The sequence below is a fragment of the Gadus morhua genome, chromosome 13 (assembly GCF_902167405.1).
Source record: "Gadus morhua chromosome 13, gadMor3.0, whole genome shotgun sequence".
In the NCBI taxonomy this organism is placed as follows: Eukaryota; Metazoa; Chordata; class Actinopteri; order Gadiformes; family Gadidae; genus Gadus; species Gadus morhua.
Window position 1 is genome coordinate 18,418,026 of NC_044060.1, and position 65,721 is coordinate 18,483,746.

The window sequence follows — 65,721 nt, forward strand, 5'->3', positions numbered from 1 at the left end:
GCTGGGCCGACCTACCCAGGACCAAGCAGGGCCTTGGGTTAGAGCGCTGCTGCTTGACACACACACACACCCCCCCCCCCCCCCCCCCCCCCACACACACACACAGAAACGCACACAATGGCCCTAGACATGCCACCTGTATAGGCAAAACAGTCCAGTGAGGGTTTGGAAAGCAAGCCAATATTGTAAGGCTGGTTGAGCTTGTTGGGACACTGTCTAAACAGAAGACCCACCTGCCCATCGGTAACTAATGAAGAGCCAACAAAGGCTGTGTGATACGCCCAGGCCACAGGGGCCGCCACAATCCCCCATTCAGCTGCTCATTCACCTGGTCCACCTGCTAATAAAGCTTTCATAGGGTTGGCTGTTGGCATTGTAGAGGATTGCACAGTTGAGGGAGATTAATGAGTTTAACCAATGCTAGCATATTGCAAGAAAATGTGAGGGCTAGTTCAAGACTGGAAGACCAGTTCTGTTTAACTTGTATTTTGAAGTGTTTAAGTTAAAACCAATAAGCTTTTAGGTGTCCCAATGGTGACACATTTACCTCAGTTTAGTCCCCAGAGCACTCGTTTCCTCACTTTACAGGGGAAATCCGTCAACAATAGTGAGCACCAGCGGCCGGAATTATTTGATCTATACTGCCACCTAGCGGTAATCCATTTAAACAAAGAGTCTCTAGTTCTGTGTGGGTTCAAGCATCCAAACTTGCCTCTTAATTAGGTTCACAGGATGTAATTGGATTATGGATACCTATTGTTATTGTTGCGTTTAAGCCTGCAGAGATTTGTACAGCCAAGGAGGAAGAGGATTTAGAGGAGAGAGCAGTTAAAATTATGGTCAGACACAGGGAACGGGGTTACAGAGAGAGCAGAGTTACCGCAGGACCTCGTGAATATAAGGTCAAGTTGGTTCTCCTTGGGTACTTGCAATACCCAAGGAGTTGGATCCAGGATAATGTTTGTTCAATGGACACCAAAGCACAGTGCTTCATGCACATCTTAGCAATGCTAAACTTGGCAACCTGTATTAAAGCAAAGGAAACTAATTCCGAAAGCAAAGATTTATTCATATACAGCCATTAGAAATGAAAGACATTGCAGTTGATCAGTAGTCACCCTTCCCAGGCTGTCTTGGATCAGCTGGCCCTCCCTCACCATTTCCCATTCCATAACTGTTAGAGACCAACGCGTCAGCAGAGGCGACCATAGGCTCTCCGGGGTTGTATCTGGTTAGGAAGAAGGCCTGTCTGCCTTGCTGGTAGCGTGACCCGGAACTGAAGTGGTAGACCGGCTCCAGGTCAGAGACGTCGCTCAACACGGGCTCTTCCTCAGGTTCCTCCAGCTCCTGGTCCATGGGGGCGACAAGCTCCTCAGGGTAGCCTTCAGGAACAGGGTACTGAGCATCACTACCAGAGTCCATCGCACCGCTCTTGGCCCAGCCAGAGTCGCCAGCATCCATATTGGAGCCATCATTTGAGTAGACCCCGTCATCAGCCTTTGAGTCACTGTTCTGCTGGGACCAAGTGGAAGGCGCTCTTCCAATGTAATCTTGCGGTGTGCTGCCATAAGTATACACCGAGCCGGCTTGACCAACAGGATAAGTAGAGCGAGGACTGCTGAAGTCACTCCATGCTGGTGAAGGATTGTTTGAGCCAAAACCTAAAAGGGGACCACATTAACCCATTAATGTTGCTCTTCCCTACAACCCTATTGCTTGTTAGTTACTTGAGAGTTAAGTTTGTAAAGAAAGTAAGTCGTAAGTAAGTCGTACCTTTATCTACTGGTAGCGATAATATACACCCAATCAGACACAATATCCAGGTTGACCTGAGAATAGAGTAAGAGTAAGTCAGGTGATTTCACAATTAAGTGTAGTTTCTTCACATTCAAGTTTCAATATTAACATTACCTCAAAGAGATTGAACAAGGAACATGCATGTCGTTTTTTTTCAGGTGTTGCTGGGTTTTGCTCTACAAACCAATTGCCAGGCCCTGTAAACTAAATACCTCTCAGAAGTAACGGTGGTTCTTTTAAAGGATTGTTCACTCCAGTTCCATCGATTACTGATTAACCACATCTGTTGACCATCAGCAGCCACAGGAGCCTGGAGGAGTGAGGAGGGGATCGGGTCCAGCGGTGGCGTGGTCAGACAAAACTACTCTGTTGACATCTTCGGAGGTGAGAGGGACAAGGTGGGTAAAACATGTAGGGATATGGGGAGGGAGGATGGTGGCAGGGGTAAAAGAGGAGATGAAGTCCTTCACCTTCTGGGTAAAGTAGGTAACAAAGCCCTCAGCTGTGAGTGAGGAAGGAAGGGGAGGGGTGACGAGGAAAAATAACATGGAAATCAGTTTCCTGGGTTTGGAGGCGGAGGGGTTGATTTTGGTCAGGCAGAAGGCAGATTTGGCTGTTGATATAATGGAGGTGAAGGCAGTGAGAGAGATCACAGGACAGTGTGATCTCTTCCATTTCCTTGTCAAACACAACTGCCCAATTCCTCATGCTGAACATGTTTGCCCCTTGGACACATAATGTCCGTAAGGATAGATTTAATTGAACCTTTTCACCTAAAAGTCTTTCAAATAAAGCAATTATTCATTATTTAAGGGAAGGTATCTCACAATTCACTGACATTCAATTTCCAAATTATGAAATGGAGATACAAAAAGAAATGATACCCAAGCTGCATTAATGGCTACTCTGCTGTGGAGGAGCCTATTAAAGTGTCATTTAGTGAGACAGCCTCAAGGTGAAGCCATGAAAGAGCCTTTCCACTCCACAAAGAGGTTAGGCTCTACCCCATCCAGCAGATGGTGGGAGAGGATTGGGCAACCACGTCCCTGTCAGGGGCTAAAGGAACTCCTGGACCCACCCTTCCACCCACATCGCCAACTGGTGACAACTCACCAACATTGACAATTATTTCAGCAGTAGGCTGACCATATACAGTCACACAATAATTAAATGTCACCCTGAACTCCCATACACAGTATGTTACTCTTTGTTTAATTATGCAGTCCCTCAAATGTTTTAACTCTACTTTATGATCTAATAGGTAGTTACCAGAAAAAAGCAAAATGATGACAGTGACACCAAGTCAAAACATAACAACAATAACAAGTAGTAAGTTAAGAGTTTATTGTTTATCTTATATTATTATTATTGTTTATTGTTTACTCTTTACTTTTTTGTTTTACTTTTTATAGTTATCCAAGAGTTTATTGTTTATCTTATATTGTATATTGTATATAATTTAATATTGTGTTGTGTTTCTTTCTGTAAACTACTGGACAATCAATTTCCTTGAGGGAGTCATCCCAAAAGGATCAATAAAGCCTAATCTAATCTAATCTAATCTAATCTAATCTAATCTAATCTAGTTACACAGAAAGCATGGAAATGGAAATATCAAATCGATTATTAAGTTATGTTTGTCTAGCTGATACAACTAAGACATCACATCCTTTCTATGCAATACTAAATATCATAAGGAATATACATAACCATGCAACAAACATGCAACCAAATTGCCAGACAGTGAGTGATTACCAAAATGTGTCAAAAAAACGACTCAGACATGTCCTTTTTTACTTATTCCTTGTTCTACTTTTGACGCATATCAATATCATACACATGTGGTCGTATCATCAAGGTGTATACAATTATGGTGGTCATTCTACCTAAATTGTAGTTTTTGAAACTGGCTCTGGCTAAGTTGGAAAGTCATTTCATACAGTCCATTTGAGAAGGAGTGGAAGTGAATATCAGGCAAAATCTCTCATTTTTGAAAATGACTTTGAATGAGGTCAATCAGTTTATCCCCCCCCCCCCCCCTCAACAATCGCTCCCCCCCCCCCCCCCCCCGTCCCCCCCCGTCAACAATCCTCTGCCTAGGGCCCCCACACTACCTAGAATCGCCCCTGGTCGTCCATGTTGCCGACCCTCTGAGACCCTTTGATTGATTGACTGCTGACCTGGTGCCACCGGTCATGACGTAATAATGTTGATGTGAAGTTACATGAGCTGAGTATTGTGTTTTATTTTGTAAATTGACCGGATGCTCTATGGCTTTTACTTTTTTCACTTCCTGCCCTGCTCGATCTGCTCTGTTGAAATTGACGCGGTTTAGCAGCGGCTCGCGGCAAAAATAGAAGTGCGACGGAAAGATAGCGCCGCGGCTCGTCACGCGAGAAGGGTCTATGGCGTCACATTAGTGCCATAATTCACTAATGTGATAAAAGATGCATTCGGGCGTATTACATTATTCCACACGCGCAGATATTAACTGCGAGCGCGCAAATGATCTCTGCGCGCGCAAAACAGCCTCTCGCGCGCGCAAATTACCTCAGCGCGCGCAAAACAGCCTCTCGCGCGCGCAAATTACCTCAGCGCGCGCAAAACCTCTCGCGAAAGATGTTTTTACGCTCTCGCTCGAATTTAATTTTGGCACTATGGGGGAGGGAACCAAGGCAGGGCGATACGTGAAACGGCCAAACGTGATTGGCCGTTTCTGAAGCGCGATATTTGATTGACAGCCCTCCTCACATTCAATTCTGAATTGTACAGTAAATGGCTGAACGTATTGTAACTCCCGATTCTATGAGTATAGGCGCAGCCTTTGAAGTGTCGGCCTCATTGTCCTTTAAATAGCTGAAGAAAAGCTGTTTATTGGGAGCAGAACGTCCGCCGGCGCCCGACTATATCTGCGAAATGCGGACGTCGTTGAGGCACGCCGCACGCGGACGTTATTGAGGCCCACGCTGTTGGTGGTCGGGGATTACAAATTTTCAGTGCTACGGCTCACGCCTAGGGATAACCCAATATCGATAGCCTTAAAAGGCTGCCCCTATACTCATAGAATCTAGAGTTACAATAAGTAACTATCGTTTCAGCCATTAACTGTACAATTCAGAATTGAATGAGAGGAGAGCTGAGGAGGGCTGTCAATCAAATATCGCGCTTCAGAAACAGCCAATCATAGGAAAGCCCGCCCTGCCTTGGTTCCCTCCCCCATAGTGCCAAAATTAAATTCGAGCGAGAGCGTAAAAACATCTTTCGCGAGAGGTTTTGCGCGCGCTGAGGTAATTTGCGCGCGCGAGAGGCTGTTTTGCGCGCGCTGAGGTAATTTGCGCGTGCGAGAGGCTGTTTTGCGCGCGCAGAGATCATTTGCGCGCTCGCAGTTAATATCTACGCGTGTGGAATAATGTAATACGCCCGAATGCATCTTTTACACGTTAGTGCATTATGGCACTAATGTGACGCCATAAGAGTCCAGCTGCAGGTTTGGGCGTTTCCGTCATGACACAAGAACGCCCTTTAAGCGTTCCTGGTAGCGTTTCTTCGACCAATCACGAGGTGTTTCGAAAGGCATACTGGGTTTCGCAAGGCATACTGCGAAGCACAGTCGCAAGGCATACTATGCTTTCCTTCCTTAAAGCTATACTGTACGATGTGCGAGAGCTAGCATGATTTGAAATTAGCTTCTCTTCGGAGTTCCGTTTAACTCCTCCCCCACCCTTCAGGACTCCCTGCCCCCACCCTTCGACACAGAGCCGTGCACGAGCGCTGCTGCTGCTTACGGCTTACTTCAACGGCAACCATTGCGTCACTTTTCAGGCCATTCAACTCCCTCAGCTGTCGCCATCGCTGAAAAGCTAATCCAATATTTATTCTCGTTTTTCCTCGAGCAGTCTCCAACTTCTTTTTTGTTGCTGCCTTTTCAGTTTCTGTCTTTCTTTTTCTTGCCTTTTTAAAAGGATGAACCGGGGCAAGTAACGGTGGCAGTGGTAACTTCTGTTTTTTTTCTTCCATCGTGTTGACGTTGTAGGCTCACTAGGTCTAGTCCACTGTCATGAACTACTGACAACAACGCTTTCTTTGCCCTCCGTGAACGCGCTCAGTTCGGCTCAGTCTCGTACACAGAGGGGAGAGAACGCGCAGGCTTGTGATTGGTTCTTTAGATTCGGGTACAATGTCTCCGATTGGTAAGCATTTTAACAGGTTTATAGCCGATACAGATTTCGTTTTTTTTCGCTTCTTTTTCATTGCCCATAAGTTATTTATTGCTGTCAGGATGTAAAAACCAATTTCAACAACATATTAAAAAGTGCATATCACTGGAAATCGTACAGTATGCCTTTAATGGCAATTTTACCTCTCTCATTAGATTTAGCAATCATGGAGGCCCCACTTGGCTAACGTTAGTTCTATGCTATCCGTACTTGAAACTGCTGTTTGAGAAAATCTAACTAGCGTATGTTTCGGATGTTGACAGCCGTGCGAAGAAGAAGGGGTTTGGTGTTGACGGTGAAAGTTAGGACGGTTTATAGCAGAGTTGCCGTTTTCGGTTATTACCGGTCAATTGCCGGAAAAAAATGAGGAGGACCGACAATTCTAAATGTCCCAGGTCAGAATGACCAGTGGCGACTGGTCATTAGGGGCAAGTCGCTACTCTCAGAAGAAAAAAAAGAAAATGAAAAAAAGGAAATATATACAAAATAGAATATATATATTATTTTACATAAATATATATATTTTTTTAAATAATCTCCTCAGAAAGTACTATAAAATAATAAGTTTGGCGCTTATATTTAATTTTTAGTCGACCCTGGCTTGCTTCTTCCGGCTGAGCTCGTCTGGAGGGGCAAGAGGGGCTCAGCCCAATGCAATGTGTATTGGACTTGAAACATTGAAATGCGCATGCTCAGAGTGTTTCTCTGTTGAAGTGGACAGAGATTATTCTACTTACTGATGGGGCTAGCCCAATATGTCCATGGTGTGGACTTGGGACCGTTAAATATCCCAGGATGCATTTCGCATTTCGCATTCCTGTTTTAAAATATCAGTGTGTAAGCTATAAAATAGGCTATATAGGAACATTTTGAAAGTAAAGATGGAGGCCTATTCAACATATTTGCATACTATTATTTTAAAATGAAAGAGGGGTTTTGTTTTAAATAATTTGTTTATTGTATAAGTTGCTGATGGAGGAAACCCATCGCACCGGAAATCCCGGTCGGATCCATCTGAGTGTGTGCGTGTGTGCGTGTGCGCGTGTGTGTTTCTATTCTATTCTATTCTATTCTATACAGTGTTACCCTTTAGGTTTCATTTGATAAAAACGACAGCGTTAGCCCTTATGTTTTTTTCCCATGACGACTGATGAAAAACAACAGTGTTACCCCTTATATCTTATTTGACAAGGACACTTTTTCTTTTTTTTTTCAAATATGTTTTTTTTCATGACGACCAATAAATACGACAGTTTTACCCCTTATATTTTATTTGACAAAGACAACAGTGTTACCCCTTATGTTTTTTTCATGACTACCAATAAAAAACAACAGTGTTACCCCTTGTGTTTTTTTCATGGCGACCAATAAAAAACAACAGTGTTAGACACGTGCAATAGACATGATAGCATTACGTTTAAAATGAAAGACATTGTGTTTTCGACAGAAATTGAGCCGCGATCTCCAGTGGGTTAGGCAGAGTGCACTCCACTGCACCACTGAGGCGATGACAATACACAATAATCAATCATCAATAAAGAGGATATACATGACATTAAAATGTATGTGTGTATTTCTATTATTTCCCTCATGTATTTTTTCATGACGACCAATACAAAACGACACTGTTACTCCTTATATTTTATTTGACAAAGACAACAGTGTTACCCTTTATGTTTTTTTTCATGACGACCAATAAAAAACAACAGTGTTACCCCTTATGTGTTTTTCATGACGACCAATAAAAAATGACAGTGTTACCCCTTATGTTTTTTTCATGACGACCAATAAAAAACAGCAGTGTTACCCCTTGTGTTTTTCTTCATGACGACCAATAAAAAACAAGTGTTACCCCTTATGGGTTTTTCATGACGACAGATAAAAAACGACAGTGTTACCCTTTACGTTTCATTTGATAAAAACGACAGTGTTACCCCTTATGTTATTTTCCCATGATGACTGATGAAAAACAACAGTGTTACCCCTTATATTTTTTCATGACGACCAATACAAAACGACAGTGTTACCCCTTATGTTATTTTCATGACGACCAATAAAAAAGCAGCAGTGTTACCCCTTGTGTTTTCCTTCATGACGACCAGTAAAAAACAAGTGTTACCCCTTATGTTTTTTTTCTTGACGACCAATAAAAAACTACAGTGTTACCCCTTATGTTTTTTTTCATGACGACCAATAAAAAATGACAGTGTTACCCCTTATGTTTTTCTTCATGACAACCAATAAAAAACATCAGTGTTACCCCTTATGGGTTTTTTCATGACGACCAAAAAAAAACGACTGTGTCACCCCTCATGTTTCATTTGGTAAAAACGACAGTGTTACCCCCTATGTTTTATTCGATACATTTCGACAGTGTTACCCCTTATGGGTTTTTCATGATGACAGATAAAAAAACGACAGCGTTACCCTTTACGTTTCATTTGATAAAAACGACAGCGTTAGTCCTTATGTTTTTTTCCCATGACGACTGATGAAAAACAACAGTGTTACCCCTTATATCTTATTTGACAAGGACACTTTTTCTTTTTTTTTCAAATATGTTTTTTTTCATGACGAGCAATAAAAACGACCAAAGAAAAACGACAGTGTCACCCCTCATGTTTCATGTGATAAAAACGACAGTGTTACCCCCTATGTTTTATTCGATACATTTCGACAGTGTTACCCCTTATGGGTTTTTCATGACAACAGATAAAAAATGACAGTGTTACCCTTTACGTTTCATTTGATAAAAATGACAGTGTTACCCCTTATGTTTTTTTTCATGAAGACCAATAAAAAACAACAGTGTTACCCCTGTCGACGTTTTTGCGGGGATCCGAACCTGAGCTGTTTAGAGTATTAACCTCCGAACTTATCAATGCACCATATAAACTCAACACAATGGTTATACTTGACTTTATAATTCGCATGAAATAGAGATAAGAGTCTTCCAACAGAGGACATCAACCAGACTTGAACCCCGGTCTCCAGGGGGTTAGCTCACAGCTCTCTCCACTTCCCACTGAGATTTATAATTTAAATATGTCTGTGGTTATATATGACAATATATATGCAATAGACATGATAGCATTACGTTTCAAATTAAAGATATTGTGTTTTCCACAGAAATTGAGCCGCGGTCTCCAGTGGGTTAGGCAGAGTACACTCCACTGCACCACTGAGGTGATGACAACACACAATAATCAATCATCAATAAAGAGGATATACATGACATTAAAATGTATGTGTGTATTTCTATTATTTCCCTTATGTTTTTTTCATGACGACCAATAAAAAACTACAGTGTTACCCCTTATGTTTTTTTCATGACGACAAAAGAAAAATGACAGTGTTACACCCCTCATGTTTCATTTGATAAAAACGACAGTGTTACCCCTTATGTTTTTTTCATGACGACCAATAAAAAACAACAGTGTTACCCCTTAGGTTTTTTTTCATGACGACCAATAAAAAAAAAACAGTTTTACCCCCTTATGTTTCATTTGATTAAAATGACAGTGTTACCCCTTGTGTTTAATTTGATTAAAACGACAGTGTTACCCCTTGTGTTTTTTTTCATGACGACCAAAGAAAAACAACAGTGTTACCCCCTATGTTTTATTTGATAAATATCAACAGTGTTACCCCTTTTGTTTTTTTCATGGCGACCAATAAAAAACAACAATGTCATAGATCGCTAACTAGCAGAGAGTTGTAAGCACTTTCCACCCTTTTCAGCGGAGGAATTGGACTCCCCAAGCAATGTTATACTTAAAAGGAGCAAGTAAGTTACATATTAATTTAGTCTTTCGGCCTGTAGCATATAAACAAAATGAAGCAACTGTCCCATATTTCTAACTGCATTTGAAGTAGACATTGAGACTCACAAAAAATGGACGCTATAGGACAGTGATCATGATTTGTCTCAATATCAGAATAACAACAATGGGTCAAATAGCAATGGCTGGTGGAATGGCCATGAAGTAGGTCTGTATATGCACTGTAAGCTTGTCCAGGCTCTGCAAGTCAGGATGTAGGCTATGAATCTGAATGAAAAGCAGGTAAATAGGTAGTGGCCATCCCCAAAATGCACCAGAATACAGGAAATCAAATCTATTAAATTCCCAAAAAATTATGGGGAGGTGGGGGGGAGAACCTCAGACCCCCTGTCTATTACTGTGCCCCACCAACATGTTTGATCGCCAGCCGCCAGTGAGAATGACCAATGGAAATATATCTCTGCACAATTTGAATTTGGTTTAAATATGCTACAGTGGTCATTTGTTTAGCCAATTCATGTTAAACAATGAGGGTTTTGATTGTCGGGTCGGGCCTTTGATCGAGCATTTGTGTTTTTTTTGTTTTTGTTATCATTGCTTTATTGGCCTAATTTGAGGAGAAATCTATGCCATAAACAGACATTTTATAGGCCTTTATTACACGGGTCTTCTCAATGCCGTGGAACGCTCCGTTCACTTGCATGGGTAGGAGTCCGGTAACTTGTCAACCCCAGCGTCTTTGGTTGCTAAGCGACGTCAACGTCTTATAGCGGACTATTTCACTACTGATCAACACTACGAATGCTGGTAACGAATAAATTGTAAAAAGATACACCATGTGAAGTTATTTTCCAAATAAGATTTGAAAAGCTTTGGAAGTTTATTTACAATACTATTTACATGGTTTCGGAGTAGTACACTTTGACATTTAATACAGTTCAGCGAGAAAGGCGACGAAGAATAAGAAGGGGGCGTTCCAGTCTGCGTAAACGGGAACCCCCACCACACGAGAACGCCCATTTGCGTTTGCAGTGGGATGATATTGCGGCACGCCGCTCCTGGGACGCTGCTGAAACGTTCCGCGGCGCGCCCGGTGGAAATGGTCTCATTGATTAGAGTGGCAGCGATCAGCAGCGGTGACCGCGGCGCAGCCGTGCTGCGGCGCGTACGCCTCCGGTGGAATCGAGCCTTGAGTCTGCCGGAGGAGACGGGAGCCATGATAGGCCTATCTCACGAAAATCGGAAATGACGTCACACCGGGTAAACATTCTTCCGGCGTAGTCATTTTTGTATTGCCGTCAATGCAAAAATGGATCGTTTCTTCGCCACTTCCCTGGTGGGTATTCCCAAATTGCGATTCGAAGATGTGCAGAAGATTGTGGAGACACACTCAGCAACACCACAGCCCAGGCTGACAAAGGGGTACAAGTTTTTTGTGGAGGAGTTTGTACACAATTATCAAGGTAAGTTGTCTAAGGTGTTTTGTTGTTGTCAGTAGGCTACTCAATGGCCGCCTTGCTCATTCATGTTTTGTGATGACAAGCAAACCATTTACGATCCATATAAATCGTCAGAAATATTGTCTGTGTGTGAAATGTGTGTAAAATGATCATATTTGTTACGTGTAGACTATAATATTATGAATATAATTAGCCATGGTGGCTATGAAGTCTCCGTGTGTAGCGTTAGCATTTTAGCATTAGTTTAGCCAAGGATAGGTTCAGCTAGTTATTTGCTGACCAGTTTTCTTCCGATCAGCGACATATTATTAACATTATGTACATGCTAAGTGTCAAATATAGTTGATGGAAAGGTGGTAGTGAGAGGTAGATGCAACCGCTCGATGAGGAGCCCCACATACTACAGGTTTCTGCTGAGTTAGGGCCCGTTGGCCCAAGTCTGTTAGTTTTGATAGTCTGTCTGGACTAACAACTGCAGTTGCAGTTTTCCTCTTCTTCTGAAGTTCAGATCATTTTCATTGTTCTTTCTTACAAACAGTAGCGTGCTTAAGACTTGGCCCACCTAGCTTGCTGCAATGTTGTGGCTGTACAGAGTAGACCTATGTATTTTTCTTCCTCTTCATTAAGGCACAAGCCGTAAATAAAGGAAATGTGTTGAGTGCATTAAAAGGACAAACATCTGGGCTAGTTCATGTTATGACATTGCTAAAACAACAGATGTAATGGTGGCCCAAGAGTTTTGCACGGAACTGTACATGGCTTTTCTGCGGTTGCAGGCTCCTTGCCAGTTTCCAATGGCCTTATATCAAGGTCCTACCTACTAAGTTCAGTAACTCAATTCTTATGGTGTTCACAGATCACCCTGGAGGCTGTTGGACAACTGGGTCTCTCAGAGCTGTAGCTGTGCTGCGGGCAAAGGCTTCTGTAGCCATATAACCGCTCTGCTGTTCCAGACAGCGCATTATGTGCAGCTGGGCCTTGATGTGGTTCCACCTTCCCTGGCCTGTACCAGTCAACCACAGATGTGGCATCGACCTCGAACCCATGTGTGCTGTTGTGTCCTCTGTTCAAATCATACACTTCAGTATTTGTCTAGAGTATATGCATTTCCTGTATTGTTGTTCGCCTCAGGGAATCCATCCAGAGGCTGTGAGTGACCTGGTGGTGAAGAAACCCAAGTCGGTGGGGAAGACTGGAGTCAAGTCCACACTCTACAGAGCGTATGCTGGTAAGACATTTGTTTTGCAATTTGCACTCTGTTAAACTTGCTCATTATGAAAAGATGCATATTAGAATACATCTGTTATCACTACAATATAAAAAAAAGTCACATTTTTATTTGACGTTTCGCCCTTTAATGTCCCACATCCTAGAGGGAATATCCAGCTTGGAGTTGGTACCATCTCAGCTGTGCTGACCTGGAAGATGTCAGCAATGACCTGTTCTTTAAGGCCAGTTGCTACTCTACAACAGTTGATGAAAACTCATCAATGACTGGAATCTTCCTTGAAGGGCGTGGTGTTGGAATCGCCTCTTGTCCAATCCTCTGTGCTTTGCTCCAATGAAGAATATATTGTGTTGAGGGGCAAAACAGACTCCCAAAACACTTGAAACACTTCTTGAGATGGAAACCGAGTATAATATGTCATGGTCTGATCAGACACACAAAACCTGTTGAGGACAGTTTGTGGCCCCATGGACATTTCTTGCAGCCTTGCCTCCAGCTCAGCAATATACTCCAGGGCATCATCCAGTGCACCTACAAAAAAAGAAGACAAATAAGTCTTCATTACCATTCATTCGTATTCACCCTTTCTTTTTATTGTATTGTTATTCTGTATACTTAAGTTTATTTATATTTCTTATTATTAAATTTATTTGTACTGTTTTCTGTTTTTATTTTTTATGTATTAACTATAGGTTGAGTGTACATAGAGTAAAAACCAAAGTCATATTCCTCGTTTGTTCGCAAACCTGGCCAATAAAGCTGAATCTGAATTAATATGCAACCCCAGTTTAACAGTACGTCTGATGTTGATTGAATGTTTTAACGTTAACCATGCCATGTTTGGCAAAATTATACAATAGCCCAACAAGTGTTGAACACAAATAACAGACATAACAGCTAGTTAGCACACATCTACTTACCGGCAGGGGGGCGTGTCGCGTAGTCATGTTCCCCGGTACCTCTCCGGTCCGTTCGTGTTTTGTCCTCTCCTTCAGCTTTTCGAGCTGACACCCGTTTATACACGGGTGTTTTTTTCGGGGCTGTGGTGTAGCTGTTCTAGTCAAAACGACTAGGATCAGCTCCAGTATTCAGCGTAGCACTCCCGTCGTCATAATCAGCCGCTGAAAAAATGCCGACTACAGACCAGTGTATTCCCCTTCTGAATTACGAAATTAACTCCTTCATTCCGTCTGATCGCCACTGCTGTATTGGGTATTATTTGGGAAGTCGTGGACATGTAAATACGGTTGTTTTTGTTTTGAATTGGCGCATAGAGGTACACAACAGAAGCTTTTGTTTTTTGACCGCGCCATTGTCAAATATCATGGACTACGCGACCGGAAGTCACTTTACCCGGTGAAGGCAAAATCGAACGCCGAACCAGGAAGTTGTGAGATAGGCCTATTACGAAACCTCCCTCCACGCTTCCCCCTGAAACAAACACACACTGTACTCACATAATACATACACAAACTCACATAATACACTAAGACAAAACAAAATACACACATTTAATATACTTTAAATATTTGATTCCACCAGTCAAATAAGTCGAATTTCAATAAGAATCCTTTTTTTTTTTTATGATCCAACACATTAAAACAGATCAGCACGTTGTTATTTATTATACAATTTCAGAGGTACAAGAAACATCTCATGTTTCCTATAATTGCCAAAATAGAGCAGTGCTTTACTAACTGTTTGGCTCTTGTTTCTGAAAGCCCCCCAAGGCAAAGTTCAGGGGTTGCCTGCTTAAGTAAATGCCCTAGACTATCCAACACTAGCACAATAAGTTGAAATTTGTAACCAAGGTTTTCAATAGATGATATCAATGATTGATATTTTAGAGTCTAGAGTAGCAAAATTCCTCAAATGCGCATGAAACCTCAAATAGCCTAAGAAATTTTGAGATTTGATAAAAATATCTGGTGTGTTTGGAATTCCTAAAAAAGTGTTTGCAGATAAATTAATCCATTCACTAGTCTGAAATTAGTTCTGGAATGTGTGGTTGTCAAGCTAGCTGTCAGGATTCTAACTGTTACAACATGTGTTGTTATGGTTTCAGAGTGGATAAAGTAAGTGGATCAGTTTACCCCCAGCTGATTCACTTTATCCTCCTTGATTTCGCTGGTCTGTCTCAGTTAACCCATAAGATTTGGTAAAGTGAGACACAAGACCACCTTTTAAAAAACAATCATATTTTCACTGCCCTTCGTCCTGAATACATTCTGATAATTTCCATTGCTAAGAAACATCCTGAATTAATGGGAAAGGTGTACATTTTATTGATTTGTCTGTCATTTTAGCTCGCTTAGAGGGGAGCAGATGTAAAAAATGTCTCACTTTACCCCACTCTCTCCTACAGTAGTGTGTTTAACGATCTTCTCATCTGCCACACAGGGAATCTGAGCCGCAATGTGGTCCACAAGTCTGTTGTGTCTGGCAATATACATGGTGCATTTCCACAAGCGGTGCGGTATGTCAAAGGTGCGATTAGGTTCGATAAGGTGCGGTTCGCGTTTCCACCGCCAAAAGTGGTCGGGGACGGAGCGATTAGCCATACCTATTTTTCAGTACGCCTCCGTTGGGGTTCCAAGTGGTCTGAAAGGGTACCGAAAAGTTGGAGCTAAACACGCCGTTCATTGATTGGCCGACAGAATCGTCCCTTCCGTGCGACAGAGGGATAAAAATGACAAACACAGTAACGATAGTTATGATATTATAACTCTAGTTCTATGATTGTAGGCGTACCCAACCTGCTGCTGCTCTCCCCTCAACAGAGAAGAGAGCGCTGTTTTTTCAGCGTAAGCAGAATGTATTTACCCATGCGCTCTTCATCAGCAAACAACCATAAACCTTACAGGTTGTGACAAGAAGAAGCGATGTAACTCACAGCTGAGTTGAATTTCACATAGGCTGGGACAGACCTACTCAGGACCGAGCAGGGCCCTGCTTGACACACATACACATGCACACACGCACACACACACGCACGCACACACACGTGACACGTCGCACACACACACACACACACACACACACACACACACACACACACACACACACACACACACACACACACACACACACACACACACACACACACACACACACACACACACAGAACGGCAAAAAAAAAAAATAGTCAAAAAACACGCTGGCTAGGGTTTAGAAACCGAGATAATATTGTAAGGCTGGTTGAGCATTTTGGAACACTGTACAAACAGAAGACCCGCCTGCCCATCGGTAACTAATGAAGAGCCAAGGCTGTGTGATACGCCCAGGCCACAGGGGCTGTGATAAACGTAATCTTAAGCCTTTGTGGTATCGTGGTCTCAGGCCAGGTATGACTCGGGGAGTGGTACGTTCAACACTTATTAAGAGACGCAAGGTAAACGAGCTTGCACTCTGGAGGTGGTTCATGACTCATCTCAAAAATACAGGTAATTCTTCAGCTTATATCGGTAATTGGCCGAATGGTAAATAAGCCACACCTACAGGTTCAAATGCACCCAGGTAAACCTTCGGTCTGCCTTGGCCTGAAATGATCCTAGTGTGTCAGACTTATCTCAAACCCATAAAACTGTATATGGTGTTGTGCTGACCACTCTGTGTAGAAGTTGCAGCTATTCAGGACTGGTGTTAGCACAAAAAATGTGTGGTCCAATGACATACTGATGACTCATGTGGTCTAAATAAAGAGAAATTAATTTCAACCTCCGCAACAATGAGCTCCTCATTCACCTGGTCCACCTGCTAAAAATTTTTTCATAGTGTTGGCTGTTGGCATTTTTGAGGATTGCACAGTGGATGGAGATTAATGAGTTTGACCAATGCTAGCAGATAGGTTATCCAGTAAAAGATTAAGTGCCTCACGTTCTGGGTTGGTTCAAGCATTATTCATTGAGGCGTCCGAACTTAAAGCCTCTTCATTCTGATCATTTTTAGCTTCTTAAAATTAAATAGTTCGAAAAATGTTCGATGCTTTTAATTAAAAAGTGTCCAATTTTCTTACTTTAAATGTACTTATAATTGTCAACCATAATAGCAAAACACATTTCAATAGCTGACTCATAAGGAAACGGAATTCAAACTCAGGAGGTCAACCAGACAATCAACTAGACCAGACCAAACTTTTTCGTCGACATATGAGAGTGTGACAGCAATCCTAACAGCATTTCTTTCACTCTCACGTCTCATTTTTGTGATGAGCATCCTTGCGCAGACCAAAAATTTAACTTGAGCGCAATTTGGTGGTAAGACAAACACTATGAAGGGCATGTATAATCACAATGGCAAGAGTGTCAAGGCGATTCTGGGGAGGCCAAGCGGAAGGGCCTCACAACACAGAGAGAAACTTACTTGTTATCTCCAGCAAGTCTGTATTTCATTGTGTATTACAAAAAAAATACTTAATTACACTGGTCACAATATTGGACTAAAACAATTACATATTTCATTTCAGACATCACAGATCTAATCCCTGTTTAGTCAGACAAAAAGCCTTTTGTCTGATTGTTTCAACTGAGCGATAAATTGTGCTTATTGCCTCTTCTACCATAATCGCAACAGTATCTTTTGTCTCTATTATTATATGTGTCTTTTAGTCTAACACAAGTCTCAGCATATAGCAGTGATAAACCTGGAAAATAACCTGTTTGGAAACCTGTTGCATACAAACTGCAGATTACAGTAATTGACCGCACCCGAAACTAGCAAACTACTCCGCGTAGGCCGAGTCTTTGATGTGAACTTCTTGGTACACATCAGAGTTACTTACTTCGCAGGGTGGAAAAATAAGGCTACGCTATCTGCCTCACACGCATTTCAAACTAATTAAAAGTAAGTAATTCCTTTTTCATTTTGCAGTGAAATTATATAGAAACCTATTCCCATTCGATTTTTGTATTCTAGCCTACTTTGTTTATCTCATTTATTTAATCATTAATCCTACGCATGTCATTCATATATTGCCTCTAACTAATATAAAATTTGACTAAATTGGGCTTTCTTTGACTGTCATTTCCTTCCCTCTCGTAGACATGGAGTGGACCATTCGTAGGTATAAGGACCCTGACAAGGAGACAGTCCTGTCCCTGTACTCCCAAGTCACACATGAGCACATCTGGCCAAGTTTTAAGGAGGCTATGAGCAGCCCGCTCTACCTGTGCTTCTCCCTGGGTCTGGGCATCACTGGCTACCTCCTGGCCTCTGGTTTAGGAGCCCTTGTGCTTGTGTCTGGCTGGGCGGGCCTAGTCTACTACTGCTCCCATAAATTGTATGCTGACTATGCAAAGGACAGCCTCAAGACGGACATGCAGGACATACAGGCGAGCTACATGGCCCAGCCAGACGACTGCTTCTGGGTGGCAGAGACTGTTGCCACAGGGAAGGTGGCGGGTATGGTGGCTGTGGTGGCAAAGACGAACGGTACAATGAGGTACAGTGAATTGTTCAGAATGATAGTTTCACCTGCGACACGCCAAAAGGGCCTTGGATCCAGAATGGTTCAGACAGTTCTGGACTTCTGCAAGCAGCGTGGGATGTCCAAGGTTACCCTAGTGACCTCTGCCAGTCAAACGGCTGCCATTGCCCTGTACCGGAAAATGGGGTTTAAACTCGTCCTCTCACATACTAAGACACATCTGCCTGATTGGATGATGAAGATAAATAGAGCTACGTATATCGTGATGGAAAAAAATATATAGCCAGTGAGAAACAGCACGTAAAGATCTTGTTAAACACTATTTAAAAAAAGTTTATGTGTAATGTTCAATCCAACAAACATTGAACTTGTGTGTGTTAAAGCGCCAAAGGATGGTAGTGTTGTTTGTAGGCTAAAGGTGATTCTTAAGATACATTTGATACACAAGTGAAACCCTTCTGATCATAACAGAATAAAATGTTGTTCATGTAGCATATATACAAGTGTGGACATTGAGCTACCTACAATTAAACAACAAGTACCCTAGGGTAATTGCCTAAGGGACCCTATTATACCACCAGGTGTGAATTGTGATTAGCCATTATAAGCCAGCCATTCCTGACAACATATTGTGACTTAGTGACATCATAAGTAGAAGTGTCCTGTATGAAGGGACCGATGTTCCCAGCTCACAGCAAGTAAGGGACCTGAAATGCAAAAACAGTCGTTACAGAATAGCTACATGTATTTGTTTACTGTTTTTACTGTAAACCATTTGTAGTGGCTTTAGGGTATAGAAAAATGCGTCCAATTGTGAGAAAAAGTTTTTTCTTTTACGTATCTATTTTATTTGAATACTTCTACGATGCAATTTTTTTACTTTGCCTTCGTTTTCTTTTGCATGTATATTTTATTTTATTATTTCATTTAATTGTATGACGATGTTTCTATGTGAAACACTTTGAGTGTGCCTCTTTTATGAAAAGTGCTACATGAATAATGTTGCCTTGCCATTGTTGCTATAAACAATTTTTTGCCAGTGAGTGCAGCCAAGTCACAACTTCTGAGGCCCGTTTCAGGTAGCTGGTTTTGAGGCAACCCCGAGTTTGTTCGCTCTGAGTTAGTGGAAACTCTGGGTTTTCCGTTTCAGGTAGCAGGTTCAGCGCAACCGAGAGTTAGTTGCTGCGGCAACATACGCCGTGGACCTAACCTGCTCGGGAGGTGGTTAGACCTACTCTGAGTTTGTTGTCTATAAGGCTGAAGGCAGCTCTCCGACAGAAGGAAGTGTTAGAAATGGCATGTCCTTTTCTACGAGAGCCTGTGGACGTAGAGGCTGCGATCCTCAGAAGGAATCTCCGTGAGGAACGATTATTAAGACCCCGGTTGGATATACTTTATTTTCCTGATCATTTTCTTCACGAGCGCTATCGTTTTTCAGCGCAATCTATCATTTATTTAGACCACCTTCTCAGCCCCCTTGTTAACTGTCAAACGCATCGGGGGCATGCTTTAAGTTTATTTTTATTTTTTTTATCGCAATTAACGCATGTGCAGAATGATCCGCCCCGTGCATCCCACCCGCTCTGTACTACAGTCACTTCAACGTTGTGGCTTTCCCATGATCAGAGTAGCTGACTAACCACGGACCTATAACTGCTGCAAGTCAAGAAACTCATTTTAAGAATGCAAGGCAGAAAAGACCCTGGTAGGCCTACTGCTTTTAACCAGATGCTGTTCTTCTCTACATGCACATGCTCAGCATAATCGTCTGCATTGTTCACTGAAGTAAAACCCTTTGAGTAAACTGTTCAACAAAATAACTTGTCCCACCACAGCTCGTGTTCTAATAAAGACAATCTACTTATTATGAGGATTTTTTTATTTTCTGAAAGCACAAAAAAAAAAAAGTCATTTATATTGGGTATGTTTTTTGAGTAGGGAACAGTATCCCAGTTTGCACCTCACCCACTTATAACTTATGTTCCAAAATTTGGATCTCCAAAGCATCCTTTTGCATCTTTTGAATTGTTACAATTGCATGGAGGTTGGTGAGGGCATCTGGTTCAAGTGGGCGATGACGCCATCAGTAACTGGAAGAAGATGATTAGACAGTGCAATTATTACTTGAGCCAGAATATTGCCCCATCTAATTTGCAACGCGCTGGGTTGCGTGTACATATTTAATTATTTTGAATAACCAACCTCTTATACTGTAAAGGCACTTCTATCCTGGGGGTTGGGGGGGATCAGAGGAGCTCCCCCCAGGGATGCCCTCAGCCACAGGACGCGTACTCTTTTGGCTGAGGGCCATCTCCTCAGCCTCTGTGAGGGCTGCAGGTGGTGGACCCCCTCCAGTCTGCCGGGCCTCTGCTTTTTTTCGATTTGCTAACATGGAGGAAAATGTTACCCTAATATTCAGTAAGCGCTATTTTGAAGACACATATATATTTATAATGCATTTTGCCTAGGTGTAGCCTTCTAATATATCTAAATCCTATTAAATATTGGCAGTGTTGGGGTGGCTGGGAAATGTACTACTTACATTTACTGCTTAAATATAGTATACAAATATATAATACATGTTGAACATAGCTGTTAAATTAGGTAGAGCAGGCAAAAGAGCACAATTGATTTGATTTCAATTAAACATTAGTTTACCTGTTTAAACTATATTTTTGTACTTCATTTGCTGCCGAGTCCTCGTGGGGCAACTCGGGGTTGCGTAAATTTACACACACACACACACACACACACACACACGCGCACGCACACACACACACACACACACACACACACACACACACACACACACACACACACACACACACACACACACACACACACACACACACACAATTTACATATTGAATAAGTGGAAGATATTAAACTTTCCTCTTATTTTATTTTATTTACTGATTTATTTGACTCACGCATTGACTTGTTCAGCTATTTCCTGCCAAGCTCTCTCTCGCGCTCTCGCTGCCGCGGCGGTATTGCTTTTTTTTGTTAAAATGGGTAACTGCTCGGCATACACGTTCATTAGAATTTCCAATTCCGTGGGGGAAAAGTAAGTGGATCTACGCTTTTGGTCCATGTTTGATCATGTTATCAGAGATCCATTGATGATGGCTCTTCATTAGAGATGTCCGATATTATCGGCCCACCGATATTATCGGCCCGATATTAGCATAAAAATGTAATATCTGTCAATATCGGTATCGGATTTTTTTTGCCTTAAAACCGATTTTTTTCTCTCTTTTTTTTTTATAGCTCAAATAAACGTTTTCAAAATTGTGCAGTACAGTGCACATTGTAATTGACTCATATTTGTGCATTTATTCAATTAAGGTTATTGAGTTTTAGTTAAAGAAACATACTGCTATGTTGCACATAGTTGTTCAGGTACAATGTTTTATCATTTGTGAAGTCAAGTTTGCCCTATATGGGCATTGTCAAGATTATCTCAGGGAGAGTGTAATCCAAACTGTTGTCTGAGACCATTAAAAAAATAAAAATAAACATGGCACTTTTCCCTTAAATTAAGTTGAAGTATTTTTCTTATTTTGCACAGACAATGTTAACATTTGGAAAGCCTTGTTGCATTCAAGAATGCATCCAGTGGGGCATCACAATAACATTAAGCATGTTGTGTTAATTCCACAACAGGAGGTATGTAATCTTACCTAAATTAGGTTTGAGGAAAAATAACCCAAATATCGACATCGGTATCGGCTGATATCGGCATCGAAAATTTAGAGTTGGACAATATCGCATATCGGATATCGGCAAAAAAGCCAATATCGGACATCCCTACTCTTCATAGTCAACAGGCACGCCCTCAACCCAGAGTGAACGTACTCAGAGTTGATTAACCCAACGCTGATCACCTGTTCTGAAACCGAAAACCCAGAGTTGCTTTTCAACCCTGAACTCTGAGTCAACCAACTCAGAGCGCAGGATTAAACTCAGAGTATGTTAAACCAGCTACCTGAAACAGGCCTCTGCTTTGTTCTGTTTGTTTTTGTTTACTTCAGACACAAAATGTAGCAACCCTGCTTTCACTTGCCAAGAACCACACTGGTTTTTAAGATTGACTCCCTTTTTAAATGGTTGGTTACCAAACATGTTATGGTAGGCAGAGCCAGATTAATTTTGGGTTACTTAACGTAATCCCTGGTTCTTTGATAACAGAGTGAGGTGCGAATCACCTAGGCGTGGCCTACTACTGGAAGCTCCAATTGCACCACGTCTGTCCTTGACAGACAGGTCGATGTGTCACAGGGTCCCGCCCCCTGCACTTATACAGTCGACCCGCCCTCCTCAAATCATTCTATACGGGTTTCTTTCCGTGTAAATGCAAGGAGGGACGCGTTGGTGAAACACCTCACTCTGTTATCAAAGAACCAGGGATTACGTTAAGTAACCCAAAGTTATTTTTCTAACTTCGCTCTGTGTTTCACTATGGGAGATATAGACCACTCCCGTATTGCATATGTCTCCCGAAGCCATGCAAATTCAGCCAGGCAGCAAACATCACTTTGAGTCTGGTGAGATCGTCTCCAGCACGGCTTGAGAAACAGAAGGCCCTGAGACATCCAGCCTATAAAACCTAACAAAGGTGTGAGGCGTAGCCCAGCTCGCCGCAGCACAAATGTCATGCACCGACACTCCCCTAAATAAGGCCCATGAAGTAGCCATACCCCTTGTGGAGTGGGCCCTCAAGCCATGGGGGGGCTGCAAGCCCCTACTTTCATAAGCAAGAGATATGGCCTCCACAATCCAGTGGGATAGCCTCTGGCGGGACAAAGGCTTTACTCTATGGCAGTCATACTCAAGTAGCGGCCCGCGGGCCTTTTGTGGCCCGCGGGGTGTCTATTAATGGCCCTCGAGCTGTTTTGAAAAGTTTTTTTAATTATTCCCATTCGATTTTTGTATTCTAGCCTACTTTGTTTATCTTTTTTGTTTAAAAAAAAAAAAAAAAAAATCGTGTTGGGCGCTCTTATTTTGAAACCGCGCGCCGCGATCTCAATACGAGGCTGGGGGTTGCAACGATAAACAGATAGCACTCCAGCCCACAGACCGCTCCAGCCCTCCCAAACTCGAGGCAGACAGTCCATCTCAGCAGCAGTCAAGGCCGATTTAGGGTCGTTTTAGACGCAGAGACGTAAGCACGTAATTTACACAAGGGACTTGTTTTAGACAAGTTTTGATTTACGGTTCCTTTAAGGTTCCTTAAGGATTGCGCGTGTTGCAAGGGGATTCTCCGCCAGAACAGTAGGGGGAGCAACGAACGAATCTGTGGGCGTGGAAGTGGAAATCGCTGGCTTGTTTATATTTATAATTATCATAATTCGTTCTTGTGTTTTCTTCTTCTCCTTCTTCAAAATTCTTCATTCGCTTCTGTCACGGCCTTTTAAAAATGGCGCTATTATGCTGTAAAACCGGAAATGTGAGACTCCTGAAAGGATGTGGTTAGCTGGCCAATCACAGTCTTTGCGAGCTGCGTAGGGTGTGTTTCAGTCGCATAGTCAGGAATTTTGGCCGACGCACTTAAGCACGTAAGGGGGGATATTTTACCGCGCAAGGGGGGGTTATGTATCTTACGTGCTTACGCGTTACGTCTAAAACAGAGCATATATCGGCCTCAGTCACACGTATACCGACCGGCCCCTTGAGTCACTGAAAATTTTTTTTGTGGCCCCTCATCATTTCTACTTGAGTACCCCTGCTCTATGGGGAGTGGCCCAAGACACGAACAGCTGATCCCCTTTCCGAAAAGCAGTTGACCGACTCACATATACATGTAGGGCCCGTACTGGGCATAATGTATTGAGTCTCTGCTCCTCCGCAGAGGAGAACGGAGGCGGGTGAAACGCAGACAGTTCCACCGTGAGACACCTATAGGTCGACTCAACCACCTTAGGCACAAAAGCCGGATTGGGCCGCAGGCAGACCTTGGAGATCCCCGGAGCAAACTGCAATCAGGAAGGACGGATAGACAATGCCTGTAAATCACTCACACGCTTAGCTGTGGTTAAAGCTAAGAGCAACACCACCTTCAGCGACACAAACTTCATCCCCACCGCCTCCAACGGCACAAAAGGGTGATGAGACAGGGCATCCAGCACCACCGATAAATCCCACAAACGGACCAGGGGCCTGGAAACTGGGAGCTTACGACGCGCCCCCTTCATGAAGCGACAAACCAAGGGATGCTGCCCTGCAGGCTTATCCCCAAAGCCAACATGACAAGCTGAGATTGCCGCCAAGTACACTTTGATCGTGGAAAAGGCCTTACCCTTTTCCAATAATCCCTGTAGGAAACACAGTAGGTCTGCCACGGAACACTGATATGGAATGGCGTGCCTCGAGTCGCACCAGTCCTCAAAAACCCGCCACTTGCCACTGTAGAGCCGGCGAGTGGAAAGAGCCCTTGCATTCTGAATGGTGTCCACGACCTGTGCAGGCAGGCCTGCCGCATTCAAGTTCCACCTCTCAAGGGCCAAGGCCAGAGCGCTACGCGGTCTGGGTGCGGATGGTAAATCTCCCCGCCCGCTTGGGAGAGGAGATCCCTGCGCAGGGGAAGGGGCCATGGGTCGCCCGCCAGGAGTTGCACTATTTCCGCCACCCAATGTTTGGATGGCCACCGCGGCGCTATCAGGATTAGCGACAGACTCTGTTCTCTCACCCTTGCTAGGGTGGGGGAGATCAGGCTGAGAGGGGGGAAGGCATATAGCAGCACGATTGGCCACGGATGGTCCAGCGCATCTACCCCTAGGGGAGCCCTTACGTCTGACAGGGAGAAAAACAACGGGCACTGAATGTTTTCCAGCGAGGCGAAGAGATCTAAGGCTGCCAAGCAGTATCTCCGCCATATTTGTCCATTCCCCGTACAGGGGGTTTTCTCTGGACATAAGATCTGCTCCTCTGTTCAGGACACCCGGTACATGTGTCGCCCGAAGGGACAGGAGTCCCTGCTCCACAAGATAATTTCTCGAGCTAACTCGTGTAGTTTCAGTGAGCGAGTGCCGCCCTGCCGGTTGACCTATGCCACTACAGTGGAATTGTCTGTCTTTACCAAGACATGGCGGCCCTGGATAAATTGTAGGAAGTGTTGTAGAGCAAGGAACACTGCCCAAAGTTCTAGGAGGTTTATGTGAGCCAGAGCTAGATTTCGACTCCAGGTGCCGTTCACTGCTCTGCGCATCATTATCGCACCCCACCCTGACAAGGACGCGTCCGTTGTCATGGTTACCCTGGACGACACCGCCCCCAGTGGGACGCCCGCTGTCAGAACCGTGCGCACTGTGCACCGACCACGGGCGGAGAGCGGTAACACACGCTGGTGTTACTTTCACCTTGCGATTCAGGTGGCGACGGGAGCACAGACGTTGTGCTGCGACCCAGCGCTGAAAATCTCTCATCATCAGAACACCCAAATGCACTACTGATATCACCGAAGCCATAAGGCCAAGTAGGCGTAGGCATAACCTGAACGATACGGTCTCTCCCCGCCAGAAGAGGGAGAGACACTGCGTGAGAGACGTTAGTCTCCTCTCTGATAGTGTGGCTCTCCACACGGCTCTTTTCCCAATTTATGCTGAATCCCAAAGTCCTCAGATGATTTACCACCGTAGTAGAACCTCTGAGTGCCTGTTCGCGTGAACTGGAACATATCAGATAATCGTCCAGATAAGAGAATATTCTGAATATATGCCGCTGTTTCTTAGCGGTGACAGTGCTGCCTCCACACACCTGCTGAACACTCTCGGGGCCAACGATAGCCCGAACGGGATCACTTGGTATTCGTACGCCCTGTTCTGAAAAGTGAACCGGAGAAATTTCCGATGCGCGGGATAGATGGCAATGTGAAAATATGCGTCTGACAGATCGATCGTTACAAACCAATCCGCTGGACGGATTGAACGACAGAGCACTTTGTGTGTTAACATCCTGAACGTTTATTTGCGCAGGTGTCTGTTTAACACACGGATATCTAAAATGTGGCGAAGGGACGAGCTCCCTCTCTTTGGAATGAGAAAATAACGGGAGTGAAAACCCTGTTGGGCTTGCTTGTTCGGGACAGCCCTGATCGCTTGTTTTCGCAGCAGGGACGATATTTCGTCCTCTAGGATTCATGCCGAATCCCCACTGGCCATAGAAACCAACACGCCGTTGAATCTGGGTGGTTTCATAGCAAACTGTAACCCTGGGAAACCGTACAGGATCCAAGGGTGAACTGCGCATGCGCGCCACTGTTCCACTCGCGTAGCGAGCGGGCACATGTGATCGCGCCCCAACGACGTCACCCTCGGGACGCAAGGGGAGGGGTCTGCCCTCATCGGAGAAGCGTGAGCTCCCCCTATGGGAATGTAGGGAGCAAGATATTGTTTTATTTTCTTTTGTTTTGTGCATTTCACCCTCGGCTCTGGGCCTGGTTGCGAAAATGCAGGGTTTATTGTGTTCAAGTTTAAAACGAGTGAAAATAACTTGTGACACTGGGAAAATGCTTGGTGGCACTGTGTCAACCTTTGCCCCTGTCTCAGTTTGCCCTGAACGTGAGGCGAGAGAGACTGAGAAAGGACCCCTGGAGAACTTGAACATATCCAGGTACCTGAACCATGGAACTTGGGGCTTTGCTCCACCCACCCAAGCTTTCTTTTCTTCATGGGAGGGGGAGAGAGAGATTCGGGATTGTTAGGTCGCACGCTTCTTCTTCCCATCCCCGGGGTGGGGAGAGCGGTTCCTGGCTGCCGCAGCAGCGAAGGAGTGTTTGCCCGATGGCCTTGGGTTCTCTGACCTAGGCTGTTGGTCGGCCTGTGGGCCAACTGCCTGGGCTGGTCTGTAGGCTTTCTGAGGCCTGTTTTCCCCTTGCTGCCACTGCGGCGGCCGCAAAGCCTGACCTCGCTGGCTGGGGTGGGCGGGGAGCCTCTTTTCGGGGAAGGCAGAGATCGAAGGCCTCTCCTTCCTGTTTCCTGAGAGTGCTGGTCTCTCTCATCTTCTCCAGCGCTGGACCAAACAGACCCTTGGTTGGGTCATATGCAGCATCCATGACCTCTGCTTTCTGCACGTCACTCAGTCCGGAGAGACAGAGCGACAACACTCTCTCACCCGAGACTGCGAGTCCCATGACTCGACCACAGCCCTGAACTGCGCCCCGTGAGGAGCGCAGGACCAGGTCATTGACAATGCAAATTCATCCCAGAGGGCAGGGTTGGGTGACCCAGAGTCTAGCTGGCGACCCATTTCCTCTAGGATTTCAACCTGAAATGCAGACAGCAGTGTCATGGCATTGAGTGAGCATACCGACTGCGCTGCATATTTATACATCCTCTCGTAAGTGGAAGCGGTGAGGCGGTCCATCTTACCAGGCAGGGAGATGCATGAAGAAGCGGAGAGAGAGCGACGGTTTGGGTGGAGGTGGTAAGCCACTGAAGGCTCCACAGCTGGGGGTTCGGCCAGCCCCAGCTCACCCATCCTGTGGATCTCCAGCTTTGAGCAGCCCTTGGTTGGAAGCTTGCTCTTAAATGGGCTGGACCAGTAGCGGCTCATTTCCTTCATGCAGATGAGAACTGCTGGTAAGAGCTGCTTAGAAGGCGGCTGGGCTGGTGGGAGCCTCTTGCCATCGTACAGGTCTCTCTCTGCCTCTTCAGCATCCGGGGTTGCAGGCCATTGAATGCCTAGTTTTGCAGCGGCCCGTTTGCACACCTCGTACAGGTTACCGTCTACCGGTTGCACAGCGACAGAGGCGCTAGGGGGTCTGGACAGTTGTACCGGAAAAGTGGAGTCGTCCTCCTCATCCTCAATTCCGTCCATGTCGAGGAGGTCAAAGTTGGCGTCGCCGTCGCCCTCTGCGTCCTCAGCGCCCGGTTCCGCCTCGAGGATTAAATCATCGAATAGCGGGGGCACGAGCGGGGAGGCCGCCTTCATCATGTCCGCCCAGCTCGTTGTCGCGTGGGACTGATGGGTGCTCGTTGAGGCTATAGTGGGGGCACCCGCCAGGCAGGGATCCTGGTTGGTAGCCATCCTTAGCCTCCTTTCCAGAATTTTCTCTGGCATCGATGCACAGTGAGTGCATGAATGCGGATCCGCTAGCGAAGTTTGAGCGTGTTTAATGCCCATACACGCTATGCACATGGGGTGGGAGACCCGGCCTGATATGGAGGCACCACATGACGCGGGGCACAGGCAGGATACAGCCTCCTTAGCCTTCGGCTCCGACCCTTTGGCGGGGGTGCGGGGGAAGGCATATCGCAGAGTTCACTCGCCGTGATGCGTTCTTTATACTCTGGGTGTTTTGGCTCAGCCAACGAGCTAATGTCTGTGTACTGTGCCGCGGTAAGCTCGCTTTGACGCGTTAGCCGATAAGCTACACCGTAAACCAGCGACACCTGTAAACAAATACAGGGTAACCGGAGAAGCAGCTCGCCTTTATGCGGACACTGCCCGGCGGGTGTAGTAACAGATAGCTTCTTACGAAGTTATACTCAGCCGAACCAGGTTAAAAGCCTACGACTGCATTTGACGACGGAATCCTTGACGGCCCGTCTGTGAACAGTTTAAAGCTAACCTAGATGAGCTGAGGGAGCTTGAGTAGCTTTCTCACGGGAAAAAAGCGAGAATGATTTGAGGAGGGCGGGTTGAGTGTATAAGTGCAGGGGGCGGGACCCTGTGACACGGTCCGACCTGTCTGTCAAGGACAGACGTGGTGCAATTGGAGCTTCCAGTAGTAGGTCACGCCTAGGCGATTCCCATAGTGAAACACCGAGCGAAGTTAGAAAAATAACCCAAAGGCAAACTAGGCACGTGCCTAGGGCCTGATTGGCGGGGGGGGGGGGGCCAGACAGAAAGACAAAATAAATAAATAAATACATTTAAAATTGAAATAGCCTATACAAATGTCCTATCTACTATTTATTTCAGTGATAATATATCAATATATATTAATTAACTAAAAATAGTGACGTTGTTTATCTTAATGTTACGTCACATTAACACCAATCAGTTAAGTCCGAGGGGACGTCAGCGGGTCAAGACTAAGCGGAACAATAAAGCTAGCAGGCAGGTCGTTTTTTGAGTAGGCTAACATTCAAGATGCTTTCGGGTGCATTACGTTTTTTTCAAAACGTAAAAAGAAAAAAAATGAAGAGGAACAAAAGAAGAGACAGCGGGGGGGTTTACAGAAGTTTCTGCGGGGCAGCCGTCCGACAGCTTTGAACCTGCTCGTGTCAGCAGAGCCAGAGGCCGAGCCAGGACCGGAGCCAGGACCGGAGACGCGGCCCGAAGACGCGGCGGAAGACGCCGTCACAGAATGACAAAATGATGGAAGAACAGCAGCCAGACAGAAAAAGTGAGACCAATATCATTTTGACGGAGCCTCTAAAACCAGAAAGGGTATTGACAAGCTATCCATCTGATCCTGCAAAGTGTGACCAAATTGACAACAGGATGCGAGTACTTTGCACGAAACCATCCCTGTCAAAATATTGGAGATTTCTCTGCATCAAAGAGGAAATATGGGTCATTAACCGAAGCTTAACTAAGGAACATTTCTTTAGAAAAAGCTAAATGGAGGAACCCTGTCAAGAAAATGGTTAGTTTGCTCACCGTCTACTGGCACTGTATTCTGTTACTGCTGCAAGTTGTTCAGTATAAGAGACAATACATTTGTCACTGGATTTAATGACTGGAAAAACTGTGCTAATCGCTTCCATGAACATGAGAATTGTATGGATCATCGCACTGCTGTGCTAAGTCTTATCATCACTTGGAAATAAAAATGCACTCATAGATTCAAACATAGTACAGCAACAGGAGTCTGAGAGGGTATATAGGCTCAACATTTTGAAACGTATAGTGGCAACTGGCAACTATTTGGGATGCTTGGAGTTAATTAGTCGCTTTGATCCACTACTGTCAGAACATCTAGCCAGATACGGAAACAAGGGCAGGGGAAATACCAGTTACCTGTCCTCTAAAGTTTGTGATTTTTGAAGTTCATACCACAAAAAAAAAAAGAGAGGTGCTGGAAAGGAGGGTTCGGCCGATCGTCGAACCTCAGATTGAAGAGGAACATTGCGGTTTTCGCCCCGGACGTGGAACTACGGAACAGCTCTTCACTCTCGCAAGGATCCTGGAGGGGGCCTGGGAGTATGCCCTTCTGGTCTACATGTGTTTTGTGGATCTGGAGAAGGCGTATGACCGGGTCCCCCGGGAGAAACTGTGGGAGGTGCTGCGGGAGTATGGGGTAAGGGGGTCTATCCTCAGGGCCATCCAATCTTTGTACTCCCAAAGCGAGAGCTGTGTTCGTGTTCTCGGCAGCCAGTCAGTTTCGTTCTCAGTGGGTGCTGGTCTCCACCAGGGCTGCGCCTTGTCACCAATCCTGTTTGTGATATACATGGACAGGATATCGAGGCGTAGTCGTGGTGGGGAGGGGTTGCAGTTCGGTGGTCTGAGGATCTCGCCACTGCTTTTTGCAGATGATGTGGTCCTCATTGGATCATCGGCCTGTGACCTTCAGCACTCACTGGATCGGCTGGCGGCCGAGTGTGAAGCGGCTGGGATGAGGATCAGCACCGCTAAATCTGAGGCCATGACTCTTAGCAGGAAACCGGTGGATTGCTTACTCCGGGTAGGAAATGAGTCCTTAGCCCAAGTGAAGGAGTTCAAGTACCTCGGGGTCTTGTTCGCGAGTGAGGGTACTATGGAGCGTGAGATTGGCCGGAGAATCGGAGCAGCGGGGGCGGTATTGCGTTCGCTTTACCGCACCATTGTAACGAAAAGAGAGCTGAGCCGCAAGGCAAAGCTCTCGATCTACCGGTCGATCATCGTTCCTATCCTCACCTATGGTCATGAGGGCTGGGTGATGACCGAAAGGACGAGATCGCGGGTACAAGCGGCCGAGATGAGTTTTCTCAGAAGGGTGGCTGGCGTCTCCCTTAGGGATAGGGTGAGAAGCTCAGCCATCCGTGAGGAACTCGGATTAGAGCCGCTGCTCCTTTACTTAGAAAGGAGTCAGCTGAGGTGGTTCGGGCATCTGGTAAGGATGCCCACTGGGCGCCTTCCTTGGGAGGTGTTTCAGGCACGTCCAGTGGGGAGGAGACCTCGGGGAAGACCCAGGACTAGGTGGAGAGATTATATCTCAACACTGGCCTGGGAACGCCTCGGGATCCCCCCGTCAGAGCTGGTCAATGTGGCCCGGGAAAGGGAAGTCTGGGGCCCCCTGCTTGAGCTGCTCCCCCCGCGACCCGACCCCGGATAAGCGGATGAGGATGAGGACCACAAAATGGTCATACTGCAGAGCACATGGAGGAAACACTCAAATCTGAGTTAAAAGAACTGGACATTGATTTGATGGACTGTCGTGGGCAGAGCTACGACAATGCAAGTAATATGCCAGGGAAATATTCTGGACTGCAGGGAAGAATAAAAAATATAAATCCTAATACCATGTTCTGCACGTTCTCATAATTTAGTTGGTGCATGTGCAGCAGAATGTTGCCTAGAAGCAGTTTATTTTTTTGGCTTCATCCAAAATCTTTACAACTTTTTCTCAGCTTCAACTTCGCAGTAGGAGATTTTAACAGCCCACCTCACAAAATGTGGACGAGGTCTGACACTGAAGAGCCTTTCCGGCACAAGGTGGTCTGCGAGAGCTGATGCAACAAAAGCTCTGAGACTTGGCTACAAAGCTATTCAGGATGCTTTGAATGAAATCAAAGTTAACCATGGAACCCCCAGAGCTGCTCAAAATGAGGCGAGTCAATTAATAACAGTGATGGACACCCTTGAAACTGCAGTTATGAAGTTACTGTGGGATGACCTGCTGAGAAGAATCAATTTAACCAGCAAAGCATTGCAGCCAGTACAAATTGATGTATGAACTGTTCCTATTCTGTACAGTTCACTCATAGAGTTCATAGGACAGGCCAGAAAGGATTTCAATGTCTATGAAGCAGAGGCCAAAACTCTCACAGCAACTGAGGGATAAAAAGCAGATAGCCAAAGAAGACGAGTAAAGAAAGTTATGTTCGGTGAGTCTGCAGGTCCAGAGGTGCAGCGCTCAGGCTGTGAAGCATTCCTGATTGACACACATTATGTCATCGGTGACTGCTTGTCACAAGAATTGAAACGACGCATACAAAAATGTGGAGGAAAAATTTGCTAAAATCAAATCAATGGACATTGAACAAATCCGTGCAGCCACAGAAAAACTGAAGAAAATATACCCTCAGGATCTTGAGGAGGACTTTACAGCAGAATTTTGCCAGTTCATCTCAATGGTGAAAGATGAAGAATCAGTCATGGCCTTGTACAAGAAGCTCCTAGAGCTAGGCTTGAGGGATGCTTTCCCTAATGGGGACATTTGCCTTTGCATGTATCTGACATTACCGATGGCAAACTGTTCAGGAGAAAGATAATTTTCTACGTTTAAACGAGTGAAAACATACCGGAGAGCAACAGTAACAGAAAAACAATGGAATGCCTTTGCCCTGTTGGCAATTGAGAATGGATTTACAACCTCCCTGGATTTTGAAGACATTAAAGAGGACTTTGCCTCATCAATACTCAGGAGAAAGCATCTGTAAATGTAAGCTTTCCATTTAAAAATCTAAATCTTAATAAGTAAAGTGAATGCATATAAATTAAATGTAAAATATAGGGCTATACTTTCTACTATAATGAAATGAAATATGAGGGCCATCCAAGTATATTCAAGTCTCAAACAGCTGTCTTTCAGCTTATATATACATTTTATTATTTCTCCACAAGATCGTGATGATGCTGTCAAGGTGTGTTTCTACTGCAATGGAGGCCTGTGGTGCTGGAAGGCTGAAGATTATCCATGAGTGGAGCATGCTAAATGGTTTCCTCAGTAAGTGCAGCTGGTTTTATTTATTATTATTTATTGTTGGACAGTTTCTAAATGGTCTTGATAAATGTGAAAGGTCCATGTTTGTCTTCTTGTTCCTATAAAGCACACCGTCCAGAGACACATCTAGACCAGTGGCGAAAACTGCTGAACAGTCCAAACCAGGAGCTGAGCTGCTGAGTGTTGAATACCAGAAAATTGAAGATAGTTGATTCTTGTCCATGAAAATAAACATCTTTACCACTACAGGACACTTTCTCTGACTGCAAATTTTATTGGTCTTTCTATATTTGACTACTTATTTAACTATTCAATTTAATCAACACATTTAATTAAGATTTTCTGCAAAATGCAATTGCTTACAACATTTATCTTTTTTGCTCTGTTTACATAGCAATGCTGACACAGTGACACCTATTGTTGATGTACTGGGACTACTGCCTTAACAATGACACTGGCAATGGATAAGATAAGGATAATTTAATAGCATTTAATAGAGCAATGTAATAAAGAAAAAAAAATAGTCTGATAGTATACAACACATGACTTATTTTGGCGTACAAATAACCAACTTGTAACCAAAGACTACGCTATGTAAAATGTGAATTAACTTTTATTATTAACTTTGGTAAGTGTCAGGGTTAGAGATAGGGTTAGTTAGGTTATCGATGGAGGCGGGCCCAAAAAATACAGTCTGCCTAGTGTAGTCCATTAATCCGGCTCTGATGGTAACCCAATCACAACAGCGACATTAAACAAAATATAACTCCCACAACCAGTGATGCCAGTAACGCGTTACTGGCCTCGGACCACTTTTTTGACCACTTAGTAACGAGTAATCTAACACGTTACTATTTTCAAACCAGTAATCAGATTGAAGTTACTCATCTAAGTCACTTTGCGTTACCATTTTTTATTCTTTTATTTTAACGGATCACCGATTGGCGTTGAGAGCGATGGAGCGGTGTGTGTGTGTGTCTGTCTATGTTTCTGTCTGTCTGTCTGCCTGTTTATGTGAGAGTGCGTGTGAAGCGTAGTCTCCAAAGATTTCAATCTATCCGAGGCAAGTGTTTACGTAACGCACGTGGAGATTCGTCCGGTGATTGCCCCGTAAAACACGCGGTGATATTTTGTCTACGTATTAAAAGTTGGCGGAAGCGGTTGAAAGCCGTGTTCAGTGTGTGCACCCAGGGCCGTAGCACCAAATTCTGGGCCCCTGTATACAAGAGGTACTGACTTTTTTAAGGTAACTGTGGCAACACTGCCCACAACACAACCTAGAGACGTTATAATATGTCACATTTTCTTCCTACACTTTATATCAAGCACTGGCTTTTGCAATTGGCCTGGTGCACAAGATGGCGTCTCTTAACTTCCGGGTTTTCCGTGGTGGGCACGACTGTTTCCGGTTGTGATGGAGAAGCAGGAAGAAGTGGACAGTTAGATAGTTAGTTAGATAGTTAGATAGCGAAAATGAGTGTTTTTAAGATTAAGGAGAAGTGGTTAATATATCAACGGCAAGAGAAGAAAACGTCTCTACATTGTTGTGTGCCTCGATGTGCTAATTCGTCGAGCTACAACTCAGAAATGAGATTGTTTTTCATCAGCTGTTTTACTTGAGCAACACCTCTGATGAGGACTATAGGCTTTGGCAGTCGAGACTTGTAAGTTAAATAAATAACATCCTATTTTTCTTTATATAAGAAGTCAAGCAACTATAACCAGGACTAGTTTGTTATTTCTTTGTTATTTTTTTATTTTCACAGAAACTTGCACCCGTAGATGAATTACTGCTGTTTCTGATACACCTGTCTGTGGGCCTGCCTCTCAGGGATCTTGCCAACCGTTTTGATATTCATCACACCACAGTCAGCAGAATCATTGCTACCTGGACACACTTTCTGTACCATCTACATGGTTCCATGCGCCTGTAACAAACCGGATCAGCAGGACTCTCCGCTGTGAGCTGAGGGGAGGCAAAGAACTATATCAACACAACAAACAACTAGATCAACACAAAAAACAGAGGCGTACACGGGACAAATGTACAACTTTCAAGAAACACCTTACCAAAGTGCTGTTTCCCATGCTTCTCCACAAAGGTTTCTTCTCCCCATCTTCATCCGTCTCCTATTTTGCTGAGGATGTGATGTCGAAGACAGTCTGAGGACCAAGGAAAGAAGGGAAGAAGGGAAGAGGCCAGACGTGGAGTGACCATCAAGGTGTGTCGTCCATAGTCCTAGATTTTTTTCCTCCATCGTCTTCCTTTTTTCCAGTTTCTACACGTCTCTGCCGGGCCTTTTCCAGCTCCAGCCTTCCCCTCATCGCCTCCTTCCTCTTCCTCATTCCCTCCTTCTCGTCGACCCCCTCTTCAGCACTTCCATGGGGGCCGTGCCACTGCTTATTCTTGCTTCGGTTCTGCACAGTTACGTGTAGAGTCTGTGAGGGTCGGGTGACGGCCTACGGAGACATCCATTCACAGAATGATGAGCAACGTAGTGAGTACCACCCGATGATGAGTTTAAAGAAGGGACTAATGGGTGTTGTTGTGGGAAATAAGAGAACTGCAATTCGGGGAGAAGCGGAACTGGAATTGAAATCAAACACAATTTGACATGACCTGATACATATAAAAATGAATTTGAATTATGAGTTATTATTTACCATATTGGAATTCTAGTATAGAATTAAAGTATAATGACTTGAAATTACATTGGTTGTACACTGTAATAAGCAGTTATCAAGACGCCCATAACAGAATTTAGACAGAAAATTGTTGAAGCAGAAAAGTTTTTAATAAAAGTTGATTCAATCATACAGCAGGAAAGCAATTTCTTATAAAAAATCACCCCTAATCATCATATAAAAATAGTGTCAAGAAAGTCCGGCCTGTACGAAATTATTGTTAATCACAAGGCTTAGGAATCTCTTGGCACCTCACGATTCGATTCCGATTATGAGGTCAACGATTTGATTCTAAAACGATTATCGATGCAACAATTTATTTTATGTACATTCCATGCGTGATTTTCAAAAATATATATTGAAAATCACAGTAGCAAATCTGTGTTTGCTACTCAGAGTTTGCTAATCACTTTCTACTCTTGTGATGATCATTAAAGACATCAACAGATGATTTAACTTATCTAATATTTTATTAGAGAAAAAGCTTTTGTCACACATATGACTTTCTATGAACAATGCAATAATCAATGCAGCTTGCATTACAACACAATACGGGAGTATGTAAAAAAAAAATAGGTTTCAGTTTTCTTTTCTTTCTAATCTTTCTTTTCTATGTCATTAAAGAAAAAGCAGGAATTAGTAGGAGTTCTTGTGTCTTGCTGTGAGTTTACGTGCATGCTATGCGTAGGCTGATTCGCAATTGTGTCAAGACAAATCAGATTGGCCAATACACACTGAAGATAAATTAAATCATTTAAAAATTACTAAAATTATCCGTCTCTGGCGAAAAGAATGTTGCAGTAGGCGAACAAATTATTATTATTAGTATAACATTTTTATTCTGATTATTAATTTATCTGCATCGAGACGGAATCGTTCTAGAGAGAATCGCGATGCATTGAAGAATTGATTATTTTTCCCATACCCTATTAATTACAATAACCAACCCCTATGAATAGTCATGGATACCAGACCACAAAGGACGACAGCAATGAGGCCCCGTCCACACGAAGCCGAAACGGGCGAAACCGTTACGGTTTCGATCTATCCGGTTTCGAAGTATCTCCGTAAAGACGAAGCCAAGCGAAACCGGATAGATCTGTAGAAACGATGTAGTAAACATTCCAGGCCCATAAGGGCCGCTGCTTCTGGTACACAAATCCAGAAGAAGAAGAGGCGAGCATGCGCATAAAGGCTGCCCCCCGAACCACTAGCAACACAAACAAACAGCTCTTCTACGATGGCGAACTAGATTCTCAATAAATAATGGCTTGGCAACCCAACAAGGGACATGATATGCTGCAGAACGATTACAAGCTTGTAGTCCGCCATCATCTTTTTTGTTGTGATTTCTGAGACTCTGCGGGCTTAAGAGCCATTGGCTAGGAGGTCGAGGGGTGGGGCGATGACGTCATGGTTTGCGGTTTCAGTCGGTTTCAGGCGTCCACACGAAACCAAAACGAAACCGGATAGATTTGAAACCACCTCCGAGGGTGGTTTCAGAAGTTTGCGGTTTCGGTCAGCGGATTCGCCGGCTTCGTGTGGACGGAAGGCCGAACCGTACAAGACCTTTGCGGTTTTGCCATGAAATCGGCTTTGTGTGGACGGGGCCTGAGTATGATATACCAACTCAGATGGGAGGATCAACAGTACATTCTTCATTTCATTCCAGGAACGGCAGTTGGCAGCTATTGGGCCACAACCAAAAGCTCATTGCCTCTTAGGAAATACTTCCAAGGTTGGAATCAGTACCGTCCCACCATGGTTTTTTTGGAGTAGACAAACCCACCAACGACCAAGCCGATGACCAACAACAGCACTGACACGCCTACGGTGATATGAAACCAGCAAACTAAAGAAAGAAAGAGAGAAAGACAGACAGACAAATGGTCAGAAAGGAGAATCATGAAAAAGAACTATCAAAGGTTCATAATTCTCTGAGCCGACTTATGAACTTTACATACAGTATAAACAAAGAACCTTAAGCAGGCCTACATACCTCATTCAGTTTTTGTGTGCAACTTAGAGATAAGGATGCGGACAACGTTACCAGTAAGGGTAATTTCAGTTGAGATATTTTGAATACCTTTCGGTATCACACACGTGTTTGTGTGAATACACACACTGTAACGCAAGTGTTTCTTGTCGGTTCTTTGACGTGTCTTGTATTTCCACAACGAGACTGTTGTGGGGGTTATCTGAGCCATGGTTAAGAAGGAATTGGGGGAAAGGAACTTTGGCTTTGACTCGCTGAAGTACATGAACTGCGACATGCCGCCGGTTGCAGCGAGGCACCATCGCCCGGCAGCGGGCAGCCGGCAGCAGGCAGCGCGCGGTTCAGACGACTTCAGGTTGATGTGAAAGTGGAAGAACCAGAGACGTCGCAGAACCCGACAAAGTCGTTTGTGATTCATAATATCGTCTGGAGGCGCACACAGCTTTTGGCCGTGATAATATGTATTATATGATATAGATATCTATGTATTATATGATATTATTTAGATATAGAGCTCCAGGACTGTAACGCAAGTGTTGTACACTTCCTTGTTATTTGGATAACCGTTCGGCTTTTGGTGTTATGGCGCATAACACATCGGACTCTCGTCTCTGGTATTTCTACAACAAGACTCGTATTGGGGGTTATCTCAGCCAAGGTTGAGAATGAATTGGGGGGAAGGAACTTTGGCTTTGACTCCCTCAAGAACATGAACCACGACATGGAGGAGAAAGGGATTGTTGGCGGTGAATGTCTCCCGCTTGAGCCCCGCGGAGGTGCCTAAGCACTGCCCGGCAACGATCCCTTTCTCCTCCTTGTCGCGGTTCAGTCTACTTCACATTGATGTGGACGTTGAAGAACCAGGAACGTCGGAGAACCCAACGCGGTCGTTTGAGATTCATAATATCGGCTCACACAGCTTTTGGCTGTGATAACATATATTAGATGATATAGATATCTATGTAGGCTATATGATAATATTTAGATATAGAGCTCCAGGAATCCCGTGTGTTCTAGAATATTTACAGAACACGGCTAAAGGCTGTGTGCGCCTCGCCATTGCGATACATCCACTGTAAACAGAGCGCATGGTACCGTGGCTGCAAGCTGCTCAGGGCCACACCCCCACCCTCCTCCTTGACCCGCCTCGCTCCTCCTCATTTGCATTATAGCTACAGACACCAAAAAAGCGCATTTGGGGGAAGCTCAATGTGCGACTGGTTCGGAGTGGCTGTAACTCTGCACCACGGCTGAATTTCGGGAAAGTCTTTGAATACTGTGTTAGTTGCCCACTAATACCTATATTAAAGAATACATAAAATAGCATGTCATGGGACCTTTAAAATGCGCGAATCATGGGTAGGGTAGCTCCAGGCCACTTTGCAACAACATCCAGTATGTTAAAATTTGCATCAAAAACAACCTGCATGTTCATGGAATGCACTTTCTTCCTATTGACGAACACGTCCTAGTCATTTGATGGCGCGATTATTTTTATGTGCGTCCCGTCAATAACACCGACCACACCGGGCATACCTGCAATTGCCATGAAGTTGGCTTTGATCCTGTGTAATTGTTGAATGTCCAAAGGGAACCGGATAAACTGTTGGATTATATGTGGTCTAGAGAGCGCGTTGATAGTTTGGTTTATGGCACGGCTGACTGATGGTTGCGATATTCCTAAATCGTCGGCATTGCAAAGTTGCATTTTCCCTGTTGCTAAATAACGTAGTGTTGCCAAACATTTTATTTCGGGACTAATCGGATTGTTCCTGTTAGTCGGGGATGTTATTACAACCCGCACTAACTCAACAACAAGTTTAATACCCTCACGATTTAGCCTATATCTCTTCATTAACTCACTGTCTTCCATTGTCTCCAAAACATTTCGTCTCGCAGCCATTTTACGATCCTTTGTGAATAGGTCTTACTGAGTTAGGAGTCCTCTTGAGGACTTTTAAGCTCTCCTAGACTTAGGTGCTACTTTTAGGCCTAAAATACTTTGTGAATTGCTCTTAGTGAAAAAAGTTAGTAGTCCTAAATTTAAGAGTGACACGTCCATTATTTTTAGGAGTTACTCCTAAATTCGCCAGTTAGGACCTACTTTTAGCCCTAAGATCCTTTGTGAATACGGCCCCAGAAGCAGATAGGTTAAACACATTGAACACACCATGGACATCCACGTTGAACGTCACAGTTGTGCTTCCCTGGCTGTTGCGGGCGGCACAAACGTACAGGCCCTCGTGTTCAAAACCAGCCGACTGCACAGAGAAATCACTGCCGTTGCCGACTGTGGTGTTGTCAGGACCGGTCCAACTGTAGGCTGGACTGGGGTTGGAATGGGCTGTGCAGTTCAACTTGAAAGGTTCCCCTACTGCGATGGAAATAGGATCTGGCGAAGACCCATGCCCCTTCTTAGGTTTGACTGATGAGAAAACGGGGGGGAAGTTAAAAAAAAGCTCAACATTTGAAGATAAACACACTGATTCTTCTCAGGCATGTCATGTGCTTATATTCAAATTGCAGAAGTCATGAAGTTATAGTTTTGACACGGACCACCGGGCCACTCTACATTTACATTTACATTTAGGGCATTTAGCAGACGCTTTTATCCAAAGCGACTTACAATAAGTACATTTGTCATAAGAAGTGCATCAATATTTCGCTGTCGGTACAGAAAGGATGTTTATAGAACCAAGTGCAAGTACCACAATCGCTAGGTCAATCAATTCCCCGTGTTACAGCCATGATAGCAGCTACTACAGTTGCTACACAGTTAAGTACTACAATACAATGCAATGCAATACAATACAATACAATACAATACAATACAATACAGTGTACAATGGTGGCCAGAAGGGGGAGGGTGGCTATGCAGAGTCGAGGTGGACTCTGCACAGAAACTCACAGTACACAGTTGTTGTTAGGCGTTCTGACATCGTTACAGGAGGTGGACCTTGTTGTCCCAGGTTCAGCTTGGCTTCACACCAGTACTGGACACCATCATCCCCTCTGCTGGAGTTGAGGCTGAAGCTGGTGAACGTCTCTGTCACCGTTGTATTCCCAGAGGTCCTGTTGGGCTGTACCGAGTCCAGGATGGTGTCTCCTTTGTAGAAGGTCACGGTGAGGTTCTGGATAGGAGCAACGTTCTGGACACGGCACTGGAGGTTGTACTGATGTCCTTCAAGCAGTGGGCCAGTGTGTTTTACAAAGCTGATGGATACGTTGTCAGGAGGTTCTGAAAACACAAACACTAAAGTGAGCTCCAGCACGCTGCACTTCACCTACTGGTGTTATGAGCCAACTGGTTTCCGAGCTATCTGGAAAATTCCACAAACTTACAACCCATATTTTGTATGTTTCATCTCATCGTTTCATCTCAGAGTATCGCATTATAGTAACGTACAACCCTAGTGATGATCTAAATGCATGTCTCATAACTGACCTAAAAATAATGCACCGACTTGGATTCGATCACGCCCTATGATACACAACTATATTTATAAGGTAGATAAGGTAGTTGGTGAACCGTTGGATTACCAAAACCACCGTGGCATACTGAACGAAACCGGTATCTGGTATAGGGCCCACAGATCAGAGTCTTTGTATAGTTAGGTAGTCAGTTTAGTTCAGGTCAGTGGCGAAGCTAGACCTTTTTTGGGTGGGCTCAAGCCCACCCAAAACTTGCCTTAGCCCACCCTATCATTTCGTCCTCAAATCTAATATTCTACCTTTTTTTTTACACAAGCAATGAGTGAATAGATGCTGTAATTAACAGGCACAAATGGGCTAGTGAAATCGAGTGCAACCTTCCTGCAGGAATTTCTAACCTCTGATTGTTGGGTGGGCGTCTCCTGTTTGACAAAACCAAAAAGGCAGCACGAGCAAACTTAACATAGTTTCTGCTGTTTTGTCAGAAAATCCACGATTTCCAGCTGTGTTATAACATGACCAGCTAATAATAATAATAATTTTAAAACCTTGACTTAATCTGTCAGATGACTATTAAATGACAGTTGACCACAAGGCGATTCTATCTATGCCTCCTCTTCAATTGCTTCATGTTTTAGTCGGCAGGGGCTTCTAAAGCTGCGTAGCATGATAAGCATGATAAGGTGCAAGGAGCAGAAAAAGTTGACATGGGTGCTAATTTTCAGTTGAATAAAAACGCTGGCATTATTTTATCAGCTGAGGGCGTATTCATTGCCATAACAATGTGAGCTAATCAACAAGTACAACATGCTCTAATACTATGAGACTCATGAAAACGCCCTCAGCTGAAAGATGAACATATATATATTTTTTTTAAAGGGAATAAGCTAATGAAGCTGACAAGGGACCAATGTTTACAGTTTAAAAATATTTTTAATTAAATGCAAACCCCAGTGAATCATATGCTCTTGTTTCTCTGTTTTGAGATTCACACAGACTTAGCATTCTTGTTTAAATGTTACAAATTGAGTTAATAAACTGAACTCGGAAATTGTTTTAAGTTGTCGCAGATGTTATCTCCGCTAATTGTATTAATCTAAATAACTAAATATTAGCAGGTTCTCAATAGTAGGCTATTTCAATTCAGGGAGGGCGCGACAAAATATCTGTCTCCTAGGGTGGGAATGACAGAAAATAATTGAGAGCCACTGGTCTAGAACATGTTGTACTTGTTGATTAGCTCACGTTGTTATGGCAATGAAAACGCCCACAGCTGATAAAATAATGCCAGCGGTTTTGTGTTAACTGAAAATTAGCACCCTTTTTTTTTTGCATCAGGACAAGATTTTTTTGCATCAGAAGTTTTATAAAAATGTATGGGTCCCTGAAAGTGAGACAACGTAGTTTATTGCTCCCGAAATAGTGGTATGTTTCTCATATTATTAATCTCGTACATGTTGTACCAATGTGTTTCAGTAACTGTGTAAATAAAAAAAAGGGGGAAATATGGTCATTTTTGAGGGAAGCTTACATAAAGGAAATTTAATATACCTCAAATTTGTTATTACAGTTCACATCCATTGATTATTCCTTCATCCAAATAGTATTTTTTCCTTTCATCACTTTGGTGATTCAGAACTGCATTATTTAACTGACACTGCCGGCTTTTGGCTTAGACATACAACAGCATAGTAACTAATAAAATAAAGGTTGTGGAATCACAAAATCTTGGACAGGACTTTATATACTTCATATACCCCTGTGGCTTCCTGGGGTTGAGCCCCCCCAAAAGTCAGAACCTAGAATCGCCCCTGGTTCAGGTCATTCATTATCAAAACGGTGAACTAAGAGGACATGGGCTTCCTCTCGAGAGACAACTTCTACATCTATGACCTTTGTTATTTTTCTAAAATCCGCTATCATTTTTCAATAACATGTCGACCGCCATAACAATTTGAATTGCGACCAGCCTTACTTGTGAGAGATCCCCTCCAGCATGGTGATATAACTTACTGTATAAGGTGACAGCTTGAACAGTGCAACAGTTTGTATTGTTCAACTCGTAGCACATGGGCCTCATGTCCCATTCTGTGGCGTTGTCCACATTCCACCGTGATATCGTCTTGTTGATTCCGTTAATCGAGTTAATAAGCCTTTCAAATGATCCCGTGGGGATCTCCCATTTAGTCTCTTTACAAGAGCCTTTTACACAACTCCAACAGTCGGCATATAATGTAGATCCGTACTGCACAACTATTCGGGAGGGAGTGATCACAATAGGACATCCACCTGTGTGAATAGGCGAAAGAAAGTAAAAGATGTCATTCTTCCAGAACAGATTTGTTTTTGTTCTGTAACCTAATTGTCTAAATGAACTTCCACGATGTGTAGTAGATCATTAAAATGTAACTCAAGTTGACGTGCGATGAATTAAAAGAACAACCATGGGCACCGTTAGCCCTTATTCATAACAATCTGGCTCACCTTTAGGCATACAATCGTTGCTCCCATGAGCCACTTCCAACATGCACACGACGAGATAGAAACTCAGACGAAGTGCCAACATATCCATCTTCTTTTGATTATAAATTCATAGGAGTCGACGACGACCACCGTCCGCTCGTCGTGATCTAGATCAGAAGTGAAAGGCAATATGTGATGTGTGAACGCCCGTGGATTTCCCGCCCCGTCAACACATCCACTTCTCTGAGCGGAAAGGAGTTGAGAGAACCGAGAGTGATCTCGACATATTCCACACAGAAAGTGTCAAAGAAATTAAAGATTTATTTGCGAAGATAATGATTAATATATATATATATATATATATATATATCGCTCTTGCGATTTTGCTTTTCCTTTTAAAGGAGCCGCGCTTTTTGCCTGCATGCTCGTAGTTGAGGCCAGCGCTGCTGATGCCGATAAGCAGAGCCGGAAAGTAACGGAGTAGGCCTACATTTACTTGAGTACAGTAGGCCTACGTAAGTACAATTTTGAGGGATCTGTAGGGCCTACTTTACTCGAGTATCATTTTTGGGGAGTACTCATGACTTTACTCAAGTAAATTTGAGAGGAAAATATTGTACTCTTTACTCTGCTACATTTCTATCCATAACCGTGAGTACCCGTTACTTCTTCTAAAAAAAATAAAATAAAAGGAGAAAAGAAAAATCTCGCAAACCCTCAATTTGTTGTTTCCCTCTCAAACGTGATTGGATTGTGCAGGTGCCACTGATTAGGACAGCCTTCAGCCTATCAGCAATCACCTTCGCCTTCCGCCAAAGTCAACTCCATGGTCAGATATGATGAGAGACGATTGTTGATTTGATTGATGAAAAAACTGAGAAACTCATACAACATACATACAATTGTTAGCTGAATTTTCTTTTCTGATACTACATATTTAAGTAAGCTGAGCAATTGTTGTAGGCTATATGCTCTTGTTATACTGTATAGGCTATACTATTGTGCTATTGCCTTGTGGGCAAGTGAGAAATGTTCAATAAAGCAACATGGTAAAAATATGAAAATGACTTGATTTTACTTTCAATTCCTTTTACATTCTCTAAGGTATTAACATTTTTCATAACTCCATGTAGGACGTTTCTTTACATAAATGTAAGCACTGTGGCAGTAGTAATGCAATATTTCGAAAATGTACTCTTGTATTCTTGATACTCAAGTACTTTTAAAAACAAGTACTTCAGTACTTTTACTTAAATAAACATCTGACTGCAGTACTTTTACCTACTTGAGTAAAATTTAGCAAGGGGTATCTGTACTTTTACTCAAGTCACACAAGACACAAAAACACAAGATAGTCGTTTGGTCAATAGAAAAAGAATAATAAGCATAAATATATGAAACACTGAATAACTAATTAATGGAGCGATTGCTTATATGCTAGATTATAGCTTAGTTGATCGCTATCGTGTGTGTGTGTGTGTGTGTGTGTGTGTGTGTGTGTGTGTGTGTGTGTGTGTGTGTGTGTGTGTGTGTGTGTGCGTGCGTGTGTGTGTGTGTGTGTGTGTGCGCGCGCGTGTTTGTAGTATTGTTTATTATGGAAAATATCCGCTCAACGGGAGCATTTGTGCCAGGCAGACACACGGCAAACTGACGAATTAGAAATAGATTTTTGTGCAGTATCTCCCTGCGTCTGAAATGCGCGCACATCTCCACCCACCGCTCGTCCGCTGGTTTCCATCAGCATTCCACTGTGCGACCATCCCTGTTGCGTAATGCGGATTGCGCATGCCCTCAATCATACATTATTGAAATCATATGCTGGATGCTTTATTCTTTATCTATGTGTTTTTTAGTTAATGATCGGGCTATAATAAGACCATGTTGGCTATGCAATCGCGGGCAATTACGTTGCCCAGGCCCGTCGCTATGGGCGGGCCATAGGGGGCCGGGCCCGCCCCCCACATGCTTGTGCCCCCCACTTGAGGCACAGATCTAAAAAAAAAAAAGAACATTTATTTTATATAATATTATTTATATTATTAACGCTCCGTTCACTTGTATGGGCCCTTCACAACTCCGGCGGTGAATTATATTTGATAAATCACCGTTTCCAACTGTTATTAGCGTCATCCGTTTTATTGTTGTTTTTTTTATCTTTATTTGTTTTGTTTTTTTAGCACTTTGGTCAACTGTTGTTTTTTAAATGTGCTTTACAAATAAATTTACATTTACATGAGACTATCACAAAGACAAACGGGAACGCTATAAGTGCTACGAGACAGGAAAATAAGTTACAAGTGCAACTCGGAAGGCTGGCGTCCGAGGCATCTGGAACACACAATAACAATACTGGGCTTGGTAAGTGGATGAAACCCATTGGCTCCCAAACAATTATTAACATTGCAACATCTGCACCACCAACTTGTCACAAGAATCCCGACTTCGGCTCTGTTGCTGTTTTCTTATGTTTTGTTTTGGCAGGGCCAGATCAGTTTTGAGGCACCATTATTCGCATTTTGAAGAAATGTTAAAGTTTAGAACTAATGTCATGCAATAGAGCGTAGAGCAGTGTGGTTCCAGGAGTAGAAATCCCATTCATTTTCCCCATAGAGATTTTGATTAAAAGCCATAGTGTCGTAACCATCCAAGTTATACTTACCACGAGCCGTTTATTGTGAAACAATGGTATATGCTCCTGTAGAAGCCACAAGGTAAAGAAGGGAGCTTTTAGTTGTTTGAAAAACGCGATGTCGTTTGAAACCACAACACTCCATCATCCTAAGTAAGTAATCATACATCATACTAAGTGTAACATGACGTCTTTGATTGGTCGAGCTCCCTGTTACCATGGAAACGTTTACCCGAATGTCAAGTCTAAGCCTAACCCTTTCATTAATGTTGTATTATTGTAAATATTGTTTAATAGTGTATTGTCTTACATTCCTATTACATATTATTATTACGTCCCTGCTGCTTGCAGTAAAACTAAAGAAATATGTACATTTGCAAAAGGCATGTGACACACCAAAACATGTTTTAGGCTAAGGCTACAGATCATGAACCGATGAGATCATTAGTGAAAACATCATGTCTCTTTTAAAGACAACTCCTGTTAATCACCCATAAAGCAATTAGGCCCTATATGAGTGTAAATATATGTTTTCTTTACAAAGTATTTTGAACATTTGACAAATTATTATTAAATAATAGTGTAAGAAAATCGTGTTTCAACCAAAAACATTCGCTCAAAGTGGCAAATGGGAGTGGCTTATTTGGCGGGGGGTAGGGGGGTATAAGCCATGAATTAATTCTCGACAAAAACTGAATATACGTCGTTGTTATTCATTAATAGGTCTACGTTTACTGTACGCCCCGATGTTTGGATACAGGTTATTTTGTTCTGCACTTTGAACAACGGCCACCGAAGTTAGTACGCTAGAATAGATCATGTGACCGCTCCGTGATTCTCAGGGCTGTTGGTTTATATTTGTAAAAGGGTTTTGCATTCGGCAGAAAACCACTCCGTTATCCCATGAAGTTTAGTTCTTGCACATAGTGGAATTTCAGACTATTTAAAAGTGAGTAATGCCTTTTGTTTTAATTTGCAGGGAAATAATGCTATTTGTTCGAATGATCATTGGCCTGCATACATTTTGTTCCGGGTCACGCAACAAAAGTAGAGCTTGTATTTGTATCAATTGTAGGCCTGTTAGACCTAGTACCAATATGTCCATGCCTAGTACGCGATCGACTAGCATTGAGCCACTGCTAGGATGTTAATGAATTCCTTAAATGCAAATTCACGACAGAAACTCAAACCCAATCAATGTTTTGTTACACGAATGTATTCTAACCTACTTTGTTCATGTATTTAACTGAAGCATTATTATATGCGTCATTCATACATTGAATTGGACTTATGTAACACACATAAAAGATAACCAAAGAGCCTAATTGGGCATTGGAATATTTAAAGGGGTCCATACCATAATTTCTCACAAATCTGATTTATTTTTAATTTCCTTCCCAAACGTAGACATGCAGTTGCGAATTCGTAACTACCAGGACCCTGACAAGGAGACGGTCAGGTCCCTGTTTTCCCAAGGCATACAGGAACACATCGGGCCAAGTTTTAAGAATGCTATGAGCAGCCCGCTCTACCTGTGCTTCTCCCTGGGTCTGGGCGTCACTGGCTACCTCCTGGCCTCTGGTTTAGGAGCCCTTGTGCTTGTGTCTGGCTGGGCGGGCCTAGTCTACTACTGCTGCCACAAGTTGTATGCTGACTATGTCAGGGGCAGGCTGCAGGCGGACATGCAGGACATACAGGCGAGCTACATGGCCCAGCCAGACGACTGCTTCTGGGTGGCAGAGACTGTTGCCACAGGGAAGGTGGTGGGTATGGTGGCTGTGGTGGCCAAGAAGAACGGTGCAGAGAGGTACGGCGAATTGTTCAGAATGATTATATCGTCTGCGACACGCCGGACGGGCCTTGGATCCAGAATGACTCAGGCAGTCCTGGACTTCTGCAAGCAGCGTGGGATGTCCAAGGTTATTTTGGAGACCTCCTCCACTCAAACGGCTGCCATTGCCCTGTACCAGAAATTGGGGTTTAAACATGTCCGCTCATATACTAAAACACATGTCGCTAATTGGATGATGAAGATAACTAGAGTTACTATTGTAGTCATGGAAAAATCTATATAGAACTGGGAAATATAAAACGCTGATCGTGTTAAATATCACTCCATATAATTTTAGACAATCATTTTATACATTTTAATATATGGTCCCTTCTCATAAACATAACACTTGTGTATGCATTAAGTGTAATATGTTTAAGTGTAATATGTTTGTATTGTCAAGTGTCAAGCGTTTATGAGCACTTCTGATGACAATATAAAAATAGTATTTTTGAACACTCCCACAAAGCTAAATGTAATCGATTAATGTAATGAAATCGTCTAACATAAAGTTATGATATAATAATATATTATGTTACAAAGCTTATTTGATTACATGTTATTTGCTCATTTATGAGTTACATTTTGTTATAATAAAGAATATACTTATATTTACTGATATACTGATTGTTTGTGATGAATTAAACACACAAAGGGAGAGAGAGGAAGTAAGAGGATGGTAGCGGGGGTCAGCCGTGTAGCCGTGTTGTTGCTTCTTGTCTCTGGGGTCTATTTGGGAGGAAACTGCCCCCTGATTGGTATCACCCTCCTTCACTCATCATGTGAACATAGGATTACACTTATCATGGTTGTGGTATATTCTACAACAGAAGATGTTGAATTAATCTGAAAAGCACTCCCATAAGGAGTGCTGACCTAAGATTATTTAAACCGGTGTGAATGATTTTCAGAGTGCCTTTTTTAACAAACATAAAACATTGCATTTTCATTTCTATAACTTATCAAATGAGAACAATATGTTCTTTTGATTGTAACAGGTAGGACTACTAGTGCAATGGATGGCCTAAATTCAACAGTGAACGCAACATAATCCGATGACCAGTGCCCTCGGCACACCATTGCCCCCCGTCCATCTTCCGTCCAGCTGTGGGGCTTGTCAAGGCTTTTAGTCCAGTGTTTTCCTGGTTCCCAACTAAATGTCTGACACAAGGCCTTTAAAGTTAGAAGAGTCCGCTGTTGTGAGTAATATTACACTTACAAATTACTATAAAGGAACTATAAGTAATATCTTGACAGCATCTTAGAAACCAGTGTGGGAAAAGGCAGAGTGAACTAAGGGCCCTGTTCAGAGGGAACAGTCATTTTCTCCCAAACAAGGAAAACAGAAATAATGATTATCGGCCATCCTCAATCCCAACAGCACTATTCAACAACATCTTGTTTAAAATCCTTGGCTTATTGATGTTTGAAGCACTGCTTGAAATTGAATAAAGAAAAGTTAATGTAGGCTGTAGTAAATAATCAGTCCATTACTTTTAATTTAGGGCTATCTCAAATGGCAGGACTCACGGGTCTACTCCTTTGTGCTAGTGTCGGTAAATCTCTCATTAGCCAAATGTTAGGCCCTCTGTGTATGTGAATATATATAGGGGAATGTTTCTCCTTCACTGAATAGAATTGGCTACTGCTTACGTTTTCTGCACTTTGAACCGAAGCATCTAGGGTTAGTTATTAACAAACTACTTGTTCATGTGATCATTACAGGATTCTCTACGACGTTGCTTTGTTGTGTGAAGTTAAAGAATCCTTCCTCTTTGAAAGTCATTGAGTCGAGGCCAACTTCTTGCATCAGGTTGGATGAATCTGATCAGTGCACATAATCGGACTACTTAAGGGTAAGTGACACCTTTTTTACTTTGCAGTGAAATCAAGCCATTCGTTTGAATGATCATTTGCCTGCACACATTTTGTTAATGTTAGAGAAACTAAAAAAGACCTTTGCACCATGGCGGTGCATGCCTTTCAGAGCCAATTGTGACGTATTAGAGCTACTACACATAGAATATTTATGCAACTGCTGACATGTTGATGTATTCTTTTGAAGAAAATTGGTGATATTCACCCAAACAAATAACGCAAGTCTATAGGCTACTACCCACTAATAATTAAAGTATCCCATTCCATATTTTGTTGTATAAGAATAATGTGTACTAGCCAACTTTTTTATTATAATGTCGTTGATCGTTGTTATTAATCTATTGCCTTTGAATAATTTAAGACATCCAATAAAAGTTTACCACTGGATTTAGGACAGATAACCACCTAATTGGACATTGTAATATTGAAATGGTTCCATACTGTAATTTCTCAACCATCTGACTTCTTTGTCCTTTCCTTCCCTCTCGTAGACATGGAGTTGACCATTCGTAGGTACCAGGACCCTGACAAGGAGACAGTCCTGTCCCTGTTTTCCCAAGGAATAGAGGAACACATCTGGCCATGTTTTACAAATGCTATGAGCAGTCCGCTCTACCTGTGCTTCTCCCTGGGTCTGGGCGTCACTGGCTACCTCCTGGCCTCTGGTTTAGGAGCCCTTGTGCTAGTTTCTGGCTGGGCGGGCCTAGTCTACTACTGCTGCCATAAGTTTTTTGCTGACTTTGTCAGAGACAGCCTCAAGACGGACATGCAGGACATAGCGGCGAGCTTCATGGCCCAGCCAGACGACTGCTTCTGGGTGGCAGAGACCGTTGCCACCGGGAAGGTTGTGGGTATGGTGGCTGTGGTGGCCAAGAAGAACGATGCAGAGAGGTACGGCGAATTGTTCAGAATGATTGTCTCGTCTGCGATGCGCCGGACGGGCCTTGGATCCAGAATGGTTCATACAGTCCTGGACTTCTGCAAGCAGCGTGGGATGTCCATGGTTACCCTGGGGACCACGTCTACACAAACGGCTGCCATTGCCCTGTACCGGAAAATGGGGTTTAAACATGTCCGCTCAGATTCTAAGGCACGCATCGCTAATTGGATGAGGAAGATAACAAGAGTTACTATTGTAGTCATGGAAAAATCTATATAGAACTGAGAAATATCCAACTCTGATCATGTTAAATATTGCTTTATGTCGTTACACATTAACATTTCATAAATCTGAATGTATGGTTCAGTCTCATGAACAAAACACTTGTGTATGCATATAGTGTCACAGGTTTGTATTGTCGTCAAGAGTGTAGTAAATGGTTTTATGAGTGGCACTTATGAAGACAATATTAAAATAGTTTTGTTTAAAATGAACACTCCCACAAAGCAAATTGTATTTGTCGTATAGATATTATGTGACAAAGCTTATCTGATGACATTGTATTTTATTTGCTCAATCATGAGAGAGAGAGGAGACCAACGAGAGAGAGAGGAAACAATAGAGGAACAAAGAGTAAGTTATCGTGGGTCGATCTTGTCGCTGGTTGGGGCAGGTTGTTGGGGAACCCTACCAATTGCATCATTGCTCTATGGTCTATTTGGGAGGAAACGTCACCCTGTCATCCTCCTTCACTCCTCATGTGAACATTGGATTACACTATTCATGGTTGTGGTATATTCTACAACAGAAGATAATTGAATTCATCTGAAAAGCACTCTATAAGGAGTGCTGACCTAAGATTATTTTAACCGGTATGATTGGTTTTCAGAGTGCTTTTTTCAACAGACATAAAACATTGCATTTTCATTTCTATAACTTATCAAATGAGAACAATACGTTGTTTTTGTTAATGTTTCCGCGAATATGCCTCGTCTTACGTGCACCTCTTCAAAATTGTAACACATAGGTCTACTAGTGCAATGGATGGCCTACGTTCAATAGTGAACACAACATAATCCGATGAACAGTGCCCTCAGGCACACCATTGACCCCGTCCATCTTCTCCAGGGACTGGTGGCCCTGTGTCTCTCCCAGGGGGCAGCTCTGCTTCAGGGAGAACGATTGGCCATCTCTTAGGCTCTCAGGTTTGGGGCTTGTCAAGGCCTTTAGTCAAGTGTTTATCTGACACGAGGCCTTTAAAGTTAGAAGAGTCGGCTGTTGTGAGTAATATGTAAAAGGAGGTGATCAGCAAAGTGGTACTAACTCATTCCAAGTGTTAAAAAACCCACACTTAAACACTTTGACAAAATATGAGGTTGAGGAGGACAACGGTTAGTAATTAACAAACTACTTGTTCTTGTTATCATGATGGGATTCTCTGGGACAGGGCTTTTGGTGCGTTCCAGAGCCCATCCAAAGAAATGGGATGTGGGACTTATCCTACCTGAACTGTACTAGCTCCTACTTGGTGAAGTGGGGGTAGGTCGATCACCCACCAGTTCGATAGTAGGAGGATCCACTTCGACGGTGGGATGTTCCACTTCGACAGTGCACTTTTCTTAGTTGGAAAGTCCCACGTCCCACTGGTTTGGATGGGCTCTGGAACGCACCATTAATCGGGGGAAAATAAAAAAGACAGTGGCTATTCGTACGGCTAATTATAAGGAGTTTTCTATTGTTACGGTTTTCTTTTGGACTAAATGGCGGAGGATGGTTTGTTTGTGGGTGCTACATTTTCTGCATTGAGTTGCAGAAGGCAGTGGAGGATTATCAAAGAAAACATAATGTGCAGTTCTACAAGAGGAGTTCACGTGGAATACAATCATTGAAGACACATTACCGTAGCAAAAGTAAATTGAACATTCCGACAGAGTTAAAGTATCCTGAAATCGATTATGCTTGTATCCATGGAGGACAGAAGTTTAAGTCATCTGCATCTCAAAGGCTTAATCAGAGGTGAGTTACATTAAGACAAGGTAGTGGCTGTGCTTACGGCGCGCCATAATAATAGCTAGTGGCTATGCTTACGGCGCGCCGTAAAAATACTGCATTAGTCTATTTTCACAGCAGTTTATGGTTAGGGTTAGGGTTAATTACTATAATTAATTACTATATTACCATGGCTATTTTTACGGGCTGTGCCGAGCAGACTGATAGGTCAAGTGCGGTCACGTGACAAGCTGCCGTACGAATAGAGTGGCGAAGTCACGTCCCTTCCCAGTGGCGTAACAAGGCAACGACGGGCCCGTATGCAGGATGTTCAAGGCGGGCCCCCCCCCCCCCGTTACGATTGTTGACGGGGGGGGGGGGGGGGGGGGGGGGGGGGGGGGAGCAATATATATATATTTTTTTTTTATTTTTTTTTGGGGCCCCTGATTGGCCCCGGGCCCGTACGCACCCGCATACCCTGCTTACCGATAGTTACGCCACTGCCCCTTCCGGTAGAGCTCATGGGACCTATGAGATCAAAAAATATGAATGGGTGTCAATGGAGAGAAAATAATTATTTTCTGGTCCCAGTCTTTATATGCCCTGGATTACACATATGTTGTTTGTGGATTTAAATGATAATTTTTCATGCAAAGAAAACTAAAAATTTTCGTGAAGAACTTTGATAATTTTAGGTTTTATGTGAGGCCGCTTTGTGTACTACAGCTCTTCGCTGCTCTCGACGCATATGATATACGTCACCACACCCATCCACATACAAGAACCTACCAGACATTTTGGAAAGCAACCGGTAATCATGCTTCACATGATTAGAGGTCCTTTTATGATGAATATACTGATATTTATTTGAATATGCACGGCGCAATAATATATATATTTGTCTTGGTAGACGACCGATTGCCTGCTAGTTTGTTAGCTCGACTTCACCACCTGTGAAGTTATCTCCAGGGGTAAATTGATTAAATAGCTACCTCTTTTGAATTGTCAACTGTCTATTGTATTAGAGTTCCTTTTATGATGCATATACTGACATTTATTTGTATATGCACAGCGTAATTATAGATATTTTTATCTTGGTAGACGACCGATTGCCTGCTGGTTTGTGAGCTCGACTTCACCATGTGAAGGTATCTACACCAACAATTACGAAGTTCAGTAGTGAATCTAACTTTTATTTAGTTAGTTATTTATGTTGGATTACTAGGATCATTTAGGTTGATTTAAGGACGGGTTTTATGATTTGATAGCTAGTAGAAATAACAGTGTATTTGTTTAATTATATCCTGGAAAGGGTGATGTTCAGCACATGAAGCCCTACAGATGCCGCCGCTTCAACAATGCTGATTATGATGGGCGGTGAATTTAACCTGTGTGGCTTTTTCGTTTTAACTTCTTGTTGACTGAATTGTTTCTCTTTCTTGGTGCCAAATTTATTCTTTTTTGTTTTACAAGAGCCCTCTCTGCTCTCCTTCTCATACATTTTTCCTTTTCTAGTTGCCTTATTTGGTCCTCCACAGTCGCCCCATCAGTCCCTGGCAGTCTGGTCCCTGGAGCAGCTGGCCCTGGATCACCTGCCCCTGGCAAAGTGGCCTCTTGATTGCTCTCTGTGTCTCCTGTCATGTCCTTTTCATCGCTCTTGAAATCCACCTCAATTTCTCCCTCAATCTCTGTAATAATTACAAGGTAATGTTGCTGGTATATGTATTTTGCCTTTGCATTTGCAACTACTGTCATCTCCAATGTAAGCCAATGTAAGAAAATTAATTAAAGCGAATCATTTCTGCAATGTGAATTAAATCATCTGCCACAATCAGAAACCAATAAAATGTATAAATGGATCTACCGGCAATTGTTAATTGGGTAGAAATGTGTCGATTATCTACATTGTGTGCAAATCCTCAGAGAATCCCTGACCTCTGGTTGTTTTTTAAACTGAATGTACAAATATGAATTATGTAATCTCATTAGGAGTGTAGTCTATCCTTGAATTACATGAAATGGGGAATATTGTTAGCTGCATGGATCATACCGAAGTTTAATTTGGTGAAATATGTGTGGTCCGTTGCACTTGGTTCTGGAGGCACCCTCACAGAAGGGGGTTTCCTCCTCTTCGGCTTAGGGCTATGAATGAAAACTGTTGGGACTGCATCGGGCCTCAGCTTCAACATCCCTTCTCTTTTTGTGCCAGTGAATTGGTCATCTTCAAAGTGTACCTTATAGGTAGGCTTGCAAGATCAATTTCCATTGCACTTCAAATAACATTGAAAAGTCATAATTCTCAACACTTAGAAATGAATTATTATGCCCTTTGAAATGCTATCAAGTGATTTGAACATTACTTACATTGCATAGTTTTTGACGGTTGCTGACCCCTGTCACTTATACGTTTTGACGGCTGACCATTGCCATCCATTTCTTCCTGTGCTCTTGGTCCTTGGGGAAGCCATACATGTGGTAACCCTTCTCGGACGATTGGAGCATCCAAACGCTGCACAGCCAACCATGGTATGACCATTGATCTAAACCGATTTTGAATTTGCTCAGGGCTATTATAAGTATTGTAATGGCATAAAGTATAGTATATTTTCAACGTTATATGTTAATGGTTTGCCCTAAGTATATTATAGTGTTCCCTGCTGTGTCCATTGTTGAATCTGTTCACACAATCACACTCACTTGTTCTTGTCACACTAATAGTTTGATAAAAAAAAAAAAAACGATTTCATTGATCCAAGCGTAATGAGTTATTCTTCAATATATTTGATACTTTGTGTGGCTCATATCGTAAAATGATCATGGTAAAACATCTTGATTACTTTGATTTCAACAGATGTATGGTAAAAGTTAAGGTTAAGCCAGTATGCTAACACGAACGTGAAGCTTTCCCTCAAACATAAAAACGTATCTAAGTAATACTTACAGATAGCTTTCAGTTGTCCCCCAACCACTCTGAATGTAAAACTGACATTTACAAATATGCAATAATGCCATAACAGTCAGACAAATACTTGTACGTGTTTTTTTCATTCATATTTACCATTCAATATTGAAATCTCTGCTGTCGTCCCATAGAAAAACATTGACTGCGCGGCGTGTTTGGAACTATTGAGGCTTACATGAACCACGTGACAACCACGTGACCACCCTGTCGGCGAGATCATAGCGTGTATCAACTCTCTCTCTCTATAGCTCTGGAATAGCCTAATTGCTATTCTTACGGTCGCCGTACGAATAGCCACCGCCATTAAAAAATCCCTCCTCCTTGAAAGTCTTTGGGTTGAGGTTAACTTCTTGCACAGGTTGGATGAATAAGATCAGTGCAGATAATCAGACTATTTAAGGGTAAGTGCCGTCTATTTTACCTTGCAGTGAAATCATGTTGTTGCTGGTAGTGCAACAAAAGTAGACCTTTGCATCATGGGTTGAATTGCCGTTCAGAGCCAACGACGCATTAGACCTAGTACGCATAAAACTCGAATGTACATGCAACTGGTGTCATGACATTCTCATGTATTATTGTAAAGCACATTTTAGGAATTTACGCAAACAAATAACCCACTCTATAGGCTACTACCCACTTAAAAGTCAGCCATATTTTTAGTTATAAAATAATAATGTGTTTTTGCCTACTTTGTTATTGTATTAACTCTAGTTATCTTCATCATCCAATTAGGCAAATGTGTCTTAGTATAAGAGCGGACAAGTTTAAACCCCATTTTCTGGTACAGGGCCACGCCGGCTGTTTGAGCAGTGGTGGTCACCAAGGTGTAGTAGTAGTTGATCGTAATCCTGCGCATATTATTATTGTATTCTTAATATGTTGCCTTTTACTGTAACACACAAAATAAAGATTACCATTGGGCATTGTAGTATTGAAATGGTTCCATACGGTCATAACTCACACATCTGACTTCTTTGTCATTTCCTTCCGAATCGTAGACATGCAGGTGACAATTCGTAGGTACCAGGCAGTGGTGGGCAGAGTAGCTAAAAATGTACTCAAGTAAAAGTACTGTTACTTTAAGATTATAATTACTCAAGTAGAAGTAAAAGTACTCGTAATAATTACTCAAGTAAGAGTAAAAAAGTATGCAGTGAAAAGACTACTCAAGTACTGAGTTGCTCCGATTTATTTTTTAAATAAACAGAGCAACACAAACGGTACAAAATAGACACCAACAAAATATAAAACAGCAATGTTCAAATAAAGATAATGTAAATAACATCCTTTTAAATAAAATAAATAAGGTCTTTAAAAATAAAATGTATAACCCTTGAACTAAAACAATAACAAATTAAATCTTTGCAAAATTAAATACATCAACCTTTAAATAAAATTAAAATAAATTCGGTTTATCCAAAATTAGATTAATTAAAACCAATACACGTATAACTGTTAACTAACATTATTAACAAAGTACATCCATGGAATCAGCCGTTCAAAACCAGTCTGCATGAATCGTATGACAACTGGATGGCAGGGGATGCGGACAAGGAATACACCGCAGGGGAAAACATGAGAGCCCCAGCTCGCCGCATAGTAGCCTGGGTGCTTTTAAGCATGGAATTCCCTGTGGCCCGTTAACGTTTCGGGGGGCGCCGGGTCAACGTCGCAACCAATTCGGTTTTGTCTAGAGGGGAGTAACTGAGCGCCCCCTCCCGAAGTGGCACAGCCCAGGTCGGCCTTGAACTGCGATTGGTCAGAAAGACGTTACAGCTAATGACAACATTGAACTCTCATGCAGGCTCGAACACACACACACACACACACACACACACACACACACACACACACACACACACACACACACACACACACACACACACACACACACACACACACACACACACACACACACACACACACACACACACACACACACAGTTTTTCACCCACTCCGTATCCAGCTTATTTTCCCAACTCTCCCGATTACCACTCTGCGTTGTGCGTGCGTGCCTGTGCAGGCGTTATTAAATTGCCTCTCGGCCGCTTGTACCCGCGATCTCGTCCTTTCGGCCATCACCCAACCCTCATGACCATAGGTGAGGATAGGAACGAAGATCGACCGGTAGATCGAGAGCTTTGCCTTGCGACTCAACTCTCTTTTCGTAACAACGGTGCGGTAAAGCGAACGCAATACCGCCCCCGCTGCTCCGATTCTCCGGCCAATCTCACGCTCCATAGTACCCTCACTCGCGAGCAAGACCCCGAGGTACTTGAACTCCTTCACTTGGGCTAAGGAATATTCACGTGATAGAAATAGATCTCGCATGTAATAAAAGAAAAGATCTAAAAAAACAAAGTAACGACCGTCACGTAGCCAAATGGAACGGCGTAAAAGTACCGTTCTTTCTTCAAATATTTACTCAAGTAAAAGTAAAAGTATGTTGCAATAAAACTACTCCTAAAATTATAATTTATCCAAAAAGTTACTCAAGTATTTGTAACGGAGTAAATGTAGCGTGTTCCTACCCACCTCTGGTACCAGGACCCTGACAAGGAGAAGGTCCTTTCTCTGTTCTCCCAAGGCGTGGAGGAACACATCTGGCCCTGTTTTAAAAGGGCTATGAGCAGCCCGCTCTACCTGTGCTTCTCCCTGTGTCTGGGCGTCACTGGCTACCTCCTGGCCTCTGGTTTAGGAGCCCTTGTGCTTGTTTCTGGCTGGACGGGCCTAGTCTACTACTGCTGCCACAAGTTGTTTACTGGCTATTTAAGAGACGGGCTCAAGAAGGACATGCAGGACATACCGGCGAGCTACATGGCCCAGCCAGACGACTGCTTCTGGGTGGCAGAAACTGTTGCCACCAGGAAGGTTGTGGGTATGGTGGCTGTGGTGGCCAAGAAGAACGGTGCTGAGAGGTACGGCGAATTGTTCAGAATGATCGTCTCCTCTGCGATACGCCGGTCGGGCCACGGATCCAGAATGGTCCAGACAGTCCTGGATTTCTGCAAGCAGCGTGGGATTTCAAAGGTTACCTTGGTGACCACCACTGCTCAAACAGCCGGCGTGGCCCTGTACCAGAAAATGGGGTTTAAACTTGTCCGCTCTTATACTAAGACACATTTGCCTAATTGGATGAGGAAGATAAGTAGAGTTATTATTTTAGTCATGGAAAAATCGATATAGAACTGAGAAATAGCAATCATCTTGTTAGACATTATCTAAAAAAATAATTTTAAGTTTGAGTGTAATGTTCAATCCAACAAACATTGAACTTTGTTCAATGTTTTGTTAATGTATAAAGGGAGTTTGTTAATGTATAAAGGGATTATAGTGTTGTGGGTAGGCTAAAGGTGTTTCTTAAGATACATTTGATAAAAAAGTGAAACCCTTATCATAACCCTCCAGAAAGTTGCAAAGTACGGACATTTGACCACCTACAATTAAACAACAGAATTTACTGGAATGATTTCCAATGAGTGTTGAGAATGTTGGTTAAATGGTTGGTTTCTCCTGGTAAGCTGGTAGACTGATCTTTCCAGCATGCATCTGGGTTGGCACTCCCATCACAATTGATTTGCTATGTCATTAAGTCCAATGGCAGATTGTGACAAAGCTTATCTGATGACATTGTATTTTATTTGCTCAATCATGAGTTACAGATTGTCACAGATTTTAAAACATAATGTAATGCTAATCATACTCACACATGTTGGTAATATATAGGCCATATTTTCTTGTTTTATTCTTCTCACTCTAGGGACTGAAAAACACAGCTCACAGGAAAGAGAGTAAGAGAAAGTAGGAGACAGTGTTTCTGGTTGGATATCTTCAAATTGGATTAAACATTTTCCACAAAGTCATTAAAATATTGAAATGATTCATCATTTATTTCAAGGGAATGGATCTCACAATTCACCGACATTCACTTTCCAAATTATGAAACAGAAGAACTCCATCTAGCCATACCAAAAGCATCTGTGGAGGAGCCTAATGCATTTCCTGCAGAATATGCGGTGAGTGCTGATGCAAAGTGAGGTTGAAAATGTTTTCATGAAGCCGCATAGTTTAAGACATGTTGAATGGCTTAAATCAAGTGAAAAGATTTGAACAGAGTTCAGAAGGCTAAATGGAGTAAACAATGTAAACATGGACACCATTTAAAAAAAATAAAAAAGTTTGAAACAAAGTGAGGAGTTAAACAAATAGCTAAAGTGATAACCAGTTTGAATAAATTGGAGTTAAAATACAGAATAGCTGATATTTTAAAGCTGATGAAGTTTGAAATGATTGATTATTGAGGCCCCATCCATAATCGCCCGATTTATAACAATAATTTTCCAAATCGATGAATAATTTTAGTGCCAGTGAAACAAGCAATACCGTAAACCCTTAAAGGTTGGGTATGGGATTTGCGAAACGCCAGCAGATTTTGAAAACACACAACTCAAATGGTCCTACCTCCTCTCCTTCAACGCTGACTCTGACTCCACCCATTCCAAGTACCTGGACGCGCAATCATGCACCAGCGCGAACACAGATGCGCGAGGAGCGAGCCAGGCTAGCGTAGGTTTTCTTTAAACAACATGGCAACATTAAAAAAACAACATGGGGATGGTGGCGTCTTGTCTGGCATGGAAATTGTCTTCTACCGACGATCCACCGACGACGCAATAGCCATCGCTCTCCACTCAGCGCTGTGTCACCTGGAGAAAGAGGGAAGCTACGTCAGGATGCTCTTCATTGATTTCAGCTCAGCTTTTAACACCATAATGCCAGACATTCTGATCCCCAAGTTAGCCAACCTGGGGCTCCCACCATCCACCTGCTCCTGGATTAAAGACTTTCTGGTCAACCGACCCCAGCAGGTGAAACTGGGTCCTCACCTCTCCTCCTCCCGGACTCTCAGCACTGGATATCTCCCAGGGCTGTGTGCTGAGCCCACTACTCTACTCCCTCTACACATCAGACTGCAGTCCCACCCACCCAGATAACATCTTTGTTAAATTTGCTGATGACACAACGGTGGTGGGCCTTATAACAGGGGGAAACGAGGCGGCCTACAGAGATGAGGTCCTGAAACTTGGTGAGTGGTGTGTTTCTAACAACTTGGCACTGAACATCGCCAAGACCAAGGAACTCATCCTGGACTTCCGACGGAACAGAGCCCCCCATGCCCCCCTGTACATCAACGGTGAAGGTGTGGAGCGAGTGCAGTCATTCAAATTCCTCGGAGTCCACATCTCTGCTGATCTCTCCTGGTCGGTCAACACCTCAGCGCTGGTCAAGAAGGCCCAGCAGCGGCTACACTTCCTGAGGGTGCTCAGGAGGGAGCATCTAAACGCACAGCTGCTGGTGACCTTCTACCGTTCCACCATCGAGAGCCTGCTGACCTACGCTGTGTCAGTGTGGCACTCCAGCTGCACGGAGGCCGTCAGGAAGAGACTGCAGAGGGTGGCAAACGTTGCTCAAAAAATCATTGGCTGCCCTCTGCCTTCCTTAAGCACCATCTACGGCTCCCGCTGTCTCAGCAGGGCCAGAGGCATCCTGAAGGACACCACCCACCCCGGCTACCATCTCTTCAACCGGTTGCCCTCTGGCAGGCGCTTCAGGTCCATATATGCCAGAACAAATAGACTCAGGAACAGCTTCTTCCCTAAAGCAGTCACCATACTGAACTCACTTCTGCACTGATGTTTGTCTTTACTGTGTATTTAAGTTTTACTGTGTATTTTAAATTTGTATTTATTTATTTATATTATATATTGCTTTTGTAATTATTATATATTTATATTCGATTACATGTATGCATGTATGGAGCTGCTCATTGCATTTCGTTGTACTTGTACAATGACAATAAAGCTTTCTATTCTATTCTATTCTATTCTACTGCTAGGTCCAAATGTGGATTAACTAGTTCCAGTAGCTACCGCAGGATAACAACAAACAGGAGCTTGCTCTGGGTCACGAGTACTGCACGAAGGGGTCGCGCGCGGGGCGCGGGGGAGGGGGAGTGCAGTACGACCGTTTGATTGACGTACTTACTGTCCAATGCAACTCGGTTGCTCTGGAAATCATTGGCTGGAGTTTTTCGAGCCCTGCCCGTTCCACAGATGATTGACTTGTTTAATTTTCATGTCAGTACTTCTAACTTAGTGGCTGTAAGTGGGTTATGATAAGGATTTCAAGTAATTCTGCAAAAATGGCCAAAAAAGCGAATTCCATACCCAACCTTTAAGCTAAACATTGTGTTTCTAGGTAAAATGTACGTCCAAAATGGTTAGCTTTTGTGATAGCCACCTTGGGCTAGAGCAGGTGACGTCATCACGCTATAGCCTCGTTAACCGATAGTCTCGTTGACTATAGGAAGTCAACGAGACCAATATATACGAGGGAATGAAATAAACTGATAGTTGATTCTGAAAAAAGTATTGATGATATCGAAAATCGGTATTAATCTTCAAAAGATATTTGAAGATTGTGTTGATTTGTTAATGTTTGAACGAAAGTTAACTTGAAAATTGACCAAGTTGTGAAGTCTGAAGTAGGCTAGTTGAAGTGTAAGAATGGGCGGACTGCTCCACCGTCCTCCCATTGCCTTCCATTATCAAAATATATATTTTAAAAGTAAAATAACTTTAAGTAATAACTAAAATAATTAACCTTTAAAATATTAAGAAACAAATGATGGTAGCATGCAACTCCAAGCTAATAAAGTTTGTAGAGAATAATAAAGAAAGAAAAAAAAAAAGGGAAATAAAATCAAAAAGCCTGAGAATAAAAATAGTTAAGCGCTGCTTGCAGCATTCACCTAACTGATTCGGCCTCAGGATGACGCCATGGAAGAGCCTTGACACGCCAAACAGAGATAATGCCCTATCTCTCCTGCAGATGGCGGGAGAGGATTGGGCAACAACGTCCCTTTCAGGGGCTAAAGGAACTACTCTGGCGCACGCCACCCACACCGGCAACTGGTGACAATACACACAATCATTTCAGCAGTAGGCTTACCACCATATAAAGTCACTCAATAAATAAATGTCACCCAGAAACCCCATTTATGTTGCTCTTTGTTTAGGTAATTACCAAAAATTGCAAAAGGATGAAGGGAACAGCGACACATTGTCAGAACATAACAACAATAACAAGTACGACAGAAATCATGTTAATACTATAATGTACAATAGTGCTTGTACTGGCTTAAATAACTCTGGGCTTCAATGCATTGCGTATGCCTAATCATACATTTATTGAGAATTGCAAATGTTGGGGATATCTGATTGTCAAGGTTCTACAGTGACCTTTAACTTTACATTTTTGTTTGAATCCTGTCCTGTTGACATTTTATTAGTGCACAATGTGTACTTGTTCTTATATATCTTTTTTATTTACTTGTTGATTGTCATTTTGATTAGTTTATATACTGTTGTGTCAGTTCAAACAAAAGTGACAATACATGATTTAATTTAAACATGAAAAGGTTGTCATAAGTATTTGTGGCCTTTAAAGAGTCATCATTTTTCTTTACAGATCTGTCGTCCAGGAGATATCACTTTCTTTCTTGTGCCATCTTCCATCTCTTTGATCTTTCACTGGTTCACATCTGAGCACCAACACATGACTCTAATTTTGAGTTCATCTCCACACACATTTCAGGTGAATGACACTTGGCGCCACTCCAAAACAAAGATTGTTGTTGAGAAACCCAAGGTGAAAGTTACTCCGGCCTCTGTTATAACACTTGGCAATGTTTTTTTGTGTGCTCACTCGGTCAGTTAAAAGGCTTTGAGTTCAACAGTTAAAAAGAAAAAAATGCCAAACACAAATTTCAATACACAATGGGTGATGGTTTAGAAGACACTGAGGGCACAAGTGTTTAGCAGAATGTTGATCTCTGATTAGAATCTGTTTAGATTGTAACACTTCCAGCTCATTTCTGATTAACCAGGGCATCTCAACACTTCTGACTGGTGGATAAACTTGGCATCTCAAGCAGTTCTGTATTTCATTGTGTATTATACCAAAAATATTCAATTACACTGGTCACAAGATTGGACTTTAACAATTACATATTCCAATTCTGACAACACAGATCTATTCCCCAAACAAATTAAGCTCTTTTCTTGGCCTGACACAGTATGAATTTGAATGCGGTTAACATCTATATGAGTAGGCTTCAGAATGGTTGCAAAATATGCAGAATGTTTGCAAAAGGTAACTATTAGGAATACAGCGTTTCACCATCCACTGGCCAGGAAAAGTCTTTTCAAAAACATTTTCTCAAGATCAGGTTTTTCCCTTGGATGCCCATGAAATCCTTTTGGTGGCTGCCAATGTAGAGGTGAAACCCTGCTCATTAAATACCCCACTATTGGGAAATAATGGAAAACACTTCAAATGTAATGTTGTGAAAATTAAGTGACTGAATAAAATTATGTATATGCTTCCAGTTCTTGAATTGGAAGCATATACATTCGTTATAAAGGGAGGTTATAATAGATTGTTTTGTCTGGAAATGTAAATATATGTTGTTAGCCTTGAATGTACCCATTTTCCTTTTTTTATTAGAGGGACTAAATAATCTATATAGTTTTCTCCTGGTCGACTAAGGGAATTCCAGCCCTTAAAATAATGTTTAACTTAAAGACATAATTTGGTGCTGAAAGTTAATCGATGACTTGGGCCCTATGGTTTGAAGCCCTCGGGTTTGGGCCCTGAGTTGGAGAGCGAGCTGATATTCTGTGACAAACAACATATGAACAACATGACCACAAATGGTAGTGTACTTCTACTGTTTCACAACATATTCCGACGCAATGCTCTGACGAATAACACACGCACACTCTGATCCTTATTTGATCAGGTCATGTTGACAGATCAATTCATCTTTTTTAAATAATAAACAGGTTTGCCTTGCCTCAATGCCTTCCAGAACCAACCACATGATCAGACCTTGACATCTCCAACAAAGACGTCCTGATGAGGAAACAGACAAATAAGCATGCTGTTGATGCTGCCGCTGAAGCAAAACATCTCACAGTTTCACAGGAATAGGAGGAAAATATAAAATGTTTCCACAAACTTGGGCAAGAGATAAAGAAAACATAAATCGAAAGACAACATGGCAAAATGTTACAAAATTTCCCTTAATATCATATTTATAATCATAGCCGTTCAAGGAATATGCCTGTCAGAAGGCAGCATAATGTTCATTCACATGAACAATTTCATTCTAAAAAGTTATATTTAAAAAATGACTTAACAGACAAATAGACAAGATTAATTTGACAATTGTATGATATATTCAGCGGGATTATCTTGCCTGCAGCTTTGTTTTTCGACCAGTTGTTGTTCATGGTGGACGAGTGAACAACAAGGTAAAGTCCGAAGCTGTAGATCAAAGTGCCCTAGTGAAGGATGAGAAGGGGGCAGTTCAAGGAGAAATCGATGTCAAAAAGTTGAGCAAAAAGCTCTCGCCAAATCAGAAAAATAAGTAAGAGAAATTAAGTCAGACAATATTATGCATGCCACACACACACACACACACACACACACACACACACACACACACACACACACACACACACACACACACTCACACACACACACACACACACACACACACACACACACACACACACACACACACACACACACACACAAACACACACACACACACACACACACACACACACACACACACACACACACACACACACACACACACACAAACACAAAAACACGAGCCAATGGCGGACAGATGTGACGATTTGGCAGGGTAACATATCCAAACAATTAGTTGGTCGGGCCCATTAGACTCTTTCGCTCTGGTAGGTAAAAAGACTAAATTAAAAAAGAACATTATGGTCCATGTGCATTTCACATAGGCACATGCACGTGGTTATGAGTGTAAGGGGTGAACGATCAGATGGGTGACCTCATTGACATGAATAACATCTCGTGGGAGGTCAGTCACTCGCTGGCCCCAATGGCCTTTGAGATTATGCTGCCGTGGACACAGCGAGGGTCCCGGTGCCTCTTGGTTCACGCAAACATGGCGGATACAGTACACACGGAGGAGCACATACAGTAAACACACACACACCAAACACGACACCGCCACTGATTTAAAATACACTATGACACCATGCGTACACAGACATGAACCCACAGCTTCATACTACCACCAGACAA

At 42.9% G+C, this 65,721-nt stretch overlaps 6 protein-coding genes and 1 long non-coding RNA gene across 10 annotated transcripts; 4 read left to right on the forward strand and 3 right to left on the reverse strand.

The window, feature by feature from the left end:
* Positions 1-1,048: 1,048 nt before the first annotated feature.
* LOC115557611 (uncharacterized) lies at positions 1,049-2,021 on the reverse strand. Its single transcript, XM_030375550.1, has 3 exons — positions 1,912-2,021; positions 1,774-1,829; positions 1,049-1,661 (listed from the first exon to the last, which is right to left on the reverse strand). Exons 1-3 carry the CDS (start codon positions 1,938-1,940, stop codon positions 1,108-1,110), a joined length of 639 nt encoding a protein of 212 aa, XP_030231410.1. The 5' UTR covers positions 1,941-2,021; the 3' UTR covers positions 1,049-1,107.
* Positions 2,022-17,484: 15,463 nt separating this feature from the next.
* LOC115557829 (N-acetyltransferase 8-like) lies at positions 17,485-18,192 on the forward strand. Its single transcript, XM_030375937.1, has one exon. The coding sequence runs from the start codon at positions 17,527-17,529 to the stop codon at positions 18,190-18,192; it is 666 nt and encodes a 221-aa protein (XP_030231797.1). The 5' UTR covers positions 17,485-17,526.
* Positions 18,193-33,246: 15,054 nt separating this feature from the next.
* Positions 33,247-36,023, reverse strand: LOC115557549 (uncharacterized). The gene is made up of 2 exons (XR_003979201.1): positions 34,852-36,023; positions 33,247-34,747 (listed from the first exon to the last, which is right to left on the reverse strand). It is a non-coding gene; the product is annotated as an uncharacterized LOC115557549 (long non-coding RNA).
* A 957-nt stretch (positions 36,024-36,980) lies between these two features.
* LOC115557550 (vascular cell adhesion protein 1) lies at positions 36,981-43,597 on the reverse strand. Of its 3 annotated transcripts, XM_030375430.1 has the most exons (6): positions 43,379-43,589; positions 42,908-43,183; positions 40,371-40,700; positions 39,633-39,887; positions 37,235-37,318; positions 36,981-37,189 (listed from the first exon to the last, which is right to left on the reverse strand). In XM_030375430.1, exons 1-6 carry the CDS (start codon positions 43,464-43,466, stop codon positions 37,155-37,157), a joined length of 1,068 nt encoding a protein of 355 aa, XP_030231290.1. In that variant the 5' UTR covers positions 43,467-43,589; the 3' UTR covers positions 36,981-37,154. The 3 variants fall into 3 exon arrangements, with proteins under 3 accessions (XP_030231290.1, XP_030231293.1, XP_030231291.1); XM_030375433.1 differs by lacking the exon at positions 42,908-43,183 and having other exon boundaries at positions 43,379-43,597; XM_030375431.1 differs by having other exon boundaries at positions 36,982-37,318; positions 43,379-43,587.
* Positions 43,598-46,629: 3,032 nt separating this feature from the next.
* LOC115557325 (N-acetyltransferase family 8 member 7) lies at positions 46,630-48,436 on the forward strand. Its single transcript, XM_030375062.1, has 2 exons — positions 46,630-46,935; positions 47,394-48,436. Exon 2 carries the CDS (start codon positions 47,396-47,398, stop codon positions 48,059-48,061), a length of 666 nt encoding a protein of 221 aa, XP_030230922.1. The 5' UTR covers positions 46,630-46,935; positions 47,394-47,395; the 3' UTR covers positions 48,062-48,436.
* A 116-nt stretch (positions 48,437-48,552) lies between these two features.
* On the forward strand, positions 48,553-53,725 carry LOC115557323 (N-acetyltransferase family 8 member 7). 2 transcript variants are annotated; one of them, XM_030375061.1, is made up of 3 exons: positions 48,553-49,673; positions 50,187-50,785; positions 53,666-53,725. In XM_030375061.1, exons 2-3 carry the CDS (start codon positions 50,189-50,191, stop codon positions 53,708-53,710), a joined length of 642 nt encoding a protein of 213 aa, XP_030230921.1. In that variant the 5' UTR covers positions 48,553-49,673; positions 50,187-50,188; the 3' UTR covers positions 53,711-53,725. The 2 variants fall into 2 exon arrangements, with proteins under 2 accessions (XP_030230921.1, XP_030230920.1); XM_030375060.1 differs by lacking the exon at positions 53,666-53,725 and having other exon boundaries at positions 48,553-49,016; positions 49,543-49,673; positions 50,187-51,069.
* Positions 53,726-55,736: 2,011 nt separating this feature from the next.
* Positions 55,737-59,411, forward strand: LOC115557326 (N-acetyltransferase family 8 member 3-like). The gene is made up of 3 exons (XM_030375063.1): positions 55,737-55,927; positions 56,525-56,553; positions 58,075-59,411. Exons 2-3 carry the CDS (start codon positions 56,527-56,529, stop codon positions 58,711-58,713), a joined length of 666 nt encoding a protein of 221 aa, XP_030230923.1. The 5' UTR covers positions 55,737-55,927; positions 56,525-56,526; the 3' UTR covers positions 58,714-59,411.
* Positions 59,412-65,721: the final 6,310 nt, after the last annotated feature.

Excerpts from the sequence above, each read along its gene's own strand:
- LOC115557611 (XM_030375550.1), bottom strand. The coding sequence starts at position 1,940 with ATGCATGTTCCTTGTTCAATCTCTTTGAG. Across the intron at positions 1,830-1,911 it reads CCTTGTTCAATCTCTTTGAG|GTCAACCTGGATATTGTGTC; the intron begins GTAATGTTAATA and ends CTCTATTCTCAG. Across the intron at positions 1,662-1,773 it reads ATCGCTACCAGTAGATAAAG|GTTTTGGCTCAAACAATCCT; the intron begins GTACGACTTACT and ends GTCCCCTTTTAG.
- LOC115557829 (XM_030375937.1), top strand. The coding sequence starts at position 17,527 with ATGGAGTGGACCATTCGTAGGTATAAGGACCCTGACAAGGAGACAGTC.
- LOC115557550 (XM_030375430.1), bottom strand. The coding sequence starts at position 43,466 with ATGGATATGTTGGCACTTCGTCTGAGTTTCTATCTCGTCGTGTGCATG. Across the intron at positions 40,701-42,907 it reads TCAAGCTGTCACCTTATACA|AACCTCCTGACAACGTATCC; the intron begins GTAAGTTATATC and ends TTGTGTTTTCAG. Across the intron at positions 39,888-40,370 it reads CCTAACAACAACTGTGTACT|TCAAACCTAAGAAGGGGCAT; the intron begins GTGAGTTTCTGT and ends TTTTCTCATCAG.
- LOC115557325 (XM_030375062.1), top strand. The coding sequence starts at position 47,396 with ATGCAGTTGCGAATTCGTAACTACCAGGACCCTGACAAGGAGACGGTC.
- LOC115557323 (XM_030375060.1), top strand. The coding sequence starts at position 50,189 with ATGGAGTTGACCATTCGTAGGTACCAGGACCCTGACAAGGAGACAGTC.
- LOC115557326 (XM_030375063.1), top strand. The coding sequence starts at position 56,527 with ATGCAGGTGACAATTCGTAGGTACCAG. Across the intron at positions 56,554-58,074 it reads TGACAATTCGTAGGTACCAG|GACCCTGACAAGGAGAAGGT; the intron begins GCAGTGGTGGGC and ends CTCTGGTACCAG.